Source organism: Lytechinus variegatus, chromosome 5, assembly GCF_018143015.1.
Source record: "Lytechinus variegatus isolate NC3 chromosome 5, Lvar_3.0, whole genome shotgun sequence".
NCBI classification, from domain to species: Eukaryota; Metazoa; Echinodermata; class Echinoidea; order Temnopleuroida; family Toxopneustidae; genus Lytechinus; species Lytechinus variegatus.
In genome coordinates, this window is record NC_054744.1 from 22027762 (window position 1) to 22099850 (window position 72089).

The 72089-nt window shown below is 35.3% G+C and overlaps 3 protein-coding genes across 3 annotated transcripts in view; 2 read left to right on the plus strand and 1 right to left on the minus strand.

Moving 5' to 3' along the window:
• The first annotated feature begins 2231 nt into the window (after nucleotides 1-2231).
• Nucleotides 2232-17640, plus strand: LOC121415734 (snRNA-activating protein complex subunit 3-like). The gene is made up of 8 exons (XM_041609059.1): nucleotides 2232-2649; nucleotides 6257-6370; nucleotides 8122-8188; nucleotides 10122-10223; nucleotides 11037-11263; nucleotides 12511-12681; nucleotides 14820-14927; nucleotides 16568-17640. The coding sequence occupies exons 1-8, from the start codon at nucleotides 2441-2443 to the stop codon at nucleotides 16713-16715; spliced, it is 1146 nt and encodes a 381-aa protein (XP_041464993.1). The 5' UTR covers nucleotides 2232-2440; the 3' UTR covers nucleotides 16716-17640.
• A 6493-nt stretch (nucleotides 17641-24133) lies between these two features.
• Nucleotides 24134-43927, minus strand: LOC121415735 (mortality factor 4-like protein 1). The gene is made up of 11 exons (XM_041609060.1): nucleotides 43857-43927; nucleotides 37542-37588; nucleotides 35026-35093; nucleotides 34084-34173; nucleotides 31087-31214; nucleotides 30367-30506; nucleotides 28500-28601; nucleotides 27507-27598; nucleotides 26432-26534; nucleotides 25379-25448; nucleotides 24134-24942 (listed from the first exon to the last, which is right to left on the minus strand). Exons 1-11 carry the CDS (start codon nucleotides 43885-43887, stop codon nucleotides 24773-24775), a joined length of 1041 nt encoding a protein of 346 aa, XP_041464994.1. The 5' UTR covers nucleotides 43888-43927; the 3' UTR covers nucleotides 24134-24772.
• A 24200-nt stretch (nucleotides 43928-68127) lies between these two features.
• Nucleotides 68128-72089, plus strand: part of LOC121414817 (dopamine D2-like receptor) — an 8474-nt gene continuing 4512 nt past the window's right edge. Inside the window, exon 1 of the mRNA XM_041607873.1 lies at nucleotides 68128-68385. Within this exon, the coding sequence (XP_041463807.1) occupies nucleotides 68133-68385 (253 nt within the window). The 5' untranslated portion in view covers nucleotides 68128-68132. The remainder of the gene's footprint in view (nucleotides 68386-72089) is intronic.

Here is a 72089-nt window from a genome sequence, read left to right on the forward strand (position 1 = left end):
CCTATCTCTAGAAGAAGAAAAATATTCCGAAGCGTACTGTAAAGTTCTTCTTTTAAATTATTACCTGTTCTCACCTTAAATACGGTTTTAACCTGCGTGGATCTATTGGATTATTTTTAGATATAACCACCATTTTCCGGGATTTTCCAAAAGGTTGAACAGAAATAAAATGATTGTCGCTCCCGAATGAAGGTGGTTTATGTCATGACAAATGTGACAAGAAAGAAAAAAAAAGAAAAAAAAAAGAGGTCTTAACTTGTGTATGAAGGATATTTTTTTTTGGGGGGGGGGGGTTGGCACTGGCCGAATGTGCTCCTCTGGATTCGCCATTGTTAAAAACCTATCGCAGAATCAAAGACACAAAACCTTAATTACTGATTAAATAAAACAAAACAATAAAAAAAACATATCGAAGTGGACTTGCCCTGCTAGAAAAGGAAGTTGCACAATGAGAAATCATGCATGCATTATTATGACATAACTATGCAATAACGAATCGTTGAACAGAACTTGCACTCATTCTTTCGCACGTAGTATATACTGTATCGCCAATCAAGATGCATTATCAACAAATGAACTGCGCTGTAGTAAGTGGTTTACTATTTCAGTTACAGCCCAGTTACTAATTATATCACACAAAGAGCTTTACGATTAAATTCCCACTGATTGCGTGCCCTTATTTAGACATGAATGTCTACACTCCTCCCTGCACGTTTCTCCCACATCAAATTAAATGTCGTAGTGCAACAGAGAAGAGGAAGGTTATCGAAAACAATTCATTTTTCTAAGAAACCATAGCATACTAAAAGTTTTATTTATTTAAGGCCATGATTTTAAATTGGAAATATTATTTTGGATAATGTCATTTGACATTGATTAGAACCTCCTGAATTGTAAAATGATATAAATAACAATAAGAATGTAATAAATAAATGACGATACCAACAATCTTGTTTTGGCAGGGGCCGCGAAACCGGGGGGGGGGGGGCTCCAGTCCCCCACTTTTTTTTCCAAAACCGTGTACAAAAACGCAAAAATGACCATACGATTGTGATTTTTGCATGGTTAGCCCCCACCCCACTTTTGGCTCCGTCCCCAACTTTGAAAACCGTTCCGCGGCCCCTGTATGGGTTATAGACTTAAGAACTTTAATCAGAATAATCTTTATTGTATCGCATTAATAGTTATTAAACATAAACACAATACAGTGCCGTATAATCGTGCCTCGATGATCAAAATGTAAAATAGCAATGTATAGTTATAACACTAGAAATCCTGTAAATTATTCTGTAAATTTTATTTCTCCTCCTCATCATAAAAAACAGATGTCGCATTAAAAGTTCTTTAAATCTAAGCATAAAAACTTTCTTTTCAAATTAGGATATGAATTGATTGAAATTTTCATTGAATACATACCGTAATTTAATTCATCCCTTCATACTTCTGTATTATCATATCTTTATTTTTCAGTTCAGTTTCAGTTTGGTTTATTTTCATTTCAACCCAAGTCAATTTAACAATAAAAGAAACCATTACAAAGATATAAATGAATATAAGATACTAGATAATAACTACATAATCATGATAATAATATTTAAGATAAAACATTTTGCATATAACTTCTTTCATTCATCTTTACTATTTAAATAAAAGTTGAGGAAATGGAGGGATCCACTAAAAAGCAGGGCTTGTTGAATGTGGATTCCTCAAAGAATAAGTTAAAAGACAGATTTGTAGGTATAAGTATAAATGCAAGAACGAGAAAAAAAAATCCTAAAAAGAAAACGTCTTATGCTATCGTGATGAATGGAATACAGAAATGATAGATGGAGAGTGAAAAGAAATGTAATTGTAAATGGCGTTGTTTTTTTTGTAAACATGTTATTCAATATGTTTGGCAGTTCGTTCATATTCAATTTGTACATGAATTACCCTGTTGGAAATGAAAATAAATCTGGAAATGTTAGGATTTTCGACTTGTTTACAAAATAAATTGCCAGTATGAGAACGAGTAGGAGCATCATGTATAATCCGAATGACGTTCTTTTGTAAGATAAAAATTTTGTCTGTAAGATATTTTTTTGCGTTCAAAGCTTTACCAATATTTTCTTTTTGTTATTTGTTCTGCTATTTTTTTTAAACATTATTTTTTCTTCTGCATAGGTTGAACTTCCCCTTTATTATGTTACCGTTTATGTTTACGCTTTCAGCTTTCCATACACTTCGATTTACACGCTCAACGTGAATTGTCAATTTTTTTCTAGTCTGTGAATTTTGTTACCTAGTTTAAAAAAAAGTACTAGATTCTAAGGCGAGCTTGGAAGGAAAATCGTTGTCACATTAGATAAACATCACAGTAGCATCCAAAATATACTGGTTTCTTCAGGTTCAAGTTCTGCAATTCGTCAGAGCGTTGCTCATTATTTCTGCAGTCGCAGGCATGGGCGATACCGAAAAGGTATCAAATCCTACCGGGGAGGTTCCCGGGGGATCACCTCTGATGGCCGTAGCTGACTTTCCGAAGATGTGGGACTGCTTAACACTCGAAAATTACGATTTCCGCAAAAAGGAACATCTTTCACACGAAGAGGTGGCAAAAGAACTGAATGTGGATACTGAAATTGCCAAGGAGTTAGCTGATGTTTGCAGGTCAGACTAAGTAACGACAACGTTATGCAATACTGCCCTCAATTTATTCTATTATTTATATTAAACAGTGTTGAATTATTATTGCAATAGATTGAGGGCAGTATTGCATAAATTTATTTTACAGGTGTTAAAGAAAATTACAATGTTTCAACTTATTCCATGTTCCAACTAACCCCGGTCTCCCCTACCTTTAGAATATCAATAGTAGACAAATCATTTCACACATGTTCATGAAAGTAAAACAAAAATAAGTCGTCATGAACCATTAAAGATTGAAATTTTGCCTTTTATTTTGTCATGTTTATACTGACATATGGGAAAGCTGCTCGTTTATGATGTCATAAAACCCAAACTTAAAATTCTACTAACTTTCTTAAAGTGATTGGTTAACATTGGGTTGACTTTCAAAAAATCTGAGCTAGAAGGTCACACTTGTCACCTGTGTCTGTGATATGTTAGTTGTTACAAAAATGAAGCCCCCCCAAAAATGGCGTTCGAAAATAATTATTTAGTGCTTCAAAAATTGAAATATAAAGTGACTGGAAACACCATCTTAATTTCATCCCATACACTTATGTGTAGTATTTAGGCGTCTATAAGATGCCTAATTACAAAATCGGGGTTTGCCTTGTAGTTTTAGCTTTTCATTCTCAATAGTGGTTGTTTTCAGGGTTTATTCTAATACATGCACTTGTATGATGGTGGGCCCCAAGTCTGCGCACCTAACAATTTGAGTTCAGATTTAACATGATTTTTTTCTTATTACACAAAATCTTTGAGTTGATAATGTTCCTTATATTATTAAGAGTAAGTGTACCAAATTTCTCATTAAAGGAGAAATATATTGATTATGAATGTGGTCTTATTATATATCAATGGAAAGGTAATGATGTGGGGATCATCAGTGGGTCATTCAAAAATACCGAAAATAATACAAAAAGGTGAAAATCGCCGATTAAAAAACGCTAAAATGCCCCTCCGAAATATGCCTCGCATCGGTCTCTGAATTGACTGGAATTTGATGACGTCACTGTCTGTACGAGAGGCGTGATTGGCTCTCCCACGTGAAGCTCCACTTGCATGCAAAACCTGTTGCGTGGGTACGTTTTCTCCACACTGTCACTGAATACTTCTATCACGAAATGAAAGAAAATCCAGAATTTTATCTAGATTTGGATTTTCAAATTGTTGATTTTAAAGATGAAGAGAATGATGATGAAGTGAACAACACAGTGACGTAGTTGGAGGTAAATAATGGGGGAACAATGCCGATTATTATGATGAAAATTCAACTTGCCTGACGATCACAAGTAAAGTCATGTACATGCCGATTCGCTACCAACTCATGCAGCTGCTGCTACAAGTGGTAGCTACACCGCGCGGGCCAAATTAAATCCATGAAAATGAATAACCACATCCAGAGAGAGTCTATCATAAGAAGGAAAATAATGATATAACTGTACTTACAAACAAGTGAATAATCCGAATTAACCTGAAAGCAAATCAACTCAACGAATAGCAGCAGACGATATGCACCGACGATAAACTTCATGTGGCTGGGATAGATTGTCACTCGTTCTGTTAGATGTAATTTGTAACTCATTAATTTGACAAAATTACGAAACTCGGGGAATTATTTATATATATAAAAATATATTAACATCTCTTATTATTTTTTGTATTACGATAAAACCTCTTTTGAAGGAAAACGTTGAGATAAACTAAAATTACTTTTAAATCCCAACCCCCCAACATGCGTAGCTTGTATGTCATTGCAAACAAACCATCACAAACATGCACGTACTCCTTCCTTGCTGATTGAGAGCTGTGCAAAACGTGCATAGATCTATTCTCTCAGTCTCAGCCAAGGCGAGCAAACAAGACGGCATGTGTTGTTGTGATGGTTTGTTTACGATCACATAATGCTACGCTTGATGGGATGATCTTTTACATCTAATTTTAATTTACCTCAACGTTTTCCTTCAAAACAGGTTTTATCGTAATTCAAAAAATGATAAGAGATGTTACTATATTTTTATATAGAATAATAATTCCCCGAGTTTCGTAATTTTGTCAAATTAATGAGATAAAAGTTACATCTAACAGAACGAGTGACAATCTATCCAGCCGGATGAAGTTTATCGGCAGTGCATATGCCATATCGTCTGGTACTATTCGTTGAGTTGATTTGCCTTCAGGTTCGGATTATTCACTTGTTTGTAAGTACAGTTATATAATTTTCCTTCTTATGATAGACTGTCTGGATGTGGTTATTCATGTTCAGCATGAATTCAATTTGGCCCGCGCGGTGTAGCTAGCACTTCCAGCAGCATGAATTGGTAGCGAATAGGTATGTACATGACTTTACTTGTGATTGTGTTGCAAGTTGAATTTTCATCATCATCATCGGCGTAATTCCCCCAATTTACCTCCAACTACGTCACTGTGTTGTTTCACTTCATCATCATTCTCTTCATCTCAAAATCATCAATTTGAAAATCCAAATCTAGATAAAATTCTGGGTTTTCTTTCGATCATTTCGGGATCGAAGTATTCAGTGACAATGTGGAGAAAATGTACCCTTGCAACAGGTTTTGCATGCAAGTGGAGCTTCACGTGGGAGAGCCAATCACGCCTCTCGTACAGACAGTGACGTCATAAAAAATCCCCAATTTCGCGGACGTAATTCTGCGTGTTTGAAGCATTCAGAGAGAGAACTTTAAACTATCAATTAACTGAGTTTCATCCGTCTCCATGATAAATGATGTACACCATCGTGTTCTCCTTATTTTCTCCTTTATTGTGATATATGATTCTCCAGTTTTACGATTTTCAATATATTTCTACTTTAAAAAATAAAATAAAATATAGGATTTTCTTGAAAAAACTGCGGGCAGTCATTTTCAGATTGAAAAAAACAATGGTACCCCATGTCTGCGCACTCATTCACTTTGCACACGTTTCAGGGATTTTGATGACAAAGGCTGCATTTATGAGGCTGTCACATAAAATGCCCTGAATTCATTATTTTTCCACCATTTTGAGTCAGATTTTTTAATGAATACCTGCCTATGTATTGCATTTGTAAAGTTTGTGCTTGTTGCGTATCTTCTTTAATTAGAATCGCGCAGATACGCGGGTGCGCAGACTTGGGAGATCGCGCAGACATGGGGGAACTGACCATACACATGTTTCATCTTGGTTTGAGAATTTTTTAAATCGGCTGCTCACAAAGTTAAATAATACCTTTAATCTTTGATTGATTTTTCTCAAAGTGGCAATATTCTTTATGATTTTACATTGTTATGATTTATCTGCTTTTTTTACAATAAACTTTTTGTGAGGGTGAACTTCCCCTTTAATCTTAATTGTTAACCTTTTGCATAACTTTGGCTAGTTTGGCCTAACTACATGTATGTATACATGTAAGTTAGTCCACTCTTGGTGAAGATAAAAATTTCACTGAAATTCACTGTTCAAATGACGATCTGTAATATTTATTCCAATAATTAGTCCATGGTTACTTACCAATTTTTGTAATCTGTTTAAAAAAAGGTCTCACTGAGTATGTTTTTTCTCTTTTAATTCTCATTTTCTTTATGGACAGTGTTAATACCCTACACTCTTCTGTGACTGGTGAGAATAGCAAGAAGTTGAATTGCCATGACACCATTGAGAAAGGTATACTTCCTGAAGCTGGAGCCCAACTTCAAACAGTCAGGTATGAACTATTTATTTGGAACAAAGGGAAAATGAATAAAAGAATGAAAGTACATTTATTTCAAATGATAAAAGTATTAATACAATTTAAGAACTTAAACATAACAATGAAGGTAGCAACTCAGAAAGCACAGCTTGTGATGAGTGCAACGTGATAAAAAATAGACAATAAATACATAATAAATGAAAAAACTTGTCTAAGCAGAGTACAATACAAAATTGGGGAAAACGCGGAGGGAGGGGGGGGGGGGCAAGGCAACATTATATAGAATAATAGTAAGTATATCAATTGAAACAGTAAATTAATCGTCAAACCAATCATCCTACAACTAAAACTGAAGCAAATCACAAAATTTAGGGACCAGACGCAAGTATTTTCTTAAGTTTAGTCTTAGAGTTATTCAAAGTTGGTGCATTTCTGATGTCTGTAGGTAAATTGTTCCACTTTTCGGACCTATAACCCAGGGGGGGGGGGGAAGGCAACTTTATATAGAATACTAAGTATATCAATTGAAACAGTAAATTAATCGTCAAACCAATCATCCTACAACTAAAACTGAAGCAAATCACAAAATTTAGGGACCAGACGTAAGTATTTTCTTCAGTTTAGTCTTAGTGTTATTCAAAGTTGGTGCATTTCTGATGTCTGTAGGTAAATTGCTCCACTTTCGGACCTATAAAATAAATATTATGTTGATTATTGATTGATTGATATCATCTGTCCAGCTCGTACATCCCATTATCTAATCTAACAGATACTCACGGGAAAGCTAATGAAACTGTAAGAACCATTTAATTGATCTAGAAAGCAAAGCTTGAATCTAGTTACCAGTTTTTTCTTTGTTTGTTAAAGTTGTTATGAGAAGTTACAAGAATAAGCTCGTTCTACCAAAACAACAAAATTATATAGGTCAAAGGCCCCAACTCCTGTAAAGGGGTAATTAATTCATCATGACATTGGGATGCTTTTCATACAAGCAGTAAAGCTAGCAAAATCCATGTTTGTTGGTGAAGAAACAAATTGATAAATTGTGATAATTGTGACATCATGTATGAATGACATTTTTAGATTTAGTAAGCATACTATGGGCTTTACAAACACATATTATTTACATTTGAATAAGCAGAACGTTTTACCATGCCAAACAACGCTTTCTCTTCTTATCACGACACACCAATGAGATTCATTATTTATAAACCTTTGCAGTGATCTAAAGTTCAAACTCAAATCAATGTCGTCTAGCACAGGACCTCCTGAACAAAGACATCAAAGCATTCAGAAACTTACATCTACAGGTTTATGTATTTACACTATTAGGGAATAAAAAAGTGTTTATTTAGAGTGCTTATAACTATAAGTTCAGAAATATTTTTTATCGCGAAGGAAGTTAAGAAATAGAAATTAATGACATATTTGTTTTTGCCAAGGAAAGATAATGCAGTGGATGAGTACCTGAGTGCAAGTAATATAAATTCCAAAGATTTAGATTTTTTAATGGTTTGTTATGATGAAAACATTTTTCTTATAGGATAATTTATGTTGTGTCTGATAATTTTGAATGCATGATAAAATTTAATTTCCCTTTGAGAGAATTTGAGCTAGTATGTTTTTGTCTTTCGTAACTTTTCATTCTTTTACTTCATTTTTGTCTGTGGAAGAAGAAGATTCCCTGGTGGAAACCTATCACTAATCATAATCCTTCAATTTTTTTTTTCTTAGAATAATTTTTTATACTTGTGTCTTAATTGCAGATCAAGAGTGGCAGCATTCGCTAAATATGGACGAAGTGGACCTCCCTCGCAAAAGACATATAATCATGTAAGTATATGCTCAAACATGCTTATATATACATATACACATATATAGTTCAGTGATCCTATTTGACTATTTAACTTTAACCTTAACTATGCATACTATTCAACAGTCTTAGGCTCAGTTCTTAAGCAACCAGCTCCAAATAATGTTTTCCACAAAGTTAGTATCCTTTTAATCAATACCAAACATTTTTTTTTTACTTACCTTATTTGTTTGCTATTTTTGAAAGAGAGAATATATTCAGAAACCTTGAATCTAAAATTTGATGATAAATATGTGAACATCATTTTACCCATTTCTCAGTTGAGCATTTTAAATGACTATTTCTTTGTCTCAATCTTTGATGTATTTTTTAGGACAACTTTACTTTATCCTATAAAGTGTGTCATGTGTTACATATTACTTACATTTCTTCAAAATTTTCTACTCCTAGATTTAAGAGTAAATATATTAATTAAACCAGTGCTTCTCAACCTTTTTTTACTCGAGGACCACTTTGACTCTCAGATTTTTTTCGAGGCCCACCTCCTACCAAACTTTTTTTTTTGAAGGATGTGACTTCTTGTCTCGATCGACTCAAAGATTGTCTCGACAATTATTGTAAGGAGCATATTAGTGCATAACTTTATGATCTTCTGTTGCAGTGGCGTAATGAGCCAAAAAATTGAGGGGGCTTGATATGGCGTATCGCATACAATTAATAAAATGTTGGGAGCGAGCATGGCGAGCAAGCAAAAATTTCGACATTTTTATTACAAAAATCTGAGTTTGTGTCAGATTGTGATACAATATTTAAAAAATAATATGTTTCACCCTTATTCCTTTTCCTTTTTTTTATTTCCTTTTGTCTTTTTTTTCTTGGTCATGAAATATCTGGGGTCAAGTGCCCCCCCATCTGTATGCAGTGTTCTGCAGTGAATTAAATCCAGCATTTTTCCTCTCGAAACACTCTTTTGGCTTTCCTGCGCTCTTCAGAGGTTTTATGTTTAGGTGTCTCTGAAGCTCTGACGGTTTAAGCGCCTTAATTATTTGACAATAACTTCAGCACATTCGACACACATTGCTTTTAATTTTGCACTACTGCGCAGTTATGATAAATTCAAATTTAATGTACCAGGGGTCTTTCTTACAGTTACCTCCTGGGACTTTTCAACAGTAGACTTGTTTCCTCCCTCACCCTTTCGCTTTAAAACACGGTCTATTTTGATGAAAGTGTGTTTCATGATATTTGAACGTAAAGCTCTTAAGCACATTCAAAGCAATTGGAGAAATAAATGCATTTGCAAAGGTCCGGTGATTGGGCGATAATTAACTACATACACAATATGCATGCACATGAGGCCTGAGGTTCACATCAAAGTTTGATCGAAACCAACGTACAATGTGTATGTCTATATCACAACAGTCTACCTAGATAGGCGTGCCTTTAGCTTTGTTTGACTCACAGAGACAGATCAAACATACCACTTTCGGACATTAAATAGAACATGTTAAACATACTATAATTTTCCCCTATTTTTTTTCTTTTCTGGAGCTTCTCGCGGCCCACCTGGGAGAGCTTCGCGGCCCACTAGTGGGCCGCAGCCCACCGGTTGAGAAGCGCTGAATTAAACAACCGTGTCTGCACACCATTCTGAAGTTCTGATGAACACTTGATGCCATCTGAGACTTGATTGTATTTAAGCTTTCTGAAAATCTTGATCCAAATTAAACTCTGGAATCAAATTTTACATGCCATATTATATTTTATTCTTGATCAAATTTGTTTGGTCCTACAAGAGTTTACATTTACAACATTCATTTATCAGAATATCACATCGTGTTTAGTAAATGCTCTCGGGAACAAAATAATTCTTACATGACTCAATCATATTTTCAAGTACGAGCTTGAAACTTATTTGACTTTTATATTGATTTTTCTCTGTCATTATTACAGTATAAGTACAAAAATGATTCTACCAGTAGCAACACCAAACCAGTTGTCTTGTTGACAGTAACAATGACTGTTAGCAACAAGGTTCCAATACATTCTCGCATGGTAAGTGGTGACCTCAGATTGTTAGGTTTCTCTTCACAAAGGTGAATAAAGTTAGAAACTGGTCCCAACCCTAAAGATCAACATCACTCATCAGATGCAGATATTTACACTGTATCTATATTGAGTGACATGTCTGGAAAAACCTTGGAAGTGTTCCAGCTATTAGGCTATATTAGTTGATAGCATTTTAGCTGAAATTCAGATGAATTGAGACATGAAACACATAGCAGCATTGTATAAGTGATATTAAGAGCTAAAGCTATTGACAGTTTTACTGAACAGCAATTTTTTTCTATCGAAAATGCGAGGGGACAATTTAATGAAAGTTGTCAGCACTGACTAGTTGACGTTGTCCACCAGCTACCATAAAGAAGCAGTTGGACACCTGTGCTTCTCGGCCAATGATAACCTAGAATAGTTGTCAGATCTGACAACTTCTGGTGGGTGTTTTATGAAAGTTGTCAGCACTGACTAAGATTGTCAGTGCTGACAATGTCAGTGAAATTTTTAGTTTTGTTGGCTGAAAGGCATGGCCTCTGACTATTGCTATGGTTAACTGTTGGAGAAAGACAACTTGTCAGTGCTGAAAACTTTCATGAAACAGCCCCTGATGACGAATGTTGATGAAATGCCCCCCATCTTAGAAACCCTGGAAAAGCAAAAAAAAAATGGTGATGGAGTGACAGAATGAGGTTGTTTCATCGGAGATATATTACATCACAAATTTAAAATCCTTTAATGGTGTTCTTATCTGACATGATATCGATGTCCCTGAATCTCTCAGGTATTAATGATATCCTATTGCTCTACCAGGTCAAGCATGACAGAGAGTTGTTAGTCCATGCTAACCTTCCTCTCTCTGCCCTGAAGGATAAGCTCCTCTGCCCGATGGACCTGGTCTACTTGTGTGGAGAATGCAGTGAGAACCCGGACACTGCGGAGGATACCCGTGCCCATGATCTCTACAAATCATCCTTTATCTTCATAGAGGACACCTTCTACAGTGACATGAGAGATCCCAAGGCTAGGGACATCACAGGGTAAGTAGTACCCAACATGGAAAGCATGGCCCAGGGAAGTGGGGTTCTTGTAGCCAGGAAGCTTGTAGCCAGAGAGTAAAAATCATTCACTGACGTGTGCTCTGCTTGCTCTCCACGTAGCCAGGGATTGTGCCCCTATCACGTTCGTATACGACGGTCAAAGTGGAAATTTTCGCCCCCGAGATTTAACTTCCTGATGTTTATGAGGCCATCTTGTCCTCTTTGTTTTAAAAATATGCCTATTCAATATTGTATAACTGTCGGAAATGAAGCTCTAGCCCATTTACATGATTTAGGGCTAGATCTTTTACAGGGAAAGTAGAAATTTTGGGGGTGAAAATTTCAATTTTGACTGATGTATTATGCATAGGGTTCTGTGGATAGTAAGCCCATGTGAGTGAATGATTTTTTACTTTCTAGGAGCCTCCTGGCTCAGTGCTAGGAAAATGAACACTTTGTCAGTTTTCCTGGAGAATTTGACACCATGGAATGCTTAACCTATACAGCCGATGACAATCGCTCAGAGTAGAAGGGGATTTATGACTTGCAGATTTTTTGCAATGCCACTGGAATATTACCTGTTGCATTCATCCTTTCATGTACATCTACTTACAATGTTCTAGGCTTTTAAATGGTTTCTTGTGGTTTGCCTTTTCAAAATCGAGTGGTTGAACGTATCCATGAGCAGAGAAAATTAGCGTCTTTAATCTGCTCGAGGAGTGCTGTCAATTATGAATTGGTGATATTTATAATGCATAATTCATGTACTGTATTTTCCATCTCATGTTGTATAGTTTAGTAAGATGTTTTGCGAGGCTCTCTTTGATAATGTTTGCTGCAAATGCAAAGTAGTTGCAGCAAACAATTATTTCATGAGAAAGTCTTTGAAATCAAGATTAATTGTCACCATATTATCATAGATCTAATTCTGGAACAGTAATGTAAACTAATCTTTGTGAAAACATGAAATCTTAGCTCAAAACTGATAATTCAGATGATCACTAACACAGAAATGCATGTGTGGGACAGTGTATTAATATTGCCTGGAAAAATTCCTAACATTTGACGGAATTCTGTGCTTATTTTGCTAATTTCTCAGCAATTACACATTTTCTTTCAGAGCCATTTGGCACATGTTTTTTTTTATCTATAGATACAAACACTTGGGTGGTAATCTTATTGGATTCTGTACTAACTCATTTCGAGATCGTTACCACAACTGGTATTTATCTTTAACATCCTGATAGACCATTGCGCCGTTGGATTGCTCAGGGGAAGAGTGTGATCGTCTCTGGCCAAATGAAGCAAGCCAAGATGGAAGAGACAACATTCAACGATCTATCTATCAGACTGGGCTATCCTTATCTTTATGTTCACCAGGGAGACTGTGAACATAACATCACATTCACAGACATAAGGTAAACATCAAATAGTACCACAATTATTTGTTTCACCCTGCTTGTTCTTGGAATACAGATTTTAAATCTCTACATTCTGGTTCATGAGGCTGGAGACCGAATGGAATATTGAGCCTGAACGTAGATAGTTTCCATATTCTGTAAGCACAAGCATTGTATAAGGGTTTTATCTCTTAAAGGACAAGTCCACCCCCCAAAAAGTAGATTTGCATAAAAAGAGAAAAATCCAACATACACAACACTGGAAATTTCATCAAAATCAGATTTTGAAATAAGAAAGTTATATTTTTAGGCTTTGCTTAATTTCACCAATCAGTTATATGCATATCCTGGTCGGTATGCAAATGAGGAAATGGATGAAATCATCCACTCACTATTTCTTTTGTATTTTATTATATGAATTTTCTCCTCATTGTCTAGTGAAACAACAAATAATTCCTACCTGAATAATAATAATAATAATAGGTCCATTTATATAGCGCAGCTACTATGTGCATATACTCTACTGCGCTTTGATAATTGGTATCATATTATTACCCCGGCTGTAGCTGAGCCGCCATATTAATAGGCGCTAAAGCGTTCAAGGAAAAATCCTACCGGGTACCCATTCACCTCACCTGGGTCGAGTGCAGCACAATGTGGATAAATTTCTTGCTGAAGGAAATTACGCCATGGCTGGGATTCGAACCCACGACCCTCTGTTTCAAAGTCCGAAGACTAATCCACTGGGCCACAACGCTCCACGTGAACATGTGGAATTAACATTTTTTTATACTAAATGGTTCAGTGAATTAAGTGCTTAATGCCAAATCAGTAAAAATGCATTATTCTAGAATTCAAGCAATAAAAAAGCAAAAGAAATAGTGAGTGAGGGACATCCTTGTTTTTCTCCTTTGCATGTCACTGAGTTGTACATATCACTGTTTTGTGAAAAATAGCGAAAGTTTAAAATGTCATAATTTTCTTATTTCACATCCGATTTTGATGAAATTTTCAGTGTTATGCTAGTTTGATTTTTCTCTATTTATATTTATATCAACATTTTGGGGGGTTGACTTGACCTTTAAGTGTGCCCTTATATCATTGTAGAATAAGGGGAAATCAAGAAAATGGAGGTCCCAAACTGCACAATCCTGCATAGTGCCAATCGCATTAGGCCATAGAAAGTGATCTCATATGGAGTGGTTGAAATCAGCACTGGGCATGCATGTCACAATAACAACAACATTAAAACAACAACCAAACATTAGCCATGTGATAGGGGCTCATATTACCTGTTTGATTTTTTTCACCAAATGAATTTGGTAAATACGGGATTGTCTCTCGGACAAATTGACCGATCAGAATACAGAATTGTTGAGTACAAGTGCCCACTATAAAAAAAATCCCCCAGGATATCAATCCTGTGGGCTGTTTCACAAAGATATTAGTTTGAAGAAAAGTCACATTTAAATTCTCATTTGCTTGCGATATAAACCGAATCACTGCATTGGTCAGATTATGCTCAGGGGATGCATTGTACTCCTTATTGTTAAATGAGATGGTGAGTTGATTATCATGCACCTATTGATACTTGAGCATGACTTTAAGTAACAGTAATAAATTGCTTGTGTTTTGGCACAATTAACAGGATTGCTGCATATGTTGATTTAATCTCTCCTGGTACTGGTTGGCGCCTGTACAAAGGATATGGTAATTACAGAATTCATAGGTCAATGGATTTAGAGTGAACAAGAAGTGATATGAAATTGTAGTGGGATTATGGGGAATTATAGATTTCTTATTGAAGAGAGAGGGAATACCCTATCACTTCTAAGTTATATAGTTTGTCAAGCTATCATCTTTGTAAATGTTAATTGATTCTTCATCAAACTGTATTAAACCATGATGTCTATCCTTAAATAATGGAGACGGTCTGAAGGTAGTCCATCTGTTGGATCAATATTAATGATAAAAACAAGGTTGAAACGTTCATGCTTTATTCCAACGATGTCCTCTCAAAAGTCAGTCACTTGAGAAAGACGATGGGACATATTAAAAAATTTTGTGCATCAAATAAATGTTGGAATAAAGTATGAACGTGTCAACCTTGTTTTGATCATTTAAATAATGGAGATACTCCAATATGGTTTTTGTAGGTTCATGGATGAAAATGATCATCAGGACCTGGAGCAGTACCCACTCCTATGCAATCAGTCAGCTTTCTACAGGAACACCTGCATTGGCTGCAAGACACTTACTGCCAAGTGAGTATTGGTTTATTTATTTTCACTATTCATTTCAACAGGATAGCCTCTTCAGTCGACAAACTGAGGGCCTTACAGCAAAAAAAAAACACAGTGTATATACACTTATAAAATGGCGGATAAGATATAGCAATACATATATTAACATATAATATAGTTGTTCGTACAGTAAAAAAACACCATTAAATGTAGTTCATCGGCAATACCACTGCGGTATTTGGCTACTTTTGAAGTTAGAGACCGCCCTAGGAGTGGTCGACCTAGGGCCACAACCCGTGCAGAAGATAGGAGAATAAGGATAATTTTCTTTGGCTTATGCCAAGATACCGAAATTTGACATTTTTTTATCGACTTTTTTTTTTATTTGACTTAAAATTCCAGTGGAATAGTGATGCATCCAAGGTGGATAACTTTCTCTTTACTTTTAGAGTTGTATTTGACTTTAAATTTGCTTTTATCGTTTAATGGATATTTATGCCACACAAACTTTCACAACTGAAAGAATGACTGATCGTTTTCTTGCAATTTCGTTTTACTGACATTGCTATTGTTTAATGCCTGTAACCAGCCATGCACTAACTGATCATTTCTTGCAATTTTCCTTTACTGACATTGCTATTGTTTAAAGCATTTAACCACCCATTCATGACTGTTCACATGAAAATGTCATGTCATACTGGAAGAGGAATATTGTCTGGTCATGTTGACATACAATAATTTGCCTTTAATCAAATATCTATATGGAATATTTAAATTTTTATTAGTGTCCAAGAACTTTTTTTGCCGAGTGTATATAGTGATGATACATGAGGCCTCATATCTTAAAGAAAATGAGATGTTTAGGAGAGTGAAAATATGGATGGAAAACCCTTGAAAATATGCTGTTTTATTTTTGAGATAACAATAATAATGTGGTCCATGCAGTTACTTTATGCATATACTCGACTGCTGTAGTTGAGCCGCCACATAGGCACTAAAGCGTTCAAGGAATAAAAACAAATACAGAGAGATGAGATTTTGACAGGATATCATTTCATAGTTTATATTCTGATCAAAGCAACCAAAAAGGTTTTCCTGGAATGTGAGGTGTGAAACTTTTGTAACCCAGTGATTATCTAATCCTTGACATGAGACATGAGAATGCGATCTAATCTTTGAACATCATAGCCAGGGATTTGGATTTCAGCGTCATTTATGGCTGTACTAAGAAGTGTTTCACTTAGAGTAGCAATATCGAGACCCATACTTAAGGTTGTAGATTTAATTTCATCAAAATTTGTCTGACTGATGACAAGGCTACATTTGAGATATTTTCCACTTCACTACAACTGAAGCAATTGGTTCTTAGGCAGATGACGTATACCCTTGAGTTACTTTATATATTTCCATTGGAACTCAGTGACCAGTTGATTGATATTCCTCAGGGAATAAATATTGTTCTTTTTAATGGCGTACAATGATGTCAAATACAACCTGTGCTCAAGAAATGGTGCAATCAGGGTTTGACATTTAGTGCCAGAAATTTAGTGATGCTATCGATAGTATTGATAGATTGATCATATTTTGAGTAGTGGGTTGCCCCAAGTGGATCCTGTGCTGTTTCATGTAGTTAGTAACACAACATTTTTTCTTATTTTAAGATGGATGACAAAGGAAGATGCTCTAGCGCCTGCTGATCCATGTTTCTTCTGTGATGTCTGCTACTACAAGTTCCACTACGACACTAAAGGCAATAAACTTGGAAACTTCAAAGCTTACCGCCACATAGACCCATCAATCTTCAGATAACATCACACCCAAGAACAAAGTCTTGAGATAACTGAATATAAAATGGCCAAGATGAACTGAAGATGCACATCATGAGAGTCCAGATAAAAATACTGCTTTCTTGTCACTCGATTTTGGCCATTTACTGTGCTCATTGAACACCAGTCATGCAGAGGAATGTATTGGATGTTTATCTTTTTCTTCAGGGGAGTGTTTTATCAATGTTAGCCATCTGACAAGTTGTCCGGTCTAACAACTTTCCTTGGACTTTAATTTGCTGAGAGACACAAGTGCCTGATGATTCATCTGTTGGATATACTGTATGTAAAACTGACAGCTCCTTTCAGGATATTCTCCCTCGATATGGACAAATTTGATCACATAGGTCTTCAGGTAGATTTGACCTATGGAATAAGGTGATCAGAGTGGACGCATTGTGGTCCAGGGGTTCTGACTTAAGTCTTTCAAAGGGTCCTAGGTTCAAATCCAAGTCATAGCATGTTTCTTGTAGCAAGAAATTCATCATTATCATTGTTGTTCAGTTCGCTCCCTTGTTTGGATAGACTCCTAAATGATAAATCATGATGAAATAATGTCCAGTGATCTACATGTATAATTGCCAGTGTCCCTTGTGGTAAAAATTAAAGATTAATTTAGACAATTTAATTGTAATTTCATTTTCCCCATAAAGGTCAGATAATAAATGGAATCTCGCATGCATGTATTTTACCATACTTTTTTTATTTTATTTCACAATGAATTTTAATTTGATGGTGAATAATCTTCAGATACTGGCTTTCATCGCAAACGTGATCACTTTACGAGTTTTGTGTTATGAGGAAAAGATGAAATCCCAAAAGGTTTGCTGCATGTATTGACGACTTTTATATCATGTACAGAAGTTTTTTCTATGTATGTATATATTAATAAATTGTATTTAATACTGATTATCTCGCAATTTTGTATCACATTTTGAAGAAATATAAAATGTGTTATGGAGGTTATAGGGCAAAATAGAAGACAAGATTTCAATGAGTGAGAGAAGAGAATAATATTAGGAGAAAAATACAGAATAGATGGTTGTAGAATGCATTATAAAGAGCTCTCTGGTTGAAAGAGGAGAGATAAAAATGTTAAAGATCAGGGAAAATGAATGAAGACAACAATAGTAAGAAAACAAAACCCCTCAAAAAATCTCTGCAACTCGTTAATAATGAGTTTGAGGGGCAATGAATTTCATACTGTTTCATTGTCATCTTTGGAAAGCATAATTATTCCTGTTTACAATGAGTCATTTACCTGATTCTGCCCTACATATTCAGGTAAATTGCACATTCCTCAGTGAAGTGCCACATCATTATAATGAGGAATAATGGAGCTTTCCATTGATACTAATTTCAAAGATCAGTTATGAAAAATATAGGTGTTCAGTCGTAGGGCAAGAGAGAACCAGACGATGAAAAAAATTAAAGAAAAGAGAAGACAGACAAGGGAGCCGTGATAGTACATGTTAATGTATTGACCCCCCCAAAAAAAACCCAACAATGATATTGAGAGATAAGAGAATGGCAACAGTGAGAGAGTATGAGATCAAGAAAGGGAGAGAGAGGGGGGGGGGGCTAATATAGTCTAAATTTAAATGGAGAGCACAAGAGAAGTACATAGAAAAGGGAGACAGTGAAAACATACAAGATATGTGAGCGGAAAAAAATACAGAGTTGAAGAGTGATATTATAAAACATGTGAATCAAAAGAGAACTTCACAGATGATTATTAAGGCAGCGTCACATCGCTCAATGCAAGCCTTGCGGGCGATTTGTTTTCTGCCCGCAGGTCGCACACACGTCGCCAGCATTAACAGTATCTCCCACGCAGTTGCCCATAGAAGCACATGCAAGTCTGATTTGCATGCAGCAAAGTTTTGAACATATACAAAACTTTGTTTTGGGTGATTGCCCTGAACTAACCCTCAAGGCTTGCACAGAACGATGTGACAGAGCCGTTAAAAGATGCAAGGTAAGAGAGGATGAAGTCGTCAAATAAAAAAAGATAATGAATATACAGTACAGTTAAAAATTGATAAACTGAGAACACAAACTATGTTCACACATATACAATTTTCTAGGCAAAAAGAGACATTTATTGTCATGATTATTACTTTTTGGTTTGTTACACTGCTCATATGTATGTACATGATAATGATGAATACCAGATGTCAACGCTAGCATGATACAGATGCTACCAAGCTGAAAGAATAGTGACTTTTTACAATATATACATTTAATACTGAACACGACTAGTCACAGAAGAACAAGTAAATACAAAAATCAGAGTCTGATTTACTAACGAGGACATGTACCAAATAAAATTTGAAATCAAAATACTCATTAAGAACTTGCATGATTTCCTGTGTCTTTAAAGCTAATTCTATTAATTACATTGTGAAGTAAAGAATATTTGATTCCCATGTGATACAGTAATCGAGTCATAATTTGTAAAAACAAGGTGGTTCACAGAACAAATAAAATATGCAATATGATCTTTCGACCCCTAGATGACCTCAGCATTCCCATGAACACACATGTGATATTACCCAATGATCACTTGTACCAAGTTTTAAACACTTTTGATTACTAGGTACTGTAGCTGCCAAACTTTTTTTTAGGCAAGACAAAAAAAGAAGTGACATAATAAGTCAAAATTAGCAAGGGGGGGGGGAATAACCCAAGGTTTGGTTCAAAGTTAGCTAGTATCAAATCAAGACTCATTCATAGTGGGTGCCTATTAAAGCTACTTCAGAAAAATCTTTCCCTCTAAAATTATATTGTATAAAATAAGTTAAAAAGTCATGTTACATGGTCTGAATTACCCCTACCTAACAAGAATATACATTTGTGGAATTTAGTGGAAAAGGTTGCCTATTAGAGTGGCACATTTCCATAAATACCCTTACTTGGGGACAATCAGAAAGCAAATCGAAAAAAGATATGCATTAACCAAAATTAAGGCAAAGAGTCATTGATGGTAAGAATTTATCTCACTTGATTTGCATACAACAAAATTGGCATCAAACGAAAACATACTATTGTGATTGAATTTCCAGCAGAAGACCAGTACAAAACTCTCGCAACCTACAACTACATGTAACAATGAATGATAAAAAACCTCTTACATAATATTGAAATCAAATTCCCTCATGTATAACATGAGATTACGGCAACATTTCAAATAAATGTATGACTACACATCTGGCAAATTTGGTCTTGGCAATAAATAAGCTGCTGAAAAAAAATTGTCATATCTTATGCCCGACTGTCACAAATACTTTAGTATGCATATCTGGGGTCCGTTTCACAAAATTGGTTGTAATAACCAATGTGATATAACGGTTAAAAGCTACTGAAATCGCACAACCTTATTGGCTGGTAGTAAATTTGTTATTGAAATTGTCCAGTTTATACACCAAGTCTTTATTATGAAAAGAGACCCTGCTATCTTTATGAGAAAATGTACATGCCAAATCATCAGGAGTCATAACAACATTTGGGCCCGAATCCCGAATTCACAAAGTGGTTTTAAAACCATCGGTTGAACCCATGGTTCATGTAGATTTCCTGTACAAATTACGCTTATTTACTGCGCATAATGTCCAATGCTAATGTGCGCTTTTGTTACAGTGTGCCAAATTGATGCATGTTGCCATGGTTTAGTACAGCTGTACGCTATTTTATTAATGAGTCCTCTGTTTTGAATTAATGAGTCTACTCGTCAAACAGTGGACTAATGAATAAAATAGCGTACTTAAACATGGCAACATGCGTCAGTTTGGTGCACTGTGACAAAAGCGTGCATCAGCATTGGAATTTTTTTAACACAGCCCAATATGCGCTAAATTAAAGGGGAAGTTCAACCTGAAGAAGACTTTGTTGTAAAAATAGCAGAAAAAATTGTAAAAAATATTGGTGAACGTTTGAGGAAAATCTGTTGAAGAGTAAAAAAGTTATTAGAGTTCAAAGTTTTGGATTTGTGACGTCATAAAGGAGCAGCTGCCCCATGTGTTACGTAATATAAAATGTATGAATTTCAAATTTTGTATGGTTCCTGATGACTTAATTTTGTTTTTTATTCATGATCGGGTGTGAAATGATTTGTCTATTGATATAAAGGTACAGTGAAAACCATTTTCAATTTTCTGAGAAAATGACATTTCATTGATTTTTTACCATTCGCTATGTAGGAATGCTGCTCGCATTTGACGTCACAAATCAAATTAAAATTCTAATAACTTTAATTATTTGATGAATTTTTCTCAAACCTTCGGCAATATTTATTATTATTTTTCTGCTATTTTTACAATAAACTGTTTGTCAGGGTGAACTTCCCCTTTAAGCGTAATTCATACAGGAAATCTGCATAAACCATGGACTCAACTTTTGGCCTTTAAGTTTCAATGACTGCACTCAACACAAATGAATTTATTGGGTCCCTTGGAGTGTAAAGGTGCTGTCTCATTTGAATGTTTTAGCCAGCATATGCCAACGTACATTTGGCAAACTATATTACCAATTTTCCTATTAATTGATATCATTAATTAAATTTGTATTACAAGTATTGTCATTTGTTAACACAAAATTATTATCAGGATATTGATTACTTGATGATTTTATATCACTAATTAAATCATTGATATCAATGGCTTGCCATACATTCATCGGTGTATACCGGCTTAAACAGCTAGGTGTTACAGCTTCTTTAGCACAGGACAGAGCAGTGGCTGTGACTCAAGCCAGGGTGACATATAGTGCACCACTAATGAGGCAACTAGTAGGTGCCTGAAGGCCACCGCACGACCCGACTGGTCTGCGACTGAGTGAGGGGAAATGTAACGTCACAGCTCAGCTCTTGTCAGTTTGAGAGTCGCAGATCGGTCAGAGACAAATCGTAGGGATTTGACATGTCAAATAATTACAACTGCATTGCAAGCTCAATCCAACATCCAGCCATTCAGACAGAAGAGCTGCATTTAAATACCAACGTGTACATGATATACAACAGGCATATGCAGTACTAAAGCATAGTCGGATCGCAAGGTGTGTGGTGTCGAGGCTAATGGCTGCCTTGCGATTCATCTCTACTCACTCAGTCGCAGACCAGTCATAGACCTGTCGGGTCGTAGGGTGCTCGGTGGCCTTTAAAAATGCCATACATTATAATTTCTCTCCCTATGAAAGATAAATGGTCTGAAACATGGGGTGTCATGCTTTTCCAGTCATTTGTAGTTGTAAAAAGAAGTTAGAATATATAGTTACTTATTCTGAAGCAGTGCAAATCCACTATCTTTGATGTCTGGAAATTTATTACAATTTACTCATGACTCAAATTTGTTGAAGAAACTTCCTCCTATCATGGACAATAATGACACTAAAATAATGTCAATTGCCTTGATCAAGTACATGATTGAACATGAAATTCAACTACAGTAACAATCAAGTATTGTATTTGAACAGAATCCAAATAGATGACAAGCCAAGAATTTGTATGAAATAAAATGATCAAAATATATGTCAATGAACTTACTAGATCCAGATTTATGATGGTATGGTTACACCTATCAGAAATTGTAGGATCTCACATTTCTATCACTCAATCACATACTGACTTTGTCCAAAATAAGATCAAACATTTGCAGAATTACTTCTTATGACATCAAAGCATAGTACATTTATAAAACATAAACAGAGACTGCATTTCATAATAATAAAAACAAAAAATATATGTACAGCTTTCAAATACACATTAAAAAATCAAATGCAGGTATACATGAATTCATCAGATGTCATGCAAACATTACAATGTAGACACTAGTTTACAAATTAATTGAAAAGGGGAATCATGATTACAACTGCTGTAAAGACTACATCTAAGTTCAAAGGTCACAGGCTCACAATAACGTAATACCTACACTGTTCCTTCATGATCCTCTACAGTCAATGCTATGCATTTTAAATGCCCACATTTTGTATTGCGATCCATAGATTACCACCAAAAAAAATGAGCATGTACACATAGGGTATATGCTCATTATTTATCAAAATATCGGTACATTCACAGCCAACAATACACAAAATGGAGTTTTACAATTCATTTCATATTTCTTGTTAAAGTAGAGTCTGATTACCATTAAATGTCAAGTCCATCCCAGAAAAATGTTGATTTGAATCAATAGAGAAAAATCAAACAAGCATAACACTGAAAATTTCATCGAAATTGGATATCAAATAAGAAAAGTTATGAAATTCTTAAGTTTTTCTTGTTTTTCACAAAAGAGTTATATGCAAAACTGAGTGATATGCAAAAGAGAAAGTCGATGATTTCCTTAACTCACTATTTCTTTTGTGTTTTTATTGTTTGAATTATACAATATTTCAATTTTTACAGATTTGATAATGACCAACTTGAGAAAAGCAAAATAATGTTTAAACAATGGTAGTTCCACATGGTCAGGGAGGAATAAAACTTAATTTCACATGACAATGAGGGTAGAATTTAAACAATTCATATTTCACATAATGAAATACAAAAGAAAGTCAGTCAGTGATGTCATCAATCCCCCCACTTACATACTGACCAGGATGTGCATTAGCTGTTTTGCGAAATTAAGTGTAATTCTAAAATGTCATAACTTTCTTATTTTCCATCTGATTTTGATGAAATTATTAGCATTATGTTACTTGGATTTTTATCTTTTTACCCGATTTAACTTTTTGTTGGGGTGGATTTGTCCTTTAAGGAGACTACTCTTAAAAACGACATCAATTCATTGAAGTTAAACATTATGAAAGGTGGCCCTTGAATTAGTAGGAGCCTTTTTATTCAACACACTTCTGTGAATCCAAGGAAAAATCAAAATTTGCTTGCTTGTGAAACTGTTGAATCCCACCTATATGTCTATTTTTAGCAAATGAATCTCATCCCCTTTTTCATAGATCATTGATCAGAAGAAAAGATTGACATATCCCCTAATTTTGTCATGTCACTCATCACTCAGACTCTTAGTCTTTCTCCTTGCTGTAGTTTTCTTTAAACTGAAGTTAGCAATGAAAATGGTTGGTGGTTAATTTTCCTCTGTACCTGACTGACTGCTAAGAAAGCATGAATACTGCTTTTTTTTCTCTTTACATTTATGGAAACAACCAGAAGAGGGATGGCTTAATGTCTGATTTACCAGGTGGGTGTTTCATAAAGTTACGAACAACTTTATGAACGACTGGTAATAAATAGCACACACCATGGCCCCTATCAATCATAACTATGGAAATCCATCAGTGTCATATTTTTTTCTACAGGAAATTTGCAAAATGTTCTTTGTAAACAAATGAGAACACATCAAATTGTCAAATCAATGAATTCATGGATATTCTTTCATATTTAGAAAATCTTTTGAACAAACATGCAATTTACATGTTGACTTTGTTGGCTTTCCATAGTTGCGATTGATCGGATCAATCACAACTCTTTGTAAGACAGGGCCCAGATTACCATTAGTGTAGATCAGTTCCTAAGAAAGGCTCACCATTTGTTTGAAAAGTCAGTCGTAAGTTACAAGCAGCTTTATGAAACACCTACCTGGTAATATGCTTCAGGGCAATGCCATAAAATGATCAACCCTTATGTAGTCCAACCCCCCGTTCACTCAAGTGTTACTTCACTTCATACTCTGACCAAGCCATGGTCATTTGACAGCATTACAGACTGTCAAAAGAACAAGAAATCAGAGACAGAAAATTTCATGAAGGTGCCAGGATGTACATATTTTACGGAATTGCCCTTCAGCAGCAAGGATATTAGTGCACACACTTGGTTTTGCCGGACCACCACTCCAACAATAATGCTATCAAGCTTCCTCCAGCCTTGCATCCAAGTTCAGGTGTATTTACACTGTTCAATGGAATCTTTACATCAATTGCTAACTTCAGCTTTCTTAACTACTACGTGAAACACCCACATCATCATCATCATAATCCAAGCATTACATTGGCAATGAGAATAAAAATAGCACAGAAATACAGCTGACGTTGCTACAGAGCTTTCCGATGATATTCCGGAGGGGCAGCCTCGTAGTCGCTGGGTTTGAAGAGAGATGTGGAGTTCTTCTTGAGATAAGCCAGGAAATCATGGACGTGAGTCAGGAGGAGTTGCATACTCTTCTCATCAACAGGTGTAAAGGCAAGCATTCCACCAAGTTTCACTGATCCCGACAAGAACAGAGGAGAATGTTATTACCACAGATACTAATGAATTCAATCCCAAGCAATTTCAAATATTTCATAATTTATTTTCCATTTCTAACAAAAAATATCATGAATAAAACAGATTGTAAATGTACAAAATTTTGAGGAAATATAAATAGCAAATATGTCTTCATAAGGCAACAAAAGACAATCAGCGGGCCTGAAAATTATGTATTGACAAATAAACTATGAGTGTGAAGTTCTAAATCGGGATATCATAGAAAAAATACCCATATTCATGTATATATATGTACATGTCTAGGATTTAAAAAGACTGTCACAAACGCAAAAACACAATGCTAATCTTTTCATTCACAAAATGTATCTTAAAGCCATTGAATGATAGTATTAAGGTGTTGCCATTGGTTTCATTCATACAGTCTTACAACTTACCAAAGAGTCTGAGTAAATGAACAGCACCATATATCCTGGACATTGGTTCATCAGGGTGAGCTGCTAAGATCTAGGAAAGAGATTCGGATGCCGATGGGATTAAAGTATACTTCACATGGAAATTTCTTTGAAGAAAATAAAGTAGTATTCACGCCAAATGCATTCTATTGTTTTTTAAAACCTTATTCAACATTAAGTCTTCAAAATATACAGGTAACCTTATTCAACATTAAGTCTTCAAAATATACAGGTACCAGTGAGGAAGCACTGCGATGCATATCTTACAACAATGAGTTGTCTGGGTAAATTTTGGGCGATGGCCAATGGACATTTGGAGCATTCAGTCTATGCTGTTTGGTAGCCCCTCTCGCCAAAGGTAAATTACTCTTACAATGCATGACAGGTTAATTGTAATACTTCAAACAACTGTTCTAAATAGGAATTGAAAGTTCATAACATAACTCGATTGTCAAGAACAATATCTAGTTTACGGTGCAGTCTCGCCTGAATTGACAGTGTTTTAAAGGGGAAGTTCACCCTGAAGAAAACTTTGTTGTAAAAACAGCAGAAAAAATAGTAAAGAAATATTGGTGAAGGTTCGAGGAAAATCCGTTAAAGAGTACGAAAGTTATTAGAGTTCAATGTTTTAGATTTGTTACGTCATAAACGAGCAGCTGCTCCATGTGATATGTAATATAAAATGCATGAATTTCAAATTTTGTATGATTCCTGATGCCTTAATTTTGTTTTCTATTCATAATCGGGTGTGAAATGATTAGTCTATTGATATACAAAAGGTACAGTGAAAACCATTTTCAATTATCTGAGAAAATGAAATTTCATTGATTTTTTATCATTCGCTATGTAGGAATGCTGCTCGCATATGACGTCTCAAATCAAATAATTGAAATTCTAATAACTTTTTAATTATTTGATGAATTTTTCTCAAACCTTATTTTTTTCTGCTATTTTTACAATAAACTTTTTGTCAGGGTGAACTTCCCCTTTAATACTCTTCCTGTATCAATTCAAAAGACAGAATGAAATACTCACATCTGCAAACTGAGGTCTTTCAAATTTGTAGAGTAATTGTGTCCCTAACATAACATTGAAGTATTCTTTCAGCCCTTGGCAAATTTCAGCAATAGTGCTCTCTCTGTCAAAAAATAAGAAATAAAGAAAGAAGGAATATCAACATGTTACGAGAAGGGAGAACATAGTTTGATTGTTCAGTAGTAGAGTTTCTTCATCATCATATACTATGTAATCTTCAGACCCCCCCTCCCTCACCTGGTGAACAATATTACTAGGGTTGGCATATGTAATATTTGTAATGTTCATATCATCTCTAAGTCATTTAAAACTGCATATAAAAAAAGGCAGAAAATATGTATCACTCTACTATCTGTATGAAATTATATAATGTTCAAATTGACACAAGTGCGTACCTGGTAAATGTTAAAGTTCCCTTCAATTACAAACATTTTCATGACACATCTATCATTGATAAAAAATATTATGATCTTGAATTTGAAAATTCAAAGTCAACCTACTACTGTTCATCCCCATCCCAAGGGCCCGAATTCACAAAGGTGGTTTGAAAACCCACAGTTGAGTCCATGGTTTATGCAGATTTCCTGTATAATTTACGCTTATTTTACTGCGTATATTAAATAATGTCCAATGCTGAAGCGCGCTTTTGTCACACTGCACCAAATTGACGCCTGTTGGCGTGGTAATCCACGCTATTTTATTCATGAGTCCAATGTTCTGAATATGAGTCCACTCTTTGAACAGTGGACTCGTGAAAAAAAAAAAGCATATCTAACCATGGTAACAGGCATCAATTTGCCGCACTTTGAAAAAAGCGCGCATCAGCACTGGTCATTTTTTATACATGTGCTTGATACACGCTGAATTAAGCATAATTTATAAAGGAAATCTGCATAGACCATGGGTTCAACAGAGGGTTTTAAAAACCACCTTTGTGAATTTGGACCAATATCTCTCTAGTAAAGTATGTAAAAAAAAATCTTTCAAAGACTAGTATATAACTCAAATAAACCAAATTTGAGGAAAAATGTGAGTTATAATCAAAGATTGGCATTTCTTTAGAAGATATACTTACTTGGCTGGAGTCATGTCTTTCTTATTTCTCTTTTGTTTCATGTATTCCTCTAAAATCTGCTCCACTGTAGTCCTGGCAGGAAGATGCAGCAACTACACAGGGAAAATATAAATAAGAATACTACCAAACATGTCTTAAATTAAACAAAGTGCTGCACTCAACCCAGGTGGGGTAAATGGGTACTGGCAGGAAGTAATTCCTCAAAAAGCTGTGAGCACCGGAATCGGTAGACTACCGGCAGCTTAGCTGGGGTAATAATGGAGCGCCTTGAGCACCTAGCAAGGTGGATACATGCGCTACATGAATCCTATATCATTATCATTATTATAAAGAAGTGAAACAGGATATTCTCTGAGCATTTACAAGTTGGATTCTTTACTATGCCAGTCAAAATTGATGTACCCTACATATCTAAATATGAGACATTAGTACTACCCCAAAGGTGTAAACCTTCCTATGGAACAGTCTTCCAGAGCATGGCAGCAGGTCATAATCATCCATTCCAACCTTGAATAAACAGTGATCAAATTCCTTAATTTACAAACACAAGCAGACGTATTGATCAGCGTCCCTCACCCTCCAAATATGTTAGGATAAGAATAAATTTTTTTGTCTTTTGATACCACTTACTGAGCCTTTAAAGTGCCATCGACTTGAGGACTTGGCGAGATACCTTATCTTGCCATGTCAACATAATAACCTCATTATGTCAACTTGGCGAGATAATGTATCTCGCCAAGTTGACATATAACATTTTATAAGTCGACTTGGTGAGATAACGTATTTCGCCATGTCGACTTAATAAGGTTATAATGTTGACATGGCATGCTAAAGTATCTCGCCAAGTCGTCAAGTCGATGGCACTTTAAAGGCTAAGTAGCCACCAGAAGAAAAACATCTGCATACAATACAGTATAGATTCATAAATTCACCTATGACTGACATGATATATTTGTAAGATCATGGTATTTTTAAAGAAAATAAAGTACATACCATTTTTTGTCTTGTTATGGCATCCCAGTCATCGACTAAGATGGGTTTCAGCTCCTCAGGAACTTTGACTTTGATGTCTACCTTGCTAACAAATGATTCCTCCTACAAAACAAATGCAAGACCATAAGACCTTTTCAGATGTAATACAGCAAACCATTATCAACATATTACGGTACATATACATGCAAATAAACGCTCTTTATATGCTTCAAGAAGACAGACAGAATTGACAGTATTCCCTTGTAATGTTCTGATTTTATGAAAATAAAAATCCATATTTGATTGTTCGAAACATAAGTCAGAAATAGAAATCATCCAAAAAATCACTCTGTCCAATTAATGGTGGGTTCGGCAGCCACTGAGCAGCCCCAGATGTATGTAGCTCTATCCCTTAATCCTTTGACCACTCAATTAACTGGGACGATCGTGACCCTCACTCAGAATTATTTGCCGATATTAAGATTATCTGCAAAATGAAGGAGTACATTCTCATGATTCTCATGATTCGAGCCCAATCATCTCAGTGGCACCATACTCCGCTGGTACCCGGCCTGACCCGGCTGAAGTTGTTTAGCTTCCTGTACTAACAATAATCTCGAATTTTGTCTCAAAATCACTTTAACAATAGCTTACGCATAGTCCGTATACGACTACCCATGTATTACTGCATGAGCCTCCTTGGTAGGGTAGTATATTTTAGTAATTTTTATGCTAAAACCTTATAAATGAAAGCCAATCGTAGACAAAATTATAAAATGAAGTTATTGATTGTATATCTCTAAAAGAACGCATTTTTACAGGTCACCTAATATCTAAAATCCTTGCTTTTTTAAATCTCATGACTCAAAGCCAGTATTCAAGCTTATGAGGTATATGCACGTTCCAGGTGAAGCCGGTATTCTGGGTTCAAAGGGTTAAATTGTTGAGCACCAAACAGGGTATAGCAACTCCCATCTTTTAACGTCTTAAGGTCTGATGCAGTCACTTTTTCAACAAATTTAATTTGTCCTATTTCGGTTTTAGTCTTTTTGCATAAGACACATGCCTCTTCTGCATTTTATTGCCTTATCTATCTTAATTTGTACACAAAAAAGGTTGCTAAACTTTGTTAACTCTTTGTCCGCCGTGCTTGGAATCCCCTATTGCCGGATTAATTCTGTGGACACCAGAAATGGGTGTTCTGGATTTGCACGCATAGTTTACATGGCTGTAACTTTCTCATGTTTTTCATACAGAAAAATATTCTGCAGTAAAGTTGTAGAGTATGAAATTAGCTTTCTATTGATGTATATTTCATAAATATCTACTCATGTTTAGAAGATACATCTCTGATCAATGGAAACCTTCAAGTTTCAATTGGCAAAGTGTACAGGCTAGTCATTCCCAGATTCTTACAAAATATGAGAACTATTTATAACCCCCTTGCCAAAGAATGATAGTACAGGCCAAATACTCAAAGCCTAGGCTATTTTTTTCAATGGCAAGGCAGGAAGTGCAGCTTAGGGTGCTTAGCTTTTGTGATTGATAGCATTGTAGAAATCAATATAATCGGATTGTCGTGAGATTTGTGCCGATCAGCGTACTTGGCGAAGCAGCAAGTGTGCCAATCGGCAAACTTGGCGGACAAAGAGTTAAAGGCTCTGTAACATCGTTGCATGTAAGCCTTGCGTGTGACTTGCGGGTAACTATGCTGCTCTATCTTTAAAGACATGTATGTAACAGCACCATCCTTTTTGGTGGGCGACCTCATGACACATGTCCATACATGCATGTCTTAGGTCAATAAATAATACAAAATGAACAGGAAAACAAACTGAAAGGAAAGATATCTCGAAATGGGGTTGATTAACACTTTGTAGCAGCGTACCGTTTCAACTGTATTATCTGGGCGTGATCTCTTCTTCCTCAGAGAATCTGCTGGAGGAGCAGGGGCAGGGGTAGCAGCCACTGGAGTAGGCTCTTCTGGGGGTGGTTGGGGTGACGCTGCTGCAGAAGAAGGGGTTGATGCTAAAAAAACAAAATATACATAAAGAAGGGACACTTTAATAGTAAACACAAGTAGATCCGACCACAAACTAGAAGAGAATACTAGATTTTATAATTGCATTTTAAGTACAAAACATTCCATTTCGCATCTTAAGGAATTTGAATCATACCTTCGTTAAAAATTAATCAAACTAAATAGTGCAAGGAATATCAAAATTCAGTCTTAGAGCATTAGAGAAAAAAGCTATCTATAACAGCAGAATTGCCTTCTGCCTCAGTTCCAAGGAAATGGTAACATACATGTACCATGTCAAAATAGTTCAGTATTGAATGATGGCAGAACACACATGGAAATAATTTCTGTACAGGAGTACAGGCTATCTACATGTACAATAAAAATAATGAGGGAAATATTTGGATCATTTCCTAAAACCCAAGAAAACATGGTCAATGCATATTTCCAACATATGACATCCAAAGAATTTTTCAAGGTATGGCCTACATATCACAAAGCATCCCGATCTGCATAAGGAAAAACACTGACTATTAAGATCTGAAATATTGAAGTTGATTCAAGTATTCAGAAAATAGATCCACTGACCTGGTTCAGATGACGCCTTTGCTCCTCTCTTTGATGTAGTTTTTTCTGATGATGATGGTGTTGATGATTGAGCCTTTGATGACACTTCTTTATCAGGTTTCTTCTGACTACGAGCTCTCTTTTGCTTTCTGTGGTAAAACAAAGAACAGTCAAGTAGGTCAACTGGCTAAAATCATTTATGTTAGTTATAAATCTACCAAGATCAAATAAGGTTTTCAACAAGAAAAAAATAGACAATGGTAGTTTACATGTACATGAAACACAGTCATTTTTAGAAAATGGAGTCATGACTGTATGATAAATGGAGGAGGATTTCATGACTTTGAACAATTAGGTAATTTTCTAAATTCTTCATTCAAAGCATGGCAAACTCCATAAAAAAAACCCAAAACAAACAAACCTTGTTATCCATTCAAAAATATTCCTCATCTAATAAATCAAAAATCCATTTCTACTTTCTAATTGATCTAATTGCTATTTGGCAATTAAAAGAGAAATTGATCAGTTAAGATAATTCAGATATGAATTCAAGTAAAGTCAAACCTGTGTATAGTGGCAACCAAAAAAATAAAAAAAGTGGCCACTGTAAACAGGTGGCCATTATAGACAGGTTGGCAGCCATCTTGAATTTGCTTGCCACGTATTGTAGATATTGTGCAATATACTGGACATACAGTATGTGTCTCTAATTAATGAATTAATTTCCAATCCACCAAATAATATGTAGATTATATAATCATCATTTCAAAAGAATCTTGTCTAGATGCAGCTTCAAGTGTAAGGACTAGCGAGTTCAAGTACCATCACAGTCAAAAGCTTCAGTAAAGCGGATTTTAGTTGCCAATAAAGAGGGTGGTATATTGACAGAGGGACGCAAAATGAGTGGCCACTGGTCGAGTTTGGCAGGTGGCCACTATAGACATGGCCTACAACACACTTTAATTTCCTGTGGGGGAATTTTAAGTGGCCACTATAAGCAGGTGGCCACTACAGACAGGTGGCCGCTAAGGCAGGTTTGACTGTACTTCTAGAAACGGCATAGGGTCACCAAATATAAGGTACTGAGTAGAGTGAATGAGAACACTGGCCTAATAAGGACTTGATATCCTTAAACAGGGAACAAAATATCATTGTCAACTAAGTAATCTCTGAAGGAAAGTTGGACTGGTGAACCAGAAAGTGGGATAAGAAGTAAGGACAAACATGCTTCTACACAATACACACATCTAGTGAAAGATTGAGAAAATCTTTAGAAAGCTCTGGTTAACTGAGCCGATTCCATGACATTTGCATACTTGCCAACATTTGAAATCTAAAGAGGGACAAATTTGGCCGGGCGGCCCCCTGGACCCCCGGCCGGCCGGGGGTACAGGGGGCCGCTTAGCTTAGGCTCCTGACTTGGTTCAGGGGCAGCGCCCCAATTGGGTCCTCAAGGGGGCGTTGCCCCCTTGAGGCCCCAATTAAACATAGCACTATGGAGGGCCATTAGATGCTTAAAATGATACCAGAATCACATTATATATATATTAATAGGCACTCTACACACATGCCCCAGTTCTGTAGTTCAGTATCCATGATCTCGAAAATATTCTCCCCTGTTGATCTGTCAGAGCACTGTTGGAGTGACAAAAGTTTACATGCTACCTGACCAATTTTATCGTCATAAGTTTTCAGGAGTATTGGGTACAGTTTCACGGCTCCTTGATCGGTACTGCCATCTGTAGTCTGTAAGGCTGATGCTTGACTTTACTGACCAAAGCTTTCGCATAGCTGTCTGCTAGGGTACAAAGGATGTTACTTGTTTTTGTCCGAGCAGCACTGTAACCCTTAGCAATTTTTGAGTCGGGAAAAACTTGTCTGATTCTGAACAAATCACCAGCATGCCATGGTCAGAAACATCAATGTTATGTTCCACGAACTTCCACCAAAAAATCAGTAAATCTTACCTCGGCTCCAATGACAGAGGTATCCTCTTTGGGCATAAAGGAAGATATTTTGGACATGCGAGTCGCATCGAGATCCGCCTTTTCATTGTCGATGTGTTTTTTCTTCTCGGCGTGCCTTCTTATATCAAAATAGCTCCTCAACTTGAGTCGAGATTTCAATTTTATGTCCTGCCGGCAACACATGCAAAATGCAAATTCAACGCCTTTCGTGCTTGGCTTTATGACATGAAATCGTTGTTTGTACTCCCCTTTAAATTTCTGCAACCGTTTTCCACTCATTTTGATCAAATCCTCTCTAGTTTTGCGAAATAATCCCGTTAAATCCACGATCGTCGCATACCCCGTGAACAGCTCAGCAAGCGTTAATACATGTCCCACATATAGAGATCGGTGCTGTGCATACATGCGTTGTGCACAAGTACATGGGCACTCCGCATCGCATGCAAACAAACCACGTTTTCGCAGTCTAGTCAGTCGCATGTGTACACCGGTCACACAGCGGAAAATCGACTTGGGAGAGCGATCGAAACTTGACATACCGTACCGTACACATGACCGTACATGTACCATCGGTCAGTGTCGTTGGTGGGTCTGTAACATTACGTGTATCGATAGCTCAAACCCGGAAGTCATAGACAATACTGTACATTTCGTAATATTGAACACGCGCAAACACTTTTTTCTCTTGTTTTCTTTATTGATTTTTTTTTGTCTAGGCTCAAAAATCGGAACATTCCGATTTTTCTGCTCTACAAAATTAAAAAAACGGGACAATTCCGATAAAAACGGGACAGTTGGCAAGTATGCATTTGCTCCGGCGACAATGGCTCCGAAGGAAAATCTGCATGTTAAGCCAAGCATAAACCTAATCTCAAAAACTAAATAAACCCTAATCCTTATCTTTGCATTATTCTGAACCAAAAACTATATTACAATCCTAACTCTAACCCAATATTCTCTAAGATATTTAGACCGGAGCAAATTTCACAGGAGCGAATCTGGTGTCACCATTGAGCCACCCTAGCTAGAATATGATAAGGAAATGACTTACGCTTTCTGAGCTGCAAATAGCTCCTTCTGCTTCTGCAGATTGGCCTCATTAAACTTGAGCGCTCTGCTCTCAGGAACCCATTCATCCCAACTGTAGAAAAACAAAGATTAATGCAAAATGATCTCAAGTGATTGTTCAACATGTATCGACTGTCCTTTCTTTCCTCTTCAAGTACCGAAAACAGAGATAAAATAAAGGTTATAATTTCATGTACATTTCAAAGATACTATACACCCACCTGATATTGGATATCAATAGACATACATGTACAGCCCTACACTGTAAGTGTAATGACACCGATCTACATGTACTATGTACAGGAACCAATCTTGAAGAGTGCCATCAATTCAATCTCAACTTGAGATTTATTTTCACTCTTTAAAATATTAGATCTCAAGTCTAGATTTATTCTAGTAATTCATAGGCTTTTATGGGGCTGGAACCTACTGTATCTACATGTACATGTATCTAGCCACACAATAAGAAGATAATAATTTCATTGTACTACATAGATATGTAGGTACATAGGTATGTAGGAGTGTTGTGGCCCAGTGGATTAGTCTTATGACTTTGAAACAGAGGGCCGTGGGTCCAAATCCCAGCCATGGCATCGTTTCCTTTAGCAAGAAAAGTATCCACATTGTGGTGCACTTATCCCAGGTAAGGTACCCGACAGGATTAATTCCTTGAATGCACTGAGCGCTGAAAGGCAACTTGATCTAAAGCTGGGGTAATCATAAAAGTAATAATTAACAATGCACCTTGGAAATCAGAATATTTCTAGTTAGATGGCGCCCTATACATGTAAATGCCAATTATTACTATCATTATGAGGTCAAGAATCACATTATTTTATCATGTGTAGTACATTAGTACATAAAAAGAAAAATACAATAAAAATAAGAGTAATTGGGGTGAGAAAATTGAGGGACCTAAACTTACTTTTTATTCCAACCATTGTAGTGGATGAAATATCTGATCATTTTATCCTTGACCTCCGATTTGACGCACTAGGGAAGGAAAGAGACACAACCAAAATCATTAGGTGAGTAGGATAAAGTAATACCAGTATTTCAATTAGGTTGACAATGGATTGCAATATTAATAGTCAAATACATTTTGTTTTTAAAGATTGACTACTGATTTAAGACATTAAATGAAAATTGATATGGTGCAATAAACACATGTTCACTGTACAACATCTCTTTGTACACAGTTGAAAGTATACACTTTATCATCAATCATTGAACAAAGGCAATAATTTGGGAAGCATGGCCCATCACAGTCCATATAGATACATAATGGATTAATACTGTACTTTAGTTTATTTATCTTTTTCCCTTACAAGCAGCATTCTCGCCAGTGTATAATACGCATGGTGCAAACACCATGCGTGCGGAAATGGAGACCAAGTGGAACCATGCGTAAAATTTCAGCGACATGCGTGGAAAAATTAAATGGAAATATTCAGAAAAAAATAATACACTCCATGAACTCATCTTAGTGATATCAACTTCATTTATCGGGTTGCGCCGAAGTCCCACCAACTTAAAACCACTTACAGGCGGTACGGTCGTTCCGTTGCCTATTCCCCCGTCTGCCCCGCACATCACACCAGCTATGCTCCATGACCTACCGGTAGCTGCGCTTACTGATATGATGGGAGTGGAACTTGGAATAAATGCATTGTATACCGGTATACAGGAACATGTACTGTGTATGTCATTTTATCCCGCCCTCTCTGCACACAATGAACGAATAGCAAAGGAGTTTGAGAACTGTGCGTGACCGCTATGGTGCATGGATGTTAGGCCTGGGACGATTGTCATTTTTACCATTCAATTATTTCCTGAAAAAATAATCGAATGATTCGATTGTTCGTCGGGAATCAGGTCTTTTAAGTCACAATAGTTGACCTACTTTATGGTGAAATCTCCATCAAAGTCACATGTTTAGAATAAATGAAAGTGGGACATTTTTCCCCTTCTCCATGATATTTATATCAAAAGAAACTACATGAAATGAGATTAAAACTTTCAGTTTATTGTTCCAATGAAAATCCTTCCTAAATCCATGCTGGTACTCTGGTATTATGCATGCATCCCTCCAAGTGCCACACCCCTGCATATGAATGAATCAGCCCAGATCAGCAGTCCAAAGTCCAAAGATGTAAACAACTCATTCATGAACTATTCTTTGAGACTGACCCCAGGTGGAGCATTTCTTGAACAATTTCATCCCTTGCCCACACCATGTCCCCGCCCCCACTTGTGGCACTGCCCACGATTCTACACATGTATTTCAAAAAAATATTTTGCAAAATATTTAATTTGAAATACCTTTTAAAATTACGATTTTTTATCATTTGAACCTACATGTATAACTGGGTCTATTTTTGGAGACTAGTCGAGAAAGTACATGTACCGGTGAAGACGGGCGCATGTTGGAATGTAGTTTTCATTGTGTGAGGGGGATAGAAAAAAGGTTGCATCATTGTTTTGAAACAATAAAGGAATTCTCCGGCTCCCACCCTTATCTTTCTCTCTCCCTCACACACACACAGATGGGGGAGGGGTCAATTTATTTCTGAAGTCATGACCTCTCCTGATAAGGGAACCACTGCCTTCTTCTTTGTTTCCCCAAAAGTTTCATTGGCTATCCGAAGGTCCAATCAGCTCAAGTGAGCTTGGTTGTGTGTTTTCTTATTGTTTTGTGCACGCAGACAATGAACTCATTTTGTGTATCGAGGGCAAGGTTGGGTGGGATTAAAAAAAATTCGAGCGCTTTCATGTTGGTGTGTAAGTGAATGTAATACAATCATTGATTATTATTGAAAAATTATCTCGGTAACATAATTTTTAAACCTGTATGAAGTGTCATCATTGTTTTCTTGTCATTTTGTTATTATTACTTGGGTATTCGAGTTCTCCCAATGTCATAATCGGGATCTGCCGAACATTCGATTTGTGTAAATTTTGCTAATCGATTGGTGATTGGCGGCATGCCAATCGAACCATTCGATCAATCGATGTTTACTCCCAGGCCTAGCATTTATGTGCATTTGTGTGGGCTTAAAAATACGCCACAATGGGCTTCCTTGGCGTCTCTATTTGATGAAATGGCCGCTGCTTCCGCGCTCCGCGTACCCCCCGAGAGTGGCAGCACAAGTCCCCGACATGGGTGAATTATTTTCTGGCGAGAACGCTGCTTACAAGCTTTATGTGAACGTTTTTTTTTTTTGTTAGCCATGTTGACTTTTGAAACATTGCAGGTTATGGGAACTACAACAAAAATAAGGGAAACAAACAGAGGCGGCAGATCGTCAGGCTCATACAATGAAAGTGGAGGGCCACCTGTTGTTTGGCAGACAAAAGGTGCCCCTCCACTTTCTTTGTCCGAGCCTGATGTTCCGCCGCCTCTGGAAACAAAACCAAAAGAATAAAATGTTGCTACTTTACCTTGGCTTCATATAGGAGAGGTCCATGGAAGCAGAGCACTCTTTCACCTGTTATAGGGGTACAACAAAGAGAGTTATTTCTTCATCACATAATCCTTAATGTTGGTTTCTAAAAACTGATTCAGCATGAAGTGTTCGTAATGTACACTCCTTTCCACTTTTATTCATTTTTGTCAAAAGATTTTCAACAGTTTTTTCCAACTTCAAATAGACTCCTGTTTTAGCATGAATGGCTGGTAAAAAATGATTTTACTGGTAAATACTGCCACACATAAAAAAAAGGAAATATCAAATCTAGAGCCAAAGATTTTACAGTAAAGAAGCTTTTCTGCAATATTTTTCAAAACTTCATTCTACCAATTTTTAATATATTTGTCTGATTTTAAATTGCATGTTGAATTTGAACTTTCAACTTTCATCTCAATCTTTATTGAAATCTTAAGATGTACTAACAATCTTTCACAGCTGTGACTGGACATAGCGCATAGTGAATTCATAAGTATATGCATGCAAGAGCAGCTGAACTGCACTTCAACCCAGAACTATTCGCACTTGCACCACGCTCAAATCAAGTCTAATCAAGGCACCCCGAACATTTCAGTTGACTTATGTACAATTTATGTACAGATTCAATATGATTGACTTTTTCTGTTTTTTTGCGCACTTTTGACGACACGGTTTCTTAAATCCGAGATAAGCCTCTGCATGCTTTGGAAATAAGCCATATCAGATTCCACATTTTTTACGGCAAATGTAGCTTTGCTTTCTATAAATTCTAACTTTTAGCTTTATGAAGTTGAAATCGGGACTTTCCATGACACTGATGAGTATACAAATGGGTGCTTCTGTTTGGTGCGTAGGTGATTGAATGTGCATGCTGGCTTGTGATTGACTGCTAAATCTCTGTACACCTACATGTCAAATTTAGGCAGGATACGCATCACAATTTCACAACTTATCGTCGTGCACTCCTAGTATTAATGAGGTCAAAACCTAGATTTATTTGCAGAGCTGAAAGATGTTAAAGACCCTGACCGGTGTAAAAACAATCATATATTAAAAGAAAGGCAATGATTTATACAATACAAATATACTAAAGATATTCTATACATCTCCTTCCATTTTTAAGAAATATTAGATAAAAATCAAAGAAACTGCTCCTCCAAAGTACGCTTCGATTGAGCACCCCACGTCGCCTGGAAAGGATGACGTCATGTTGTGTCTGGAGGGTTGCGATTCCATAGGTTTGTGTACAAAAGCATTGGGTATTTTCTTCCATTTCTATATTATGAATCCAATTTTTTTTCGTTTTCAGATGAAAATGGCACTCACAATTATTCACTGTTGAAATTGATGGAAACCTACAACTATTCACTGCCTTTTTTGTGACTTCTTTGTTTGGCTCTTATTGGGCCTAAATTGCTATGTCAGGAAAAGTTGTGATACATAATCTGAATGCAGACAGATTTGAAATCTACGCCAAATAAGCAGGAAATAAAATATGGCAAAAACTAGTTCAAAATTGTAGATTTCATAATTTAAGCATGTAGGAAAAAATATATGTGATATCACTCTGTGATGGAAGTGAAGAAAATGAAATGCATAATCTGGAAAGCAAAAAAATAACCCAGTTTTTCTGTGTACAAACCTATGGAATCGCGACGCTTCTTACACAACGTGACGTCACGGTCTCGAGGCATTTGAAAAGCACAATAAAGCCTATTTTCTAAGCCGGGTTCCAAGCCCGATAATTGGAATATTTTTAAGCAAAATACTCAGCTGGGAAGGGTGAAAATGAATAAAGCTCACAATGCTGTATTTAGTAGCTTATAAGCTTTCGATTGGTATATAATTTGTCAATTTCATTTTTGGGTCCGGTCTGGGTCTTTAAGATAAGTCGAACTCAAAACAATCTCCTATCTGAACTCGATAATTTGATATCGAGAGAGGAAACGAAGAACAGGATAAGGTCAATGTGAAGATACACATGAAACTTGTTGTAGAAGACAATCCCTATCTTAAAGGAGCTCGGGACAGGCCATCAGCAGTTTTAGACGCCAAGGAAAAGATCATCGAAGGTATGGAAATCATCGAAAACAGACAGAAACTTATCAAATTGGCCAACAAGTAGTCATTAGGGTGGAAGCTTGTTGATGAGTATGAGCAGAACACATTAGCCAATGACTCAGACGATGAAAAGCGCAGCCAAGTTCAAAGCCGAGCCGAGAGCGGAAAGGAAGGTGAAGAAATCCAAGACACCAGAAGGAAGGTGTTATTTTCCTTATGTCGGGAACCAATCTTCACCATGGAAAAGCCATCCAGGTTTCCAGATAGAGCCCCACACCAAGCCACACGTCGTCATCCTATACCCCTTTTGGTCAAATGACACCAGAGGACCAGCATCTCTTTTTCCTGCAGAAAACCAGGCCACTGGAAGGTAGATTGCCTGTCCATTGGAGGCATCCGTTCAGATCAGATAAGTGAATCTGAGGTTTTTCTTCAGCATAGAACGATAGCATATAATAGTTCCCTCCCCCCATTGGAAAAGTGATATCTGAAATTAAACAAGAACAAAGTACAGATTTGATACATTCCACAAAGGAAAATAAACTTGAGTGTCAAGATAGTGAGTTGGGAGACTCGAGAGAGGAGAATGTTTCTCTTTTTGGAAAATTGAAAGAAAATGCTAGAGCATTCGCAGGATTTGGCGCAAGTAAGGAGATTTTAGACATTATTGAGAACGGTTACAAATTGCCTTTACATACATTGCCTGATGATTGAGAGCTCACGAAGAACAGATCTCTACGTAATCATTCAAATTTCATAGAGGAAGAAATTGATAAGGAGAAGTTGCGTTTCAGAAGTGGAATATAAGTCAGTTGTTGACGTGTATGAAATCCGCCCATTGTTGGGTGGTCGCATGATGAAAGTGAATCGAAAACTCCTCGTCAAGGACCCCAGGGATGATAGATTGCCTGGCGGGTTTGAGGACTCTTCCCTTCAGCATGAAAAGTGTAAAGACCCAATAACGGTCCAAGCCAAAAATGCTGGTAATGAGGAAGAACTCCAATTGATCTTTGTTTGGGATTCAACACACCCAGGTGACCAGTCAGTTGTACAGTCACCAGATGTACATGTATGTGATGGTCCTCGGCGTTCAAGCCGAATAAATAAAAGGGTCCATAGTAACCCGAATCATCTCCCTCGTTCTGTGCTAAAGTAGTAACAGGAAGTCGTCTTCCCCATAAGGGGGGGGGGCCAACAACAAGCTCATTTCGTTTTATGACCGGTTATCGTTTTTTTATCATTTTTTTTTTGGTTGACAGCAAACAAATGTTTCTATATATTTTGATATTTGTGATTTGCTACATGTATTTTGATTATTATATTGCCTAATCTACCAGTTATTGTCATAATTACCATAATTGACTGCGAACAAATGTTATCATACGTGTATATTTTTTTATATTTTGTCATTTTGTGATGGGCGGTTTGAATTATTTTATCGCTTAATTAATGTATTGCCAGGCAATTTCATTAATTGGGGGGAAATTTGTTGTAATGTGAAATTGGCTACCCCTATTGGGTTGTATCAGGCTATTTAAATTTGCTGTAGTTTGGTGAACAATGGCTATTGTTCAAAGTGTATTCAGGTATGCATTTAAGCATCCCTGGATATACTTGGCTGGGTTGATCTCTTGACCAATCAAGAGTCAGTTGGGGGTAGCAATAATGTACCCCCAATAGGTATAGGAGGCTTTCTTTTCAAGCCAGCTAGAGCACAAATTTGGCGGGAAGAGGGCAGAAGAGATTGAGCTTTTGAAGAAGGTTGTCTTCCCCGTGTCAGTTTGAGTCAAAGTACAAGTGAGTTAATTATTATTGTTATTATACTACTGTATACTTGTAAACTTTGTGTAATCATGTATTTTACTCTTACTAAATAATTATTGATGCCTACTGGATGATTTTATATGTAAACTGACATATTTTATGCCTCTGAAGTTAAGATTTTTATAAATGTTTTTACATTAATGTAACCCACTTACCATCAGATCCATTTCATGATGTTGATTGTAGTTTGTTTTATTTTTCCCTTTAGCTCAACCCCACTAGAGGATGTTTGCATCTACACTGTAGGCCTAATTACCAGAGTAGAGTACATTTTTGTAACTTAGAGGTATTGAGAGTAGTGGGCGGTGAGTTATTTCAATTGGATCGTATTGCAATAAAACCTGTCTTTTATTACGTAATATTCAGGAATTGTTTTTTTTGCATTTTCATCCAAACTGCAGTTTAGTTATAGATGATATAAATGTATATTTTTATCAAACCTTATGTGTGAAGCAAGAATAAAGAAATGTCATATTGAGACTTGTAATCATCATATTGTGTAAACTATTTATTGAAATAACTGTAAGTTATCACATGGAATAAATGTTGTACATGGGTCATATGATGTTATTTTATCAAGATATATTTACATTGTATTTTTATTATTCTTTGTCTCTGCAGCGAGGCTGTTTTTCGTAGAATAAAATACCTGAACTACTGCAAAGTCAAACCAGTCATGCCAGTCTGAGCTTGGCTTTCTCTCATATCAGTTGTTAATCTTTATTATAAACAGTGTATGAAAACAAGGGAAAACTTGGACTTTAGGAATATCAATCCGCATTTGTACAAGAACAAATTTATTAAAGTATGAAGATGCCTCGGTTGCTAGTGACGTATTTTGAACAAGGGGATAACGTTTTCACATTTGATTTTAAATCACCATGCCTCAACATTCGATCGAAGGTGCGGAGATTGAAATTCATCAAATCAGCATCAGGTCCATATATTTGTCACTGTCAGAAAATATGTCATTGCCATTGTCAATGCACTATGTCTATGAGTATGATGATAATCACCCATGGATTCGTATCATCTCGCGTGCGAAGGAATATCAGTCATACGTACGCGACACACACGACACTTCCAAAATACAGTGGGCTTTTGCCCACATAAAACATCATGTATGATTTGGTATTCCACATCCTGCTATGACACTTACCGAATCATTTAGATCCTTCTGTGACTTCTCCTTGAAGTTTCTTTCTAAAAATATGTATATTTTCTTGATCTTTAGTGAAGATTTCACGGAGATAGAAATCAATCAGCGTGGATATCAATTTTCTCCTAAAGAGGGCGCGCGATTTATATTCATATCAAAGACACGACAAGGGAAAGAATAGGCACCTACACTATTTTACACGCATATCGACGCAAGGCATTACGCAAAGTCTGTGAAGTGTCCAATCTTTTCATTGTATAGACTTTGGTATACCGTATACGTATTGACGTTCGTCAAAGCTTGTACTGCTGGTTTCTTTCCAGGCACGTATATTATTTTCATTTTTTTTTATCAGTCATCTTTTTAAATTAATTGCAAATAAGTGTTATCATCACCAATAATAATCTTTAATTATGTTTTTGAAGGTATTTCATTCATTGGTGCCCATAATTAGTAAATCCATAATCATAAGGATTGCGCATTCAAAGAATTTATATACAGTTATAAAATTACCGAGGAGCTGAATCAAGGTTGTGAAATTATAAGCGCCACCAACGGGCTTCCTTGTAATTCCGAGGAAGAGACAAGCGAAGTCACTTTCGAGGCCGAGGTAAGCGAAATTTGCTTTTTTTTAATGATTATTTTATTATTTTCATATTTAATAAACTATTGCTACTTACCGGCAAGAGCCCCGGTGCGAAGCGAGGAGTTTCGGCAAATATTACTTCAGCAATGAAGCGATGTTTGCCGACTACTTCGAAATCCAGGGTCAAACACGGTCTATTGTACGAGGTTAGTACATACTAACCTCGTATAATGTGTGAGTGGATGATAATGATATTCAACTCATTCTCCATGTTCTCTGTCATTTTTAGAGAGATATAAATATATATACCGTATATATGGCGAGTTTCATTTCATTCGTCTTGTTTTTGTAATCTTGTTCGATGCATTGCTCTGTGCAATTGAACTGAGGAAGTCCTGCGATGCGAAATTGTTTTCCCGTCCGCGTAATACAAAGCGTGACGACGCGACGGCTACTAATAGTACGAGTGCGAGAACCTGGGCCTACGAGAAAATGCACATGTGGGACCGTACTCCAACAAAAGCTTGCATTTCACGTGCGATCTTTCAAGAATTCTTGAAATATCGGAGTAAGAAAGAGATTATTCCAAGTGTTACAAAATAGAAATTAACGTATCTCTCCGCATAATATGTGTAGAATAAAAATAAAAATGAAATATTCATGTAAAACATAGAATTTACCTTCCGAAAACTTTGTCTTGACAGGTGCCATGGTCAGTCTTTGACATCAATTGACCTTTTACCTTGATTGACAGTGCAGTGCTTTGGTGGTGCAGTGATGATGACTGCGCGCGCTGCGCTGTTTTAGTTTTTTTTAGGGGGGGGGGGGGTCCGTTTAATGTAATCATAGAGATAACTAGTAATATATATCTCTATGACATACTTATCGATTATCATGTGGCTCACTCAAATAACATGATCTCTGATTTCTTAGGACTTCAAAAAATAATATCTAAACTGATAATAATAAAAAATAATGATAATAATAATAGAAATGCTAATAAAAATAATGATAATAATGATAATAACAATAATAATAATAATAATGTTAATAGTAATGATAATGATAATAATAATAATGATGATGATAATAATAATAATGACAATAATAATAATAATAATGATGATGATAATAATAATAATAATAATGATAATAATAATAATAATAATAATAATAATAATAATAATAATAATAATAATAATAATAATAATAATAATAATAATGATGATGATGATGATGATGATGATGATGATGATGATGATAATAATAATTATAATAATAATGATGATGATGATGATGATGATGATGATGATGATGATGATAATAATAATAATAATAATGATAATGATGATGATGATGATGATGATGATAATAATAATAATAATAATGATAATGATAATGATGATGATGATGATGATGATGATGATGATAATAATAATAATAATAATGATAATGATGATGATGATGATGATGATGATGATAATTATAATAATTATAATAATAATAATAATAATAATAATTATAATAATTATAATAATAGTAATAATAATAATAATAATAATAATAATAATAATAATAATAATAATAATAATGATGATGATGATGATGATGATGATGATGATGATGATGATAATAACAATAATAATGATATTATTATCATTAGACGAAGGTGGCATAATCATCGGAGCATTAGGAACTGTGACAACAAGACACAGAATAAGCTTTCAGGCTGTTCTAGGAGTCGAGGTGTCCTTTGAAACGATACAGAAGGCAATCAGCTTGCTTGGAACAGCTCATTTCCTACGGAAGGTCTTGAACTATGACAGTGCGTATCAAAAAAAGTTTACACTTTGAAAAAGCCCCGGGAATTAAAAAAATATACAGCATGTGGTCAATTTCTTCACATATAATATTAGGTTTGGGTCTCATCTATCCAGTGAAAGTAAAAGTTTTGACAGAATGTTACACTTGAGTGAGCACTGTCCATTTTTGTAAAGCTCGCAGAAATCTGTTTGCGCAGAAATGCTCGCTGTGTCAAGGGAAAGGGCGAAATCAAAGTTAACCGGCGAAAAATTTCTCATACATTTCCCTTGCACTTTTAGTCAATTGAAATAAAAAAAGATACATTTAAGCATTTTGTAACAATTTTGCCACCCAAATTGAAATTTCAACACCTGTAAGCCCCACATTTGCCCTTTTTGTGCCAGCTGGATCTGAGGACATAACTAAATCCGAAAAAAAAGTTTATATCAGACATCTCCAGAACTTTTCACTAAGTTTCTATCATTAAAAGTGGGTTTACATTTCGTTTTTTATTTAATGATTGCTTCTCCACACCTTTTCCAAGCTTGATAATGAGTAATAAATAAAAAATCAAACCTAAGCTATTTTATGTAAATCACAGCTCAGTGTAAAGCAAATATCGTCATGGCCTCGGTGTGTGGGGGAATGGGGTGGGGCGCAATGCACTCTTCGAAGTGTTTTGGATAAGGAAACAAGTTAAAAAGATAAAAAATATCTTCAAATCAATTTTACTAGCTAAATTCATCGTGTTCTTTATGATTAAGGTCTACTTTTATTCGCACAACTATTTCAAAGTTCTGCGCAAATCATTTTTCACTAACTTTTCAAAAGTAAGTGGTGCTCACTCAAGCAGAAATATTCTTCGTCAGTTATATCGTCATTTGCTTAAATGGATCTGTACCAATGTTAAAATGTGCAAAAATCTTCAGGATATTGCAAATGTATAATTTTACAGGATTTTTTCTAAGTGTCAACTTTTTTTGATACGCACTGTATAGCAAGAGAGGTGAACATTGAGAAGAGGACCCATTTGATAGAATATGCAGTGCGTAAACCCCCCCCCAAAAAAGAAAGAAATTAATCCATTATTTTCGCATTTTATTTGTGAAAAATATAACGAAAGATGGCTATTTGTAATGAAAACCTGGAAGTTCAATAAGTTCACTCTGAAATATAAGGATAAATAATGGCCATGAAAATATATTTAGGGGTTAGAGGTCAATCAACTATTTCAATATTAACGTCAGGGAATATAGGTAACTTGATTGTGGCATTTACATGTAGGTATAGTGATTCTAATGGAAAAACGACTGCCATGCGTGGAAAATAAACACAAAATAAATAGTTGACTCCTTGATCAATGGTGATGTCAAAATATAATTTCGAGGTGAAATTGAGATCAAATAACACTTATATATTGTAATGCATTGCCAAAAGTGTAAAAATAATCACATGATATCATTTGAAATGGTGAAGTTGTCTAAAGTAGCAGCATTTAGATTTGCATTTGATAAATTTCTAAATTAAGGTACTAATTTCTCTGTAGCAATAGGTCACTAACCTCAATTCATGGAGTTATTGCTATTCAATCAATGCTATAAACTACAACTTAACCTGTAAATGGATAGGATAGGCCTAACTCTAGTGTCAAGCATTATCCAAGAAAATTTTCAAATAGCCAGGGACAATGATGAAGAATATTAGAGCTGCAGCTTTTGTCATAGTAAATGAAGTTAAGTGTCTAAACTTCAGCAAAGAGTAATAAAACTCTTGAAAACCTTTTGACATTTTCAGGACTTTGATCTGGCATATTTCATGAAAGCCTAAAGGCCTGGTCACTCCGCCCGAGCGTTGTTGGAGCGGTCGTGGAGCGGAGAGAAAAAAAATCATCACCGCTCGCTACCGTTCACCACCGTTTAACCAAAGTTGGTCTCCGTTAAGGCAACGCCGAATACGCTCGACCACCGCTGATGGTCCCTGCTCAAAATATTGCGAGCGGTGAGGAGCGGGCAATTTTCCGCTCCAGCAAAGTTGACTACCGCTCTAACAACGCCCAGTCAAAGTTTGGCACCGCTAGACGAAAGTTCATGAACGCTTGGGTCCGCTAGGCCAACGCAGAAATCTTGAACGCTGGACAACCGCTGCTTCGCAAGCGTTGCCCGGCCGGTGATTAAACGGTTCACAAACTTTGGTGGAGCGGTTGTAAGCGTTTTCCGAGCGGACACGTGATTGCTAGCTGGAACGGTGCATTCACCAATTTATTGTTAAATAATAGCAATGAAGGGATGTACTTTTGTCTACCAGAGTAATTGTGGCGAGTACAATGAGTAGCTGCATAAATAGTACACTCTCTTTGTCATCATGATCATAGTGTTAAACCCCGTCGAGCCGACGCCCGCATGCGCAGAACTCCGCTCTATCAACGCTCGAGTCACCGCTAAACCAACGCTCGCGACCGCTCGCCACCGTTAAACCAACGCTAAAGCTACGCTGGCTTCAGCGGTGCACCGCTAAGGCAACGCCCATGTTTTCGATTTTTTCCCAAATTTTGTGAGCGGTGACGAGCGTTGTCGAAATTCGACCCTCTCTCCCTACCGCTCCACGACCGCTCCAACAACGTTCGGGCGGTGTGAACAGGCCTTAACTTTCTGTCAAGGGTTATCAAACCAGGATCTATGTTATTACTGATATATTGCACAGCTTGATTCTCAATGAATGGAAGTGGTGCTGTAGGAGTTTTGTTAGGTCGATGGATGTGTATTTGTAAGCTATTACTAGTATCTCCTTTTGAATTTCATTATTATATGCCTAATTTGTGCATGAAAACAATCAGTCGTTCTGGACCAAATACATAATCTTTGTACAAACTGATATATAGTAGAAATAGCATCATGAAGTTTTGTCCTGCAGCATTAGAATCTCAATAGTCCAGGATAGACCCCATAGCAAATTGACCAAACCTTGTTTTTCATATATACAATATTTTTTGATGTTTTTTTTGTCAATTCGAGGGTGCTGATTACGAATCTGAATGATGCCACCCGTGTAACCTTGAGCATTTTCCGCAAATTGGCAAAATCCAATATGGCCGACAATATATGCAATTTGCCCATGAAAATCACAAAACTGGCAGCAAATTGGCTATATGTAATTGTGTTGCAGGAGTGAAATGCTGTATAAAAAACGATTTTTGAAAAATATTTATTTTCTTGATATTTTAAATGGCCGCCATTGACCGCTGTATTCAACATTATGTACAATATGAATAGAGAATGTTCACAAAAGCGAGCACTAAATGCAAGTAATTGTGATTTTTTTTGTGTGAACTAATTGATGAAAACATGATTGCTAACGAAATGTATCATTTTGTTATGTCATGTATGTAATAAATGAAGCATTTTAGTATTCAAAAATCCACCAAACGCCCTGACAGTAATAATAATAATAATAATAGGCATTTACATAGCGCCATCTATCTAGAAATATTCTATTCCGAGGCGCACAGGTATAGAACCGGGGTCTAGAAAAGTAAGATTGAGAAAGTTTGGACTTTGGATTAGTGTAAAAGTGCCAAAAACTAATACTGTTAGAAAAGATGAGATTTCAGTTTAGATTTGAAGGTCTCCAGTGATTGTATAATTCTTAAATTTAACGGCAAATTATTCCAGAGAGAAGGTGCTGAGGCAGAGAAAGCTCGTGCACCATATTAATGTATAATGTTAATGGGGACCGTAGAAAATCACAAGAGTGAGTACTAAAATGAATATTATTAAGATACGCGAGTGGAATACTGGCTAAATGCAATTTATGTGATAAATGCTGTATGTTGAAATTAAAAATGGCCGCCATAGGCCCATTTTACATTATGTACAATGCGAATGGAGAAACTAAATTTCACAAGAATATGAACATGAAATGCATGTAATTGTGATATACAAGTAAATTATTGTCTGAAAACATGTTTTCTAGCTTAATATATCATTTCTTTTGTCATGCATGAGATAAATGCTTTATTATTAAATTCAAAATGGCCTCTATATAGGCCCTAACAAATTTCATCTACAATGTGAATGGGGACATGTAATTTTGTAAGAGTTTGGATTTGCTTGCTATGAAATCCATATAATTCTTTTGTAAGAGTAAAATATTATTTGAAAGAATGATTTTTTAATGAAATTTCTTCTGCCTTGTAAGTGATAAATACTGTATTTTGACATTCATAGCCGTTACAGGCCTTAACTAAATTATGTTACATGCGTTTAGTAAAACTTACTTTTAGTGCATGGGAATCATAAAATATGCATGTAACTGTGATGTACGAGTAGAAACATTGTCTCAATTATGATTTCTAAATAAATACACCACATGTTGGTTTTGGAGGTAATAGATGCTGTACTTTGAAATTCAAAATGGCTGCCATAGGCCCTAAAAGTATTGTGTACATTGTAATATCGTACATATAATATTGACAGAATTTGGCTTTGCTTGACGATAAGCATTGCATTATAATTGTGATGTAAGAATGAATTATTGTTTAAAACCATGGTTTCTAACGAGATATATCATATCTGGTGTAATTAAGGTGATGAATGCTGCATTTACTGTATTATGTACAATTTGAATGAGGACATATAATTTTCTCACCCAGAAGGAAAAACCAGTAAGACCAGTAAATTTTTTTTACTGGTTTCCAGTATATTTTTACTGGGCCAGTTGATTTTTAACTGGACCAGTAAAAATCAACTGGAGACCAGTTCCAACAATTGCATTCCACCTTCCACAATTACTAATACCAGTTAAATTGTTTTTCATCAAACTGGTGTTACTGGTCCAATAAATGGTTTCCAGTAGATTTTTACTGTTTTCCATTAAGTTTACCGGACCAGTTGATTTTTACTGGTTGATTTTTAACTGGACCAGTAAAAATCAACTGGAGACCAGTTCTAACAATTGCATTCCAGTTGAAGCAAAGAAGTAATACCAGTTAAATTGTTTTTTCATCAAAATGGTGTTACTGGTCCAATAAATAATGACTGTATTTCAAGTCAGATCATTTGACGAATTATGGAAAAATTAATCTTGCAATTTAGAGAAAGTTATTATCGTTATCATTTATCATCATTCTTCTTATAATTATCATAATAATTATTATTATGATTATTATGATCATTTTTTACTGGTATCATTGTTATTGATATTGTAATCATTATAATTACTATTATCATAATTATCAAGTATTAACATTATCATTAAAATAATTATCTCCTTTAATTATGATTAAGATCAAAGCAAGATATATTCCTCTGATATAGTCAACTGGTCTAAAGTAATTCATTGTTGAAATTGAACTGGTCAAGACCAGTAATACCAGTAATTCTGTTAATGTTAATCACGTGGTTTACCTCATTTGCATATTTCCTCTTTTTAAAAGAAAATCAGGATTTAGAATGGAATATCCTTGCAATGGCACTCATTGTTGTTTCACAATGAAAATGTGTGATTTAATATATCACATTTGAAATAACAGCAGAAAGATTAATTTACTAACCATCTTTTCCATCACATTTCACTGACCATGGTATATAACACACCACATGCATATAATGAATTGATTTAGTAAGACCAGTACGAGGACTAGTTCGAGGACCAGTCAGACCAATTGAACATATCAGTAAAGACCAGCTTAAAGGGGAATGAAACCTTTGGAACAAATAGGCTTGTGTAGAAACAGAAAAATCAAAGAATAAGAATAAAGAAAGTTTGAGAAAAATCGGACAAATAATAAGAAAGTTATGAGCATTTTAATATTGCAATCACTAATGCTATGGAGATCCTCCCATTGGCAATGCGACAAGGATGTGTGATGTCACTGATGAACAACTTTCCCTTTGGTGGACTATAAAATACCCTCAAAATGTCTCTTTTTGCCTTTTCTTATGATGATACAAACTCTCTATCCATGATGTATTCTTAAAAAATATGTATTACATGCCCTCATGTAGAAAGAATACATGATCTATGGATAGATGTGATAAAAGAGGCAATTCAAGTGAAATATATACTAAAGTAATGGGGAGAGTTGTTCACAAGTGACATCACACATCTTTGTCGCATTGCCAATTTGCTATCTCCATAGCATTAGTGATCGCAATATTCAAATGCTCATAACTTTCTCGTTATTTGTCCGATTTTTCTCAAACTTTTGTTGATCTGTTTCTTTGATTTTTCTGTTTTCACACAAGCTATCTTGTTCCAATGGTTTCATTCTCAGTGAGACCAGTATTAACCACCTGAAACAAGTCCAGTATAAAATTCCAGTAATTCAAGACCAGTTTAATTTTTAACTGGACCAGTAAAATTTTAACTGGACCAGTATGACCAGTTGACCAGTAAACCGATGTTCCAATTTCCAGAGTTACCAGTTAAAATTCTACTGGTCTAACTGGTCTTAGTAATCGTGTTTTAAGACAACATTTTATTCATAGACCACCATTTGGTCAAGTAAAGCGAAAATCTGTTAAAATCATTTGTCCCCATTCACATTGTACATAATAATGTTAGGGCCTGTAGCGGCCATTTTGATTTTCAAAATAGAGTATTTACCACCTACCTAGCAGGAGAACTGATATATCTTGTTAAAAAAATTATACTATCAGACATTATATTACTCATAGATTAGAATTACGTGTATTTATGGCGCTCACTCCTGTGAAAATTGATTTCCCAGTTCGCATATTATATAATACATTCAATGTCCATGGCGGCCGTTTTGAAGGTCAAAATACAGTGTTAAACACAAACCTTAAACCTGAATGATTATATTTCGTTAATTTTACTATACAGTTTCCTATTCATTTATCACAAATAAAGGCATTTCATTGCGCACTCTTGTGATTTCTTTGGTTCTCTTTCCGTCTCTTTCTCATTGTACATAATACTTTTAGGGCCTTTGGCGGACATTTTGAATATCAAAATGCAACATTTATCACATACAAGGGATATCAAATAATATATTTGTGAACAGTTACGTTTTTAGTCAGTATTCCTCTCGTTTATCTTAATAATATGCATTGTAGTGCTCACTGAGCCAGTGGCAGTTATTTTGAATATATAAAATACAAAAATTATGACATAATGATACATCTTTTTAGCATTGATGATTTTCATACATTACTTCATCCATAGATCACAATTTCTTGAAGTTTAGGGATCATTTTAGTGAAAATTAGTTTTCCCTATTCACATTGTACAAAATAGGGTATATGGCGGCCATTTTGAATGTCAAGAAAATAATTTTTTTTCTTCAAAAAACATTATTTCAGAGAGTAATTCACTCCTGCAACACAATTACATACATTTTATAGCCAATCTGCTGGCAATTTTATAATGGGTAATTTGCATATTTTGGCGGCAAACATTGGATTTTGCCAATTTGCGGAAAATGCTCAAGATTACACGAGTGGCATCATTCAGATTCGTAATCAGCACCCTCGAATTGACAAGAAACCATGAAAAAATATTGTTATGAAAAAACAAGAGATTCTGGCAGCTCGCAATGAGAGGTAATTAATAATAATAGGAAATTATAGGAATAATAGGAAATTATTCTTTGATGAAGTTGAGATACGTAATATTAGACACTTAATGCCATTTACTATGACAGAAGCTGCAACTCTAATGATGGCCTTTTATCTTCATCATCATCCATCTGCTGTTTGGAAATGCTCTCAGATGAAGCTCGCTGTGACACGAGAGTTAGACCTATCCTATCCATTTTCAGAAGATTAAGCTAATAGTAGTATTTATTATAGTATTGAGGTGAGTGGCCTATCGCTGGAGAGAGAAGGACACGACAACCATACTTAAGATAAAATCATTTCAAATTATATATTTGATTTCATTTATTTCTTTTTCATTTCTTTTGGCAACGCATCACAATACGTGAAATAGTATTATTTGGTTATCAACCCTTTTTTTTCAACTTAATTTCCACTGATATTTTGGAGAGAGTTCATTGACATCTGACCCCTAAATACATTCTTCAAGGCCTTCATCATTTCCGACTGAAATTATGAAACCTCCATATTCCATTACAGATAAGCTATCTTTATTTACATTATACAAAAATAAAATATGAACATAAATGTTAGAACATCTTGTGTATTCATCAGACTGTATACATTAACTGTTTTAAGACTTATTACTAAATGCATGGATTCGTGCTGATAAATATGTCATTTATCTGTTATATATGGCTCCTTGCTTTTGACTCCTTTTGTTATTCTATATATTTTAGATCCAATTTATTGGATTTACATATTATGGATACAGAGCCTTACATTTTTTTTTACATATATGAAGTAAACTTTACCTTCTATTTTCAGATTGTCAAACTTGTTATTAATAATAAACTCCTGGTGGTTCTTTTAAACTGTACACTCTCCTTGTTATCCTTGTTTTTTGCTTATTTTTTTGGTGTGTATTCTGTTTTGTAAATGTTTTAAATATGCCTGATGTTGAGTTATATAGACAAGCAATGAGTAATGATAATTTTATTCATATATCCAAGTTTTTATCTCCAATTGATAATGATGAACATAATTCTTATGGTCCCCAACTAAATTGTTTTATGCCAAATGAATTTAACACGTTTCTGCATGAAGAACAGTCTAACATTGATTTGCGAAAAGGATTTTCTTGTCTACATGTTAATTGTAGAAGTATAAAGAAGAACATTGATAATCTTGTTACCTTTTTACATGGTCTCGACTTTAATTTCTGTGCAATAGGTGTAACAGAGACATGGCTAAAATGTAATGATCCTTGTTATAATATTAATGGATACAATTTCATTGGTAACTCCCGCCAAGATCGCCGGGGTGGTGGTGTAGGAGTTTTCATCAGAAATGATTTTTACTTTGTACATAGGTGTGATCTAGATTTTTTTTCGGAATTTATGGAATGTATTTTTATTGAAATTAAATCATCATTTAAAAATGTAATATTTAGCGTAATTTATAGACCGCCAAACTCATCATTGCCTAATTTTTTAGAATCTCTTACTACAGTACTAAATAAAGTTTCCAAAGAAAATAAATTATTGTATGTTTGTGGTGATTTCAACCTTAATTTATTAAATGCCGATTCTTGCCCACAGGTTAGTGAATTTTTAGATGTATTTATAACCAGATCGATTTATCCAGTCATTCATATTCCAACTCGAGTATCCAGACAATCTACTACTTTAATAGACAATATATTTACAAATGATATAAACAATATCTATTCTGGTATTTTTTTGGTTGATGTAAGTGACCATTTCCCTGTGTATTGTATTCATAGTCATTATATCAGCAAAAAAAATACAGTATCTACGAGGCGCAAAATAAATGATGTTAATATAGATGATTTTATTATGAAATTAGAAAGGATTGTATGGAATTTTGATAGTAGTGATCCAAACATTATGTACAATACTTTTTTAAATCAATTCTCAAATTTATATGATGAATGTTTTTGTAAAACTAATGTCAAATGTAAACGCCGTAAAGATAAACCATGGTTCAATGATGACTTGAGAATTATGTGCAATAAAAGATATTTGTTATACAAGAAATTTATCAAAAATCCTACTACATATAGAGAAAATAAATACAAGTCTTATCGTAATAAAGTTAACTATGAAATAAAATGTATAAAAAATGAGTATTATAGAAAGTTATTTTTGGATGCCAAATACAATCTTAAAAAATCTTGGAATATTATTAATACAGCAATGGGTAGAGTGAACAATAAAACTGTTATTGAAAGTATAAATGTTAACAATGATAAAGTAGTTGGAGATTGTGATATCGCTCAAGCATTTAATGATCATTTTGTTAATATCGGTTCAACTCTTTCAAATAGTTTGCAGTCAACTACCTGTACTAGACAGAATGATTTTGTGCAATATTTGAACAGAAACAATAACACTGCTTTTTTAATCCCATCACTCCGGATGAAATTATTAAAATTGTGTGTAATTTTGATAGTAATTCTGCTGCAGGGTATGATGAAATTAGTATGTTAGTCATTAAGAAAGCAATTCACATTCTCTGTTATCCCTTGTGCAATATTTTTAATTCTATTTTAACTACTGGAATATTCCCTGATAATCTTAAAATAGCACGTGTTGTTCCAATTTTTAAAAATGGATCAAAGTCAGAATTATCTAATTACAGACCTATATCAATCTTGCCAGCATTTTCTAAAATTATCGAAAAATGTATATATAATCGCCTTTCTGATTTTTTAGATAAACATAATGTAATGACACCGTCCCAGTATGGATTTCGTCCGGGGCATTCCACATCCCATGCTCTAATTGATTTGGTTTATAAGGTTTCTCATGCTTTTAATTCTCGATTCTTTTTATTTGGTTTGTTTTTAGACTTAAGTAAAGCTTTCGATACGCTTGATCACTCTATTTTGTTAGTTAAGTTAGAAAGTTATGGTATTCGTGGAATTTTGTTAAAAATGTTTGAAAGTTATTTGGCTGATCGAAAACAATTTGTAACTGTAAATAACACTAAGTCTGAATTGAGGAAAATCGGATGTGGAGTGCCTCAGGGATCTATTCTGGGTCCACTTCTTTTTCTTATTTATATGAATGATATTTGTAATGTCTCAGATAAGTTACAGTTTATTCTATATGCCGATGACACTAGTGCTTTCATGAGCCATGATAATATTAATACTTTATGTTTGAATTTTAGTATTGAATTGCAGAAAATCAGTAAATGGCTAATCTTTAATAAATTGATTTTAAATGTAAAGAAAACACAGTGTATGATTTTTACGAATAAGAAAATTGATTATAACGATTTGAATATTAAGATGAACAATGAAAATATAAAAGTTGTACAATCTCTAAAATTTCTTGGTGTACTTATTGATTCTAAATTAAATTGGCATGAACATATTAGTGAGGTCTGTAATAAAGTTTCAAAATGTTTAGGTGTTTTATATAAATTAAGATTTTTTCCTAGAAATATTTTATTCATGATATATAATGCTATTGTTACTCCGCACCTAAATTATTGCAATGTTGCTTGGGCATCTTCCACCAATTACTCGATGTTAAGACTATTTCGTTTGCAGAAAAAAGCAGTTCGTATTGTCTTTCATGCCAGTTTTCTTGCCCATACATCACCTATTTTTCATGAATTGAAATTGTTGAATATATACGATTTGAATAATTTAAATACAGCTATTTTAATGTATTTAATATCTAAAAATGTTGTACCTATATCTCTCATGTATAAGTTCACTCTGATTTCTGAAATAACTTCTTATGATATGCGAAACCCGTTAAATTTTTATTTACCTCTTTTTAAAACAAATGTTGGCATAAATTCAGTTTTTTACAAAGGACCAAAAATTTGGAATGCTCTGTCAGAAGAAATGAAATTAAGCCCTTCGTTAAATGTCTTTAAAAAGAATTATAAGAAACTACTATTACAAAATTACATGTAAATTATCAGGCTCATTTTTATCCATTTTTATCCTTGTGTCTTTTGTTATGTCTGTTTAGGGTTTGTTAGGTTTTGTAAACTGCTTAATTTATTTTATATGTATCATTTTGTTATTCATTTGAAATATGCTCTCTTTTCTTTTGTTTGTATATTACTTGGTTTTAATTGTTTGTATTATTGGTGGCAGCATTTTATAAGACTTCAATGTTCTTCCTAGCTGTCTCCACATTCTATTTTATTGATATATATTTTTACCTTGTAATTGTTTTTAATTTTGAATGAAATAAATTGAAATTGAATTGAAAAAAAAAAAAGATAAATATTTGTTTTTTTATGTCATACAGAAATAGATGTATGTATATAAACCCCTCTAAATTTTTTTGTTTTATTTTACACAATGCATCTTTGACAGCATTCGAAAGAGCATTTAATTCTCTTTAAAATGATGCCATGCTTGTTATGATCATGCCATTTCGAAAAGAGCAGGATTCAAAAGGTCTGAATCGAAAAGCTGCAAAATAAGCAGAAATAGTCATGAAGGTTCAATACAGAACATAATTCTTTTATCTGTGTTTATCATGTTAATAGAGATGAAAATCCATTCAAATCAGGCCCCTGCTTCTTCATTTTTATGTTTTGTGTGGTTTATGTAGTGATAATTCTGTGACATAACATGGTTTGAGTATACCCATTCACATTCTAGGTACTTAATTTTATTTTATTTGATCTTCTTGTAAGAATCTGAGCATTTTGACACCAAAATCACCAAATTGCGCCTTTTCATCTCAGAGATACCGTCATTCAGTATTATACATGTATATGTGGAGCGTTGTGGCCCAGTTGATTAGTCTTCGGACTTTGAAACAGAGGGTCGTGGGTTCGAATCCCAGCCATTGCGTAATTTCCTTCAGCAAGAAACTGATCCACAGTGTGCTGCACTCAACCCAGGTGAGGTAAATGGGTACCGGTAGGAAGTAATTCCTTAAAAAGCTGTGTGCTCTATGAACGCCTAGCTTGGCCGGGTAATATAGGAGCGCCTTGAGCACCTAACAAGGTGGATATGTGCGCAATATAAATACCCTATATTATTATATAATGCAAACAGTTCATTGACCTGATTTTTTTTGGTGAATTTGCAATTAATGTACTTGAATTTATATTATTTGATGTTCTTGTAAGAATCTGTGAATTTTTACACCATGATCACAAACCTGCACCTTATCATCTCAGAGATACCATGTACAGTATGGTACAAAATGTAAAAAAGGTCAATGACCTTTAAAAGGTTTTGACCTTGTATTAGTGAATGTGCATTCCCGGTACTTTTTATTTTATTTGATCTTCTGGTAAGAATCTGTGCTTTCTGACACCATGATACCAACCTACATACGCCTTTCCATCTCTGAGATACCATTATAAAGTACAAATGAAAAGGTCATTGGCCTTTGACCTTGAAAAAAACCCCCACTTTCCTCAACCCGTATTCCTCCTAACTTTTTGGGGGGTAAATGTTAAACACCCATACCTACTTAAATCATTATTCCAGATTGGCTATTTTGGAGTCTAATTTAGGGATACTAACTAATCAATCAAATTTCCATTCCCATTTTAGAGATATCGTGCCCGATGTTTGTTTCGTTACCCAGTGAGCAGGCGTATAATAATAATGTCCTAGCCTCTTTTCATACACAATTGAAAAGAAACTAATTAATTAATAATCTACGAAGAACTTGAAGGAAGAAGAGACTTCTTTCTTCATTTGTCTAATCAAAAGCGCATACTTCCAATGTCAGATAATCCTGTTATTGAATCTCGGGGGGGGGGGGGGGCTGATGAAATATGAATATCTGATAATTAATCGAGTGGGTGGCTTTGTTCACTCGTCAAAACCAAAGCCATCCGGTCCATAAACATTTGTAAAATTGTAGCCACCATCATGATTATGTAACGCCAGGGGAAGATGACATATTCCTTTGACAACAACGTTTAATTTTTGTCAGAAGCAAGGTTCCCTTCCATCACCTTTCAAATAAGTTCTTAAAAAATCCTTTCATCCGGCTTCGTGATGATGACTTATGAATAAGCTTTTATTCTTGATGTCACGTCTTTAGAAATTAAATCTATTTTTCCAATGTATTTTTCCATTTATGTGTATACGTCATCGAACCCGGCAAAATATCTTTATTCAATCTCGAGGTTAAAAAGAGATGTATTCTGATATATCTCTAGGGTATTTTACCCGCTTATTTCTCAGCTTTTTATTAATTGATTATTCACCTTGTGACAAATATCGCTCTTAACGGAAAGTTTCATCTTATTTTGACGAAACTTACGAAAGAACACTGAAGTTTTTTTGTTGTTTCTTTTTCATATCAGAAACAGGAAATCGCTTGTATTCTTTTGGTCAATTCTCCTCATGTGAGGTCAAATTGGCCTATAAGGATGCGGGTTTTGGTCTTAATGAAAAGAAGAATAGTCTATTATTCTCACTTAGTTCACAGCCAAAGCTTGTTATAGGCAATCTTGTTTTCATAAAAAATATCAAGGGATGTCAAACCCCCAAACATTTAATTAAATTCATTTAAAACCTGTCTGAAGTTTTGGGAAAGGTTTAATATTGGCTTGTCATTTTGACATTTTAATATAACATAACAACGATGATGAATCATGTATCATGATTATGCTTAAAAAAGTATATACACAATATAATATATATATGTATATATAATTGAGTTTCCATGTTAGAGTTTCTAATATATATAAATATATCGTGAAAAACACGTCTGTTCATGGGCATACGGATTGTGAAACTCACCTTTCAAAGAAATCAATGCACTGAAGATGGAGGAAGTGCACTGTAAATACGCATCTAAAGACGCCATTACTGCAAGATGACAATGGCGAATCACCGGCTCCAAAACAGGAAAATCTGTAAAGGGTCGAATTTTAGCAGTAAAAAGTACCTGAGTAAAATAGAAATAGTCTGCCTCGGCATATGGAATAAAAGGTGAGTTTCACAATCCTTATGGCCATGAACAGACGTGTTTTTCACGACTGTTTCAGAAACGGATTTTGAATTCTCTTTTTTTTTTCACATCATGGGCACTGCATGACGAAGAGCGGGGTGACTTTACCTTTCATTTTTGAGAGCTATGCTCCTTTTAAAATCTATGATTTTATTTCTACGGCATTTACCTTACAATTTATGATTATTTTATTCTATATGCCGAGGCAGACTATATATATATATATATATATATATATATATATATATATATATATATATATATATATATATATATATATATATATATATACATATTTAAGCATCTTGGTTTATGTATATAAGTATATACATATATATATATATATATATATATATATATATATGAGTTACCATGTTAGAGTTTCTAATTCTGTAGAACATAAAAACGGAAAACTCAATTGTGTCCCCTAATCTTCAAGGAGAGATTTCCGCCCATGCTTTCCAGATCTGTTAAATGATATTTTGAACATTCATTCCCAGCAGGTGTAATGACAAGGGAGCATTGGCGATGCAAATTATGCATGATATATATACCAAAACAGCGAACCAATTATTTACTTCCCTGAAATATGATCATGCGATTAACAAAGCAGCATGCGTCGGTCAATGCGTGGATCGTACAATATAATTATATAGAACTAGTAGGCAGTGGCGTAGCTAAGATTTTTTTTCCTGGGTGGGGACACTGGGGGTCCTTGCTTTTTCAGGGGGGGGGGCACCATTTTTCCCGGTGTGTGTGTATGTGTCACACGGGCAGATCCGACTTTCGCCAATAGGGGACGGGGCCCGAAATTATCTTCACCTATATTTTCCCCGATCAGTCACTTCTTATTTTATTCTTTTAAAACAACATAAACATGAAATGATCTCATTAGCCTTATAAAAACTGCAAGCGCGAGCGATTTTTTTTTACTTTAATGTATTTTGTCCTGAAAATTTAATATTCTCGGCAATGTTATGTGTGATCCCGAACAAGATTCGTTCGTAACTAGATGGTTACTGCGAACGCCAAGCGCTAGCAGAAATTTTTATTAACTGTTCTAGCATTATCGAAAAGGAACCTGTTAAGGACTGCTTACAGTTATCCACGAAGACGGTATGTATTTCAATAATGCGAGCGCGAAGCGCGAGCAAATTTTTTAACATTCCGACCTAAAAAATTATTATTCTAAGCACCTTTTGTATTAATAAATGGGATACGTATGTAACTAAACAATTGATGCGAGCGCGAAGCGCGAGGGGAAGAAAATTGAGACTTTAAAAAGCGGTACATTCATATTTTGTAAATCATAAATAGGATATAGTTAATCGGGTATCATTAATAATGCGATGATATTCTAATGTGAAACTGGATAATTTAAGTACATATTAAAAGAAAATCGCGCATGTTTTAGATTTAGACCTAGAATCTGGGCATTCTGAATACATTTGTTTAATGGGACATTATGGAATACCGCATACATTCGTAATTCCGAAGGTTCGGTTATTCCGAAGTTTTGTAATTCCGAAGGTTTGTTAATCCGAAAACGAAATAAGGTTCGTTGTTCCGAAGGTTCGTTAGTCCGAAAACAAAATGAGGTTCGTTAATCCGAAAACGAAATGAGGTTCGTAATTCCGAAGGTTCGTTAATCCGGAAACGAAATGATGTTCGTAATTCCGAAGGTTCGTAAATCCGAAAAAAGGTTCGTTAGTCCGAAAATTAAATAAGGTTCGTATTTCCGAAAATGAAATTAATTCATTTTGGTAACAAGAACGGTGCTGTTCTTGCAAGATGATAGGATATTATGCAATGATAAACTAACGAACAATGATATATGTGTGTGTTGTGTATAAAGAATCTTCGGAATTACGAACCTTCGGAATTACGAAGTGTAACCATGGAATACACGTAGGCAATTATGAACATGGCAAATCAAACAACGTTCCACGCAGCGCAAGCTTAAAATGCTGATATGAAAAAATAATGAAAGCTCAAGAATCTCATCGAACAGGCAATTCTGGCGCGAAGCGCAAGCAAAAATTGTATAGAGTATAATGAAATATTTTTTTTTGAAGTCTTCCCAGGGGGGGGGGGGGAACGTGCCCCCTAGCCCCCCGTAGCTACGCCACTGCTAATAGGATACATGGTCAGTGGTTAGCAGCAACCTGCGCAAACTCACAGACTGAAGGGATAAACTGCCATTAAATAGCGTTTCAAGTTAAAGGTCAAGTCCACCCAAGAAAAATGTTGAATTTAAATAAATAGAGAAAAATCAATCTGGCATAACGCTGAAATTTTTTTATCAAATTCGGATGTAATATAAAGTTATGACATTCTAAAAATTTGCTTACTTTTCACGAAACAGTGATGCACAACTCAGTGACATGCAATCGATGACGTCCTTCACTCACTATTTCTTGTTGTTTTTATTGTTAATTCGAATTATACGATATTTCATTTTCTTACAGATATAAGGAACAACTTATCATATGAATCATATATTATCAAACTATGCTAATTTCACATGTTCAGGGAAGAATCAATCGTTTTACTTAACAATGATGAGAAAATTGTAATATTTCATATGTCACATAATGAAAAACAAAAGAAATAGTGAGTGGATGACGTCATCAGTCAAAGGATGTGCATACAACTGTTTTGTGAAATTAAGTGAAATTCTAAAATGACTTAACTTTCTTATTTTACGTCCGATTGTGATGAAATTTTCACTGTGATGCTTGTTCGATTTTTCTCTTAAAGGACAAGTCCACCCCAACAAAAACTTGATTTGAATAAAAAAAGAAAAATTCAACAAGCATAACACTGAAAATTTCATCAAAATCGGATGTAAAATAAGAAAGTTATGACATTTTAATCTATCGCTTCATTTCACAAAACAGTTATATGCACATCTCGGTCGGTATGCAAATGAGGGAACTGATGATATCACTCACTCACTATTTCTTTTGTATTTTATTATATGAAAATGAAATATTTTTATTTTCTCGTCATTGTCATGTGAAATGAAGTTTCATTCCTCCCTGAACACGTGGAATTCCATTATTTTAACATTTTGTGCTTCAGGCAAGAAGCCCTAATCATCAAATTCATAAAAATTGAAATATTGTATAATTCAAACAATAAAAAAAAAACAAAAGAAATTGTGAGTGACATCATCGACTCTCTCATTTGGATGTAACTGTCTCGTTCATATAACTATTTTGTTAAAAATAAGCGAAACTTTGAAATGTCATAACTTTCTTACTTTACATCCGATTTTGATGGAATTTTCAGCCATGTGCTAGTCTGATTTTTCTCTTTTGATTTAAATCAACATTTTTCTGAGCTTGACTTGACCTTTAATAAAGTGTTGTTGGGGTGAACTTGTCCTTTAAAAGTCGAAACATCGAGGTTTTGTGACAATCGTTATCATCATCATCAACACCACCACCACCATCATTAATCTCATCATCATCATCATCATCATCATCATCATCATCATCACCATCATCATGCTCCGTACCAACCACCATGCATTTATTTGGGAGACACGTATCCTCTTAAAAATGATTTTTTAGGTCAGTGTGGTAAAAATTATAGCTCACGTTTGGCGCTCTTATTAGTCATTTAGGCCTTATGATATATTTTTAATTACACAATTACATATCAGAAATATTTTTTTAATGCAAAATTTAATTCAGGAAGAAAAAGAGAGGTTGTCGATATGTAAATTATTAATATAAAAAAAAGAAAAATAGGGTACTTTGAAAGAAAAAAAAATTCTCCCATTCTGATAAATATATACAATAAATGAAGCGGTCACCAAGGAGACTAAGCAACATGAAAAGAACAATAACTAGAGAGTGGATTATGAGTGTGTGTGTAAAAGAACAACGGAAAACTCAATTGTACCCCCCTCCATGAGGAGAGATGTCCGCCCATGCTTTCTCACATCGTCAACATCAACGTCAAGGCCGTCGTCAACATCAAGCAGGTCGCTCATGACAACGGTCTCCTGCGTTCTGAAATTCAGTTAAATAATATTTTTCTTGTACTTTTTTATATTCAGAAAGAGATTGTAAATGATACGTGAGTCTTAAATGTATACATATATGTAAAATCTATGTAATAATTGATTATGTTGTATTGTGTTGAACATGTGGAACGCAGAAATAGATTTCAAGCAAACAAAAAAAAAACATATTTGGCAACTCAGGATTTTCCGTGTACTGTAGAAAATATTCTTTGCACAATTATTTCGCACCAAAAAAACTAGGCCTATTGTCTTCATTCACATCACAATATCAGAATTTTTGAAGGTCTTCAGCTCATCAATTCAGTTATTTCGGGTTATCATTGAGCAAGGTGCCACACGGAAAAGGAGAAATTTTCATACAGTGCTTCTAGACCATTTTTTAGGCTGAATATGAATATTAGAAATAACCAGGCTGTATCCTGAAAATTGACCCGTGAGGGCGTCTTTTTTCAAAATAGCCGCCAAATTTTCAGAACATTTTATCTTCGTGCATAGATTTTGACATAAACATTCAATTGCCACAAAATTAGTGTCATATGAAAGGAACATGAATTTCATACAATTTGTTACTATTCATAGGGGATAAGTAAGACATTTGGCTGAAATTTTAAGTAGATCATTTTGCAATTTTTTCCCCAAAATTGAAAATTTTGCAAATACATGATTTTACATAATTAAAAAAAATGAATAAATTTCCTTGAAAAGTTCCAGAAAACTTTATTGATATACAATTATCATGTAGATGAAATTCCAACTCTGTATCTTGTCATTCTTTTTAGCAAATTTATAAGGTATCAAACTTGAATATTCAAATTCCAGAAATGTCACTTTTTGTATGCATTTCTTTTTTTTGTTTGTTTGCTTGAAATTTATTTCTGCGTTCCACATGTTCAACATAATACAACATAATCAATTATTACATAGATTTTACATATATATACATTTTAGACACACGTATCATTTACAATCTCTTTCTGAATATAAAAAAAGTATATGAAAAAAATTATTTAACTAAATTTCAGAACGCAGGAGACCGTCGTCATGAGCGACCTGCTTGATGTTGACGACGGCCTCAAGGTCTCATTTCCATAAAATAACACGCAAAACATGTATAATATGTATTATGTATAGTTCAAAATTGAATGCAATTATCTCCGCTTTTTTACCAGTTGTGTAGTTAAGAGTAGGCTTTTCTCTATCAACTACATATAAAAAAATGTTGGCACATCAAGGCCTAACCATCTCATGGGGGTGGGAGTGTCGAAGCCACCCCCACCCATATCATGTATATTGCATATTTACTGAAAATTTCACAATTTTGCTCTATCAGCTACATATAAACAAAAGCCTACCCCCTCCGGGAGGCTGTCGAAATCACCCCATTCCTTTTACATCATTGCCTATTTATTGAAAAATTCACCATTTTGGAGCCCCATTGAGGTAAAAAGTCATTTCTGAATATAATTCTACCTTTATTACGACATTGAAAGAATATGCTTTGCTCTATCAGCTAAAGATTTGCTGTCAAATAAAAGTCTAACCCCTTCAGGGGACTGTCGAAATCACCCCCCTTGCATTATTGCCCATTTATTGGAAAATTCACCATTTTGGAGCCCCATTGAGGCAAAAAGGCGTTTCTGATACACAGTTCTGCCACTTTCACTGCCTTGAAACCACTTAGGGAGGAAAGAATAGGTTTTGCTTTATCAGCCACATATAAAAAAGTGGCCCTACTATATATACCAGAAACACCTTTTTTGCCTCAATGGGGGCTCCAAAATGGCGAGTTTTTCCAATGAAGTGGCAATAATCGGAAACAAAGGTGGGGGTAATTTCTATAGTCCCCTGAAGTGGGTCAGGCTTCGATGTGGTAGCAATTCCTTATAACTGAAAGAGTGTACATTACCTACTATTTCCTCTCCAATTGGTTTCCAGAAAATGAAATTGGGTGTTTTATACAGCAGAAGTGCATATTGTCTCGATGGGGGCTCAAAAATTGTGAATTTTCAAATAATGCAAAAGGGGTTGAGTGATTTGACAGCTACTCAGATGGGTAAGCTTCAATGTGCCAGCAATTCTTTATAGATAGCTGACAGAGCAAAGCATATTCATTAATAAGTTTCAATGCAGTCAAAGTGGCAGAACTATATATCAGAGATGCTTTTTTATACCTCAATGGGGGGCTCAAAATGGTAAATTCTCCAATAAATAAGCAATAATGCAAAGAGGGGGGATGATTTCGACAGTCCCCAGATGGGGGTAGGCTTTTATTTGCCAGCACATCTTTATGTAGCTGATAGAGCTAAGCCTATTCTTTTCTCTCCATGTCATTGACTTCGACACCCCACCCCCACAAGATGGTTAGGCCTCGGATGTGCCAAAATTCTTTATGTAGTTACTCTACAAGTGGTTAAAAAGCCGAGATATTGCATTTAATTTTCCACTATACATCATACTAGGCGATATACATGTTATACGTATTAATTGAAATGCATACAAAAAGCGACATTTCTAAAATTATTTTGAGTATTCAAGTTTGATACCTTATAATTTTGCTAAAAAAGTTATACAGAGTTGGAATTTCATCCACCTGATAAAAGTACATCAATAAATAACATTTCTAGGTAATTGATTCATTTTCTTGTAGAATAATGTAAATTCATGTTTTTGCAAAATTTTCAATTTTTGGGAAAAAATTGCAAAAATGCAGTTTTCTACTTAAAGCCTCAGCTAAATGACCTACTTATCCCCTATAAATAGTACCAAAGTGTATGAAGTTTATTTACCTTTCATGACACTAATTTTGTGGCAATTGAATATTTCAGTCAAAATCTATGTACGAAAAATAATAATATGTTCTGAAAATTTGGCCGCCATTTTGAAAAAACGCCCTCACGGGTTAATTTTCAGGATACAGCCTGGTTACCTCAGATATTCATATTCAGCGTAAAAAACTGATCTAGAAGCACTATATGAAAATTTCTCCCTTTCCGTGTGGCACCTTGCTTGCAATTATAACCCTGCTAAGTTGGAAGGTCGCAGGTTCGAGTCCTGGTTGGTATAGTATTTCTAGTTCTTCATTTGAGACTCCAACTGATTGTCCACTAGTTACATTCATTATCACAATGCAATGCCTTTCAAATTATGCTTCTTTATGAAAGGAGTGAAAAAAAATTAACCTTAAAACGTTATCCAATGTAATGCCGCACTTTTTGAACCATTTTGAAATTGTTTCTAGCTAGTATTTACTATATATCACTGGCGGATCCAGGGGGGGGGGGGGGGCACAGCCGGCACTTGCTCCCTCCTTTTAAGAGCCTTAATCATCTTTTTTTTGCTTTTCAAATTATGGAGAATCCTTGATCCGCCCCTGGTTACTATATATTCTCATAAATCAATCTTACATGATATTGCATAATAGGTCTAATCCCTAAATGAGGTTATGAAACGAAATTAGTCTTCGTTTTGATGTCAGTGATAAGTTATCTTGTTATAAAACGTGCTGGTTTTTTTTAATGTCGAAGATGCAAGTTCGGTCGTTTTATAAGGACGGAACACAGCGGGAAACTTTCAGTCATTAAAATGTCAGCACGATTTTGATTTCGACCATGATTACAGTGTTTTATTTCTGCTTTTTACAAGTGAAGACGTAAAATTTACGTAAACCGTCTTCATAATTCATTTTGCATAAAACGAATATATATATATCTGCTTTTGTGATAAACTGGATATGATGATCACTTTGACTGTTTATTGATCATTTGTGAACGCCTTCTCTCCAAAGCTGGCAACATAGAATAATTCTCTGTATCATCTACATCTACATTAACTCAACCAGTAACCGACATCGATTATCACAGGCCTTACAATGAAACGTTACTTATCAATCCCACCAGCCGATAATATAATGAAATTCGATATAGCATACCCGCCAAATGAAGCTAAAAGATTTGAATTTAGCGGAAATGTTCTCGATGTTAATTTAAAACAAATTTTTTAACATTACTCAAATTTGCGTTGAATTAAAATTCCGTGTGACTTCTGTCCCACCAATATTTATGATCGAATTTGCGGGCAACTATTAGCGATCGAAAAGCCTCACAAAAATTCTAATGTACTATTAAAAGTTTAGAGGATTGTTTTGAATTGTTCTAGAGTATTTCTATTGATACGGAGCGTTTTTCTTTTAAAAAATAAATAACTATGACTACCGAAGTCTCTGAATTCGTGACTTATTTTTCAAATGGTTATTTCACGGAAGCTAACTCGGTCATCGGGCTCGATGACTCAGAGTTTGTTACATCACGGGATGGACTACCTGCTGGATCACCGGTCGGTCCACCGGGCATGCCGGGTGGACCTCCACGACCACCGTTCAGCAGCATCGGTTCGACATTCTCAATCGTCTACAGCTCCGTCATCATCATCACAAACGCCGCCACCCTCTTTGCCTTTGCTACCGAACGTCGACTTCGAACCTACAACAATCTATTTCTCATCAATCTTGCCATCTCTGATCTCCTAGTTGGCGTCACGGTCGCGGTTAATGTGATCAATATCTACTATCCTACCGTCGTCATGTGCAAGTTTCATCTCGCTTTCAACGACGCTTTCCTCACCGTCTCCGTTTTCGGCATCGTGGCCATTTCCATTGATCGACATCAAGCGACGTATGATCCTATTACTCACTTCTTGAAAAAGTGTACTCGAAGGGCCGTTATCTATAATGTGGTGATATGGCTGATTTGCCTTGCTATCTGGCTACCGTACACGGCGGGCTGGGATCTAGGAGTCATTTTGACCACACCTAGTCAAAATGACCCATTCCGAGGTGAGTTCAAAATCAATTTTAGCTTCCAATAAGGTCTATTGGGTCTATTGTAAAGATACAATCAGTCGATAATAACTAGAATCATTATCAACTCTAATCATTCTTTTGAATCTTAGCCATTTTGTCCACATTGAACTGCATTCAACCCAGGTGCGGGTAAATGGGTAACTGGAGGAATTTATTTTTTAGAAATGCAAAATTTGTAGAGGCCCAGGAGAAGAACAAAGCCAAACTGAATCGGGTTTATCAATGCGATATTATCATTTTAATATTTTGCATTTACATTCAGTTATATGTTTAAATATTGTTATATACAATCATTTGATCATGTAAAGGGCTTGTAAAGTTATTCTTTGCCCTATTTTATTCTCATTACTGTAATAATTTTCAATATGTTTTAAGTTTCATTTGCAATGTTGATTTGTACATTGTTCTGATTTGACTAATCAATTAAAGTTAACATGACTTGTACGTATGTAAAAATGGCAATATTCCAGACTGCGCGAAACCGTCATTGTGAGTAGCCAGCTTAATTAATGAACAGTTAATTTATTTCATTATAATTATAGCAATGTGCCGAAAACGGTATAGGCCTACAATGCGAACCGCCCCTTAAACTGTTATGAAATAACGACAGAAAACATTTTTAAGTAAGGGGGAGGGGTGAGGCTTGGTCAAATTTGGGGGAAGGAAAATATCGATACATTTTACTTCCATGCTCGTTTTCGTCAACTTTTAAAGATATTTTGGACAAATGATTCACCCCCATGAGGGTTGGGGGCAGGCAGGCGTATCTGGCTACTGATGCGCGAAGGAGAATGTTGACGTTTTTTAAATGAATATTTTTGGGGGATAAAATTGTATGATTCAGAAAATAACATCATATTTCACATTTTTCCTTTTCATTATTTAGTTTTTTTTTCTTACTTTAGTTATGTTTCTTTGACAAGGTGAATTTTTTGGTATGTGTGTGTTATGCCCCAAAGCGCCGCCTCATCTGAAAAGAAGTACTGCTTACACTGTCAAAAAGGTAGAACACCAATTAAAACCTCTGCACGACGGTTGCTCTGACGTATCGCAAAATATATTTTGAATTGACAACGCAAACATGGCTGTAAATCCGTTTGAAATTGATGTCCCCAAATACGCGCGAAAACGCCCCAAATACGCGCGAAAACGCCCCAAATATGGTCATGTCGTGGAGGTCGGCGTGGTGGCGTGACAGAGATCTACTGAAGACTGGAAAAGAACTAATAAATAACAAGTGGAGCACCACTTGCCTGCATTACGCTATTCAATAAAGAAGCAATGCAGAGTTGGAAAACGACTATAGAATAAATCAATCACAAAAAAACTCCATTCATATAATAAAAAACTAGGTTCTCTGACATGAAATAATAATAATAATATTTCGCATTTATATAGCGCTTAATCCGACGCTTAATACATCAGAACGACGTCTCTAAGCGCTTTACAGAAATATTATTACCCCGGTCATCGGATCCTTGCATGCCTGCATACAATGTATGCACCTTCTCCACTACCTGGGGAGCATTCCAACAAGAGTTCCAAGATTCAATTGCTAGGCATACATATAGGGTTTCACATCCTACCGGGTACCCATTTAACACCTGGGTCAAGAGCGGCAAAGTGTGGATTAACGCCTTGCCAAAGGACGCTAGGCCATGGTGGGATTCGAACACACGACCCTCTGATTACAAGGCGAGAGTCAGAACCGCTACACCACGGCGCTTCCACATGACATTTGATCTTGATCGTGTGACCGTAGACTTATGCAAGACGATCAGTGATACTTGATTAACCCTATATGTCCACATTTCGTGAACTAGATCCATAAACTTTCAAAATTATGATGGCAATTCAACAAATACCCCCAACACGGCCCGCAAAGTTAATTGACCTTGGTCGTGACCTGAGACTCACGCAGGATGTTCACCGATGTTTGATTACATTTATGTTCAAGTTTTATGAACTAGATCCAGGGGCGGATCCAGCCTTCGCCAATAGGGGGGGGCCCGGAATTTTTTTTTCAGCCATATTTTCCCCGATCGGCCACTCGAATATGATATTTGCCGGGATTTTTGGTTTCTTTAAAGGGGTAGTCCTATTAGTCACTTCTTAGCTTTATTCTTATGAATAAACATACATATATAATACCATAATCCTTATTTATATTTATATGCGAGCGCGAGCTATTTTTTGGGGGAATCTTATGTACTTTTTTCTAAAAGTTTTGAACATTCTGGGCAATCCTGGAAAAAGATGTGTATGCAAGTGAATAATTATTACGAACGTGAAGCGCGAGCAGAAATGAACTGATGGAAAAGGTACTGTTAAGGACTTGCTTGCAGTTAGCCATGAAGACGTTACATATTTTTAAAAAATCAAATAATGCGAGCGCGAAGCGCGAGCTGAAATTTTTACCTAAGGAATGGAAATTCTAAGCACTTTTTCTAACTTAACAGAATACGTATTTATAACTAAACGATTGGTGCGAGCGCGAAGCGTTACCAAAAATTTCGAGATTTAGACCTACTGAACGAGACACTCTATTCAAGTTTTGTAAATCATGAAAAGGATGAGGAAGTGGGGATCTTCCTTACATTAATAATGCGAGCGCAGAGCGCGAGCGGAAAATTTTTATATACGTTTTGAGCTGATCGAAAACGTATTTGTTATGGACTGCTTGAACTTAGCCATGAAGACGTTACATATTTAAACATTAAAATATTGCGAGCGCGAAGCGCAAGATGAAAATGTTTGACATTTCTACCTGCAATAATGGAAATTTTAAGCACTTGTTGTAATCGTGGAAAGGATAAGACAAAAACTGAACATTATTGATGCGAGCGCGAAGCGCGAGCGGAAAAATTCTGGACACTCTATTCATGTTTTGTAAATCATGAAAAGGTTAAGCTATTGGAAATTTTCATACATTAATAATGCGAGCAAAAAGCGCGAGCAGACAATTTCTTTATATTGTTATCTGAAACTGGATAATTATTTAAATGGAGAACAAGCTCTGTATCTGAATAAATGTGTGTTTTAGATATCGACCTAGAATTTGGGTATTCTAAATTCCTTTTTTTACCAAGAAATTCAATGAAGCGAGCGCAAAGCGCGAGCTAAAAAAATATATGATATTCAGATCTGAAAAGGGGTCACTTTAAGCTCTTTATTGCAAGCACTTTGTGGGAAAATTGTGAGGTGAAAAAGGATCACAGTTAAAACAGAGCTGATATTTTTCATTATTACTTTGAGTTTTGACATAGGACCGGGATATTCTATAAGGACATTATGTCATCATAAGAAAATGATGACTATCTTCCTATTTCTCTTCCTATGCATGATGAGAGCGCGAAATCTATTAATATTATGGCCTGAAAACTGGACATTTAAAGCACTTTTGTAATTATGCATAAGATGCATGAGTTTATAAATATCTATCAACAGATCAATGCGAGCGCAAATCGCGAGCAGAAATTTATGATTAATTGTCATCAAATGATGATTCTAAGTAGTTTGTTTTAGAATTAATATTGAGATATACATAACTCACTAATCAAAATACAAGCGCGCAGCGCTAGCTGATACGTTTTGACAATCTGACCTAAATAGTGGTAGTTTGAGAACTTCATGGAATACAGGAAAATAATAGGTAAATCAAATTTTGCGAGTGCGCA

Coding starts and splice junctions, on each gene's coding strand:
- LOC121415735 (XM_041609060.1), bottom strand. CDS start 43,887: ATGGCACCTGTCAAGACAAAGTTTTCGGAAG. Junction 31,215..34,083: donor CTATTTGCAGCTCAGAAAGC/GTAAGTCATTTC, acceptor GTTTTACCACAG/AAAGCAAAAGAGAGCTCGTA. Junction 30,507..31,086: donor AAAGGCGTCATCTGAACCAG/GTCAGTGGATCT, acceptor TTGTTTTTTTAG/CATCAACCCCTTCTTCTGCA.
- LOC121415734 (XM_041609059.1), top strand. CDS start 2,441: ATGGGCGATACCGAAAAGGTATCAAATCCTACCGGGGAGGTTCCCGGG. Junction 2,650..6,256: donor GAGTTAGCTGATGTTTGCAG/GTCAGACTAAGT, acceptor CTTTATGGACAG/TGTTAATACCCTACACTCTT. Junction 6,371..8,121: donor GCCCAACTTCAAACAGTCAG/GTATGAACTATT, acceptor TCTTAATTGCAG/ATCAAGAGTGGCAGCATTCG.